The 72,089-nt window shown below is 34.9% G+C and overlaps 4 protein-coding genes and 1 long non-coding RNA gene across 6 annotated transcripts in view; 2 read left to right on the top strand and 3 right to left on the bottom strand.

The window, feature by feature from the left end:
- The window catches only part of LOC104599086 (binding protein), a 16,494-nt gene extending 11,881 nt beyond the window's left edge, over window positions 1–4,613 (bottom strand). For both annotated transcript variants that reach the window (XM_010261456.3, XM_088898946.1), the window contains exons 1-4: window positions 4,397–4,613; window positions 4,169–4,297; window positions 3,682–3,797; window positions 2,209–2,290 (exon numbers count right to left, since the gene is read on the bottom strand). In XM_010261456.3, coding sequence (XP_010259758.1) covers window positions 2,209–2,290; window positions 3,682–3,797; window positions 4,169–4,297; window positions 4,397–4,471 — 402 coding nt within the window. In that variant the 5' untranslated portion in view covers window positions 4,472–4,613. The remainder of the gene's footprint in view (window positions 1–2,208; window positions 2,291–3,681; window positions 3,798–4,168; window positions 4,298–4,396) is intronic.
- A 9,804-nt stretch (window positions 4,614–14,417) lies between these two features.
- Window positions 14,418–37,931, bottom strand: LOC104599087 (serine/arginine-rich SC35-like splicing factor SCL33). Its single transcript, XM_010261457.3, has 6 exons — window positions 37,792–37,931; window positions 34,870–35,043; window positions 21,972–22,049; window positions 20,067–20,231; window positions 15,086–15,217; window positions 14,418–14,994 (listed from the first exon to the last, which is right to left on the bottom strand). Exons 2-6 carry the CDS (start codon window positions 35,016–35,018, stop codon window positions 14,784–14,786), a joined length of 735 nt encoding a protein of 244 aa, XP_010259759.1. The 5' UTR covers window positions 35,019–35,043; window positions 37,792–37,931; the 3' UTR covers window positions 14,418–14,783.
- A 6,936-nt stretch (window positions 37,932–44,867) lies between these two features.
- Window positions 44,868–48,258, top strand: LOC104599088 (uncharacterized). Its single transcript, XM_010261458.3, has 2 exons — window positions 44,868–45,364; window positions 47,873–48,258. Exons 1-2 carry the CDS (start codon window positions 45,018–45,020, stop codon window positions 48,111–48,113), a joined length of 588 nt encoding a protein of 195 aa, XP_010259760.1. The 5' UTR covers window positions 44,868–45,017; the 3' UTR covers window positions 48,114–48,258.
- A 2,061-nt stretch (window positions 48,259–50,319) lies between these two features.
- On the top strand, window positions 50,320–51,202 carry LOC104599089 (uncharacterized). The gene is made up of 2 exons (XR_735464.3): window positions 50,320–50,660; window positions 50,753–51,202. It is a non-coding gene; the product is annotated as an uncharacterized LOC104599089 (long non-coding RNA).
- Window positions 51,203–70,771: 19,569 nt separating this feature from the next.
- Window positions 70,772–72,089, bottom strand: part of LOC104599357 (uncharacterized) — a 5,091-nt gene continuing 3,773 nt past the window's right edge. The window contains exons 5-8 of the mRNA XM_088897827.1: window positions 71,805–72,063; window positions 70,985–71,140; window positions 70,819–70,898; window positions 70,772–70,775 (exon numbers count right to left, since the gene is read on the bottom strand). Coding sequence (XP_088753953.1) covers window positions 70,772–70,775; window positions 70,819–70,898; window positions 70,985–71,140; window positions 71,805–72,063 — 499 coding nt within the window. The remainder of the gene's footprint in view (window positions 70,776–70,818; window positions 70,899–70,984; window positions 71,141–71,804; window positions 72,064–72,089) is intronic.

Here is a 72,089-nt window from a genome sequence, read left to right on the forward strand (position 1 = left end):
ATTTTTCCTTACTTTTTGTCAATAAAAGAGAATTTTCATTAATAAAAAAGAGTACAAAGAAATTAGGGAGAGGTAAACTCATTTTTCCTGACTTTTAACTATTAAATGAATGATTCAAGGGAACACTTGATTCAACTTTTTTTAGAATTAGAAAGAAATAAAAAAACACCAGAAAAAGGTAACTAAGCCAAAGCAGAATTAACACTGTAATGGAATGGAAGAGTCTATACGTGTGCTTGATCTTGCAAATCCTCTTTTACCCATGAAATATGTTTTTTTTTCCCAACTAAGGTGGAATTGAGAATGAGATGTTCATAAAGAAGTTAGGCCCCATACATTTTCTGATGATGTAAAAAATCCTCAAAGGGCTTTTCTTACACATGAAGGGCCAACCAATCACATTACTTAAATCTCTTAAACTTCCAATTCCAGCCCTTGAGATAAAATTTTGGATTCATTGAGGTCATACTCCAACATATTTCCATTTCCGTGGTAGTGACATGAAGTTTTACTAGAATCGACATATTCCCCAATGAACACTACCAGCACTATGTGGAGTACAATAGATAGTATTATAATATAACTTGGTGAAAATATTGTAGATATCTAGAGTAGCAATGTTATTACCTGCCTAGCAATGTGATTATCCACCTGATGTACATGATAACCACTTCGATCCAGCTCGATATTCATTTCGAGTATAAAGTTAAATATTGGTTTCTGTTTGTGTAATAGATTATTTGGTTGATCTACTAGAATCATTTGCATTTTCTATGAGTTAAACTTTTGCTTGACTTACAGGAATTAGAATAGTGAGAAACCTGGGTTTTCAGAGCTTAACCATTGCAGGCAACTCAGCAAATACCATAAACTGGCTAAGGGACAAGGAGGGTGGCCCATGGAGATTGAGCCATTTTCTGGCAGAAGCTAGGGACTCTCTGAAGTGCTTAAATGCAAACTTGACCGGGATTCCAAGGGAGCTAAATCCCATTACAGATGGCCTAGCCAAATTTGGTGCTTTTTGGATGTATTATATAGTGATAGGCTGCTCCCTGTGTAAGATTTTGGGGATTTCCATGTTTGTTGTACATCTTCTCATGTACCACCTCTTTATCTAATGAAACTCTTGTTACTTTTTGTCAAAAAAATGCTTGAACTAATTTTATCATGTAGTTGTGAATCTTAAGGTTTACAGGACAACATCACAGCATATTATTTTGTCTATAACCTTAGTTTCTTAGTTTTGTTTAATGATTTGGAACAAGATGATGAATTAAAAAGGTGTGTCTACACCTCCTTTATCATTTCATAAAATATCATTCTACATTTTTGTATATTTTGCAATGTTTCCACCATGTCTATAATTTTTACAATATTTCTGACATTTCTGACACGGTTCCTATATTTGGAAGACCAACATTTTAAACTTTGCACTCCAATAGACTCTAGAAAACAAGCCCTTCTCCACCCATCATCTCTATTCTAATAAGACCTTGGAAACACATAAGGCCCGTTCGTTTGCCAGTAAGTCCCCACATTCTTTTGCAGGGAAGTGTAGGGCCCATGGAAAGTGAACTTTCCCTCTGGTAAGTTTTTGGGCCACTTTCCTGGGTGCAGCATCACTAATACAAATGCCATACTTTACCTCTTCAGAGGAAAAAAAGGTAGATTATGTCTCCACATGCATTTTCAATACTCAACTAAGAGCTGTTCTTCATGAATATGTCGACAGATTTAAGGGAGAAAAAAAGAAAATCTTGACATCAAAATTTTTATAGTTCTATACTTCTATTTACTTTTAAGTTCAATTTATAGTTCATGCAAATTAGCCTTAGCGAATGAAAACAAATTGGATAATTATGACAGAAAATAATAATCATATGTTATAGTGCTATGTTTTTTAGACTTTCAGGCAAATGAAATGCCTCAGTTAACCTGTAATATCTGAAAACATCAGCCATAATTAATTGATCGAGAGTCACCAAGTATAAATTTCAATAAGAAGTTGAGATATATTCAGAGCTCTTAAAGCACAAGGACAAAAAAAGACACAAGAAGGTCTTGAACAATGAAAGCATATTTAAAGGACAGAGTAGAATGGGTCTCCTCTAAATTTCAAGAAATTCTAAATTGGTAAAAACCACATTCTTTGTGTAGAAAAGGCAGCAATAAAAAGTCACAGTATCAGTCAACGTATAAGAGCCTAACCTCAACTCTTAGACGACAACCCAGTTCATATTGTGCATCTGGATCACCCATATCTGCAGCTTCCACTAATAAAGCAACTCCTCTATTAAAATGAGAAAAAGGAATATTTAAGAGATTGAAAATTTATTCAATTGAACTGCTGAATATGAATGAAAGGCCTCGGGGGAAGCAAAAGTGACAATAAATCAAGATTTGTGGCATTACAAGCCCACAGAAATTATCATAAACTTATTACTAAAATGAAGGACTCCATAAGAACCAAATTGACAAACAGTAAATTTGCAGGAGTAGAAAATCTACAGAAACATTGCATATCTATTATAAATACTCAACCATTCCGGGTAAATATTTTCTCTAAAGTGTGGTGCAAGATAGTTCCCTCAAAGATTAGATTCCTGCTGTGGGTGGCAGCATTGGAAAAATGCCTCACAAGTCACAACTGAAAACCTTATGAAGTGGAGTGTGGCAGTGGATAATCCAGCATGCAATGTATGAAATAGTTGTATGGAAACAGCAAATCTTCTGTTCCTACATTGTAATTTTGTGGCATCCATTTGGAAAAGAGTGTTAGACAATTTTATGGTTCAAACCTGCTTCCCCAAGTCTATGTTGCAATTCTGGAGGTATGGCATCTTAATAGGTTGGGCAGGGGTGGCAAAGTAATGTGGGATGGTAGCTGTTTTGGGGGGCTATCTGGGGTCAAAGAAACAGTTAAATTTTTTAGAAGAAGCAAGTGACGAAATAGCAGTTGAAGGGAAAGTCAAAGGTTGCTGTTATCTTGGCTGGCCTCAAATTCCTTATTTAAAGGAATGCCATTTGATAAGTTTTCTGGCAGAGGATTTTTATTTTGTAATTAATCAAAGGCTTTTGCAGTAATCTTTTTGTAAATTCCCCAATGTACAGTCTATTGTTGTACATGGGTGCTGATTTAGTTGACAAATACAATCTTACTTTATCTATTCTCAAAAGAAATATTTTCTTTATTTTTAGTTGTAAAATTTATTAAAATGAATAGTGCAGTACAATACAAAAGAAGCATGGTGATGGTCCACAATTAGATAGACGATCACACACACATACACACACACATGCAGAGAGAAGTTAGAGTTCTGTAGGTTTCTAGTACTACAAATCTTGATGTATTGTCACTTACATTTTTGCCTAACAGAATATAGCATACATTCTACTTTATTCCAAGTAGCATATAAATTAATCTCCCAAGTCTAAAAGCTTCACGATATCATAACATCAATGACATGGTTCACTTCATAAATTGATCCAAACTCCCCCACTACTACATGTAAAAATTTACTAAAATTGCAAATAACCACCATATTTTTTATCCAATGAAGATCTAGATGTCCATGGAAATTTCAAGTAGTGATAATATTCAGACTATAGACCATGATAGGGAGCAACAACAACAAAAGGAAGCAAAGAACACTCGACACTGGAGGAAAGAGTTATCCTTACAAGGCTTTACAGGCCCCAGGGACATGATATTTGAGATGAAGTCTGGCCAGCCAATATCTTGCATGGACATTTGAATTATCAGCTTCCAATGCCAATTCGAAATTCTCCTTTGCAGTCTGATGTTGACATACAAAATGTCACGATATTGACCCAAGAAATACTGTAAACTGTAAGCACAAATAAAGCCAGAAACCTCAAGTAGTAATAATAACAAAAATAAGTTCGAACAAACATAAGCATGCATAAGTACTTATCTATTTAAGATTACTTACATATTTATAATTGGCACATCTGCATCAATTTATGTACGTGAATGAGTACAAGTTTGAATGTATTTTGCATTTCACAAGCAAATATAAAATAAAAAATACATTACAAAAGGAAAAAAGAAAACAATAGAGCTAAAATAAGCTCGTATAAATAAAGGGAAAATGAACCAAATTACATGAAAAAATAAATGGGTATAATTTTCCATAAGAAATCTTACTCTCATAAGAGGGAAAAGACGAGGGTCGTTAGGTTCGGTGTAGTCGATGACTCTATCAACTTCCTGTAAAGCATTCCATCCTTTTGCCACGAACTCCATTGCCTTTTTATTTCTGCTGTGAATCTCCCTCTGCAGAATATGAATAGCAAATATAAGCAGGAGTAAATAAACAATGGCAGAAAGAAATAAAGAGAGTGTATTGTTTTTTTCGGAAACTGAGGAAACTACCCGAGTAAACAACTGGTGAAGTAGAAATCTCCTTTTCTGTTGTTGGGCGATTCCATGGTAGAAAGATCTCAACATTCTTTCTTCCTCAATTTTCGTTTTCTTCTCCTTTTCTGTGTAAATAGTTCAGAGGGTAAAGGAGAACTGGATGCTGGAGTGGAGAAGAATCGCGAAAGGAAAAGGCCCCACCGGTTCGAACAAGGTTTATATTTTAGGGATTCCCGAGATTGCCCTCAATTCAAATTACAAATGCCTTCCAAAATCCAAACGTCGCATTCAAGTTACTTCACACTTTCAGAGGACAGATGGTGCAGTTTCATTGGAAATCCAGCAACAGACTTAGGGTATAGGAAATTAGCAGATCCAGAGTGCTTGATCTGAAGGTTACAACTACTGGTTTGGTCACTGGCGGGTGATTATCAGAAATAGACATGAATTCAAATTTTGCAGTCCATTGTCCATACTCCATACAATGAAGTAAGAACGAGCGAGAGAGAGAGAGAGAGAAGCAGTACAGGTATGTGATTTCCGCATAGACATGTCTTTCAGAATCAAAGATGTGGTGGACAAGTTCGGGCAGGAGCTGAAGGAGGCCCTCGATGCAGACATCCAGGCCTGCTGATAGGATCATGAAGGAGAGGGAGATGCAGAGGTAGATAGAAGAGAGGGGAGAGAAGTTGTAGAGAGAGAGAGGCTGCTTGGAAGCTGGCTGAGCTTTCTCTCCGGGAGGTAATTATGAACAATAACAACAACAATAATAACAAGATTCAAATGAAAAATCTCATGTATATGCAGATAACTTATCTTTTTTGTTTTTTCTTCTGTTTTCAGTAGGAGATCATGGGGCAATCTTGCATATTCCATTCATATTTATCACCAGGGATATGGATGGCGTTAGCAGTAATCAGATGCTTCAAGTTGGATGATTGGACAATTGGCGGTTTTTAGATAAAAAAATAAAAGGCAAAAGAGACGTACAATTGCTTTTGCTCTTTCTTTTCTTGTATGATGAGCCAACGAAGTATTGTCTTTCCCTTGTAAATTGTGGCTGGTGCACAAGCTCAGTGATTACTGATTAAAGGGCAAAAGGTGTTGGGATGTTCTGCAGCATTGTAGCTGCAACTGCTAAAGTAAGTATTGGGTGTATCTTATCAGTATCGGGTCATGCGATACCGGCATGGGATACGTTACAACTGGATCATATCGGTCCAATATGCTATCGTGTCGAACCTCAAACCTCAGTTTGACAACAAGCGTCAAAGCGCGTGAGTTCAATATAAAATTTGCTATTAGCTTGACTTGAACGTAAGACCCCAACGGCCAACTCGCCTAGCGTCCAAGAGAGATGCATCTAGCCAACTATACATTAACTTTTATTACACAGATCTACATCAAAACCCAACAATCAATATGCATTTATCTTCAACAATTTCACTTATAAATTAAAAGGGAATAATATTTAAAATTAATATTTTATAAATCAATGGAATAAATAATCTATCAAATCCACATTTATATCAAAAAGTTTATTTTTAATTTAAATAAATTTAAAAATATTAGTAAAAAATAATTATTTTAATACTTAAAATTTATAAGTTTGCACATGATATATATTTTATAAATTATAAAAATAAAAATATTAATAATAAAATAATTATTGTAGTAATTAAAATTTATGAATTTTCATATAATATGTATCTTTGAAATTTAAATAGATTTGAAATATTTAAGTTAGGATTATATATTTTTATAAATAATCAATTAATATTTTGGTTTGCATTCTATAATAACATATTTATTGTTTACAATTGTTTACCAAAATTTTGAGAACTAATTTTTAGTTTACATTTTTGTTAATGATAAAAATTCTAGGTAGTAAGATAGAAAAACTGATATAATAATTGAAATATAATAGTTGCATATGTTTTATGCCTTGGACTTTAATATAAAATAAGATAATAATGGCTTTGTGCACATATTAATTTGTAAAAATCTATATAACATGTCTTTTGGAATCTTGATTGATGCATATCAATAGAATTGTATTATATCTATTCATTCTGCTATATTAATTGATATATATTTTTTCATATACACCACCAAAATATCTAATTCTTATATATTTATATATTATTTGTTGCTATTTTGACATTAAACCTATTGTTAGTAATATATTTATGGAATTAATATTCATTTTCCTAGTGTATCCAAGTGTTTTCATGTTTTTCGTTTATATCCATGCGTTTTCAAAGCATATTCGTATCCGTATTCGAGTTATCCGATACAATACTCGATACTGATACTTTAATCCTTGACAAAACCACTATTATTTTTTGGTTCCTTCTTCCTTGGAATGTTGTTGGGTTGTCATATATTGTCCAAGATTAACTGAGTTCCTTTATTTTATTTATTTATTTGTTTGTTTGTTTATTTATTTATTTATTCATACCAAAATGGTGTGGTCATCCCACTATCAAAAAAAATTGAGAATTGGAATATTTCTTTTTGTTATCATCCCATCTCACAACTCAATAAAGGGAAGAATGTTTCCTCTTTTCTCCCTCTTTCCTACAAACCAAATATAGCCCAAGGCATAAAAAGTGAGAAAAAGTTTAAGACATTGTGGTTGCATTTGGAAACGATGCAAATAAGTGTGAATGCAAATATGTAGTGTAAAACGGCTCACATAAATTGCAAAATTGGGTTAGTTTTGCACTAACAAATTTACCTTCTTACCAAACAGACTTTTAGTTGTAATGGATGCAAACTTGAATTCCAGTAAAGATTATTCTTTTTTTTATCAAAAGCCCACTTGAATGCAAATTTACTTCTTTTTTTATTGATGTACTTTCACATCTTATTATCAATGTAAATATGCATTGATCTATCATTTGTCAATGCATAAATGTAATGTTGCCAAACATAGGCAAAAGTGAGCCAGAGTGCCGGGATTTACACTCCATTTGCATCGTTCCCAAACGCAGCCTATCTGTAAATTAAGGCGGAGGTTTTAGATGATTTCCCAAAATAATAGTCAATGAAAAAATAAATAAACGTTTTTATTTCTTATTTGGTTTCAAGTACATCCTACCCATTTACTCACCCCCTATATATTGATTTACCCACTTGTTCATCCCTATATATTGGTATACCAAGACGTCCTTGTAGTTATGCATATTTATTAAGCCCTACCCTTGTTCATCCCTATACATTGACTTGTTTGGTTTGAAGGAAAAGGTATGGAAAGGAAGGAAAAGTAGGGAATCTATGTACAACCTTCAGTGAAAAATGAGAAAAGGCATGGTTTTCTTCCCTGAAAAGGTGGGGGTACCAAGTAGAGAGAATAGAGGAAAGTACCCTCTTGCCTACAACCTTCATTAAAATCTTGAGACCAGTTCCTTGAAAGACAGATTTAGCTAACAAGAGTATTCTTTCCCGTGGCCTAGAAACACTTGAGAGTATCGAGGAAGAATTTATCGTAGGGATTGCAAGGAAGAGCCAGGGGTCCTTTGGTCAATAGTGTTCAGCATTTGTGTCCCACATTCAGGCTTCCCAACAACTTTAGTAGCAGGTTCTAATTGAGCATGTAGAGCAATATAAGATGAGTCTAGCTAGTACCTAGGAATAGGGATGGCTACAAGTCGAGTTCTTCACGAGTTATTCAAGCTAGGCTCGAGAAAAGCTTGGTTCGGCTTGGTTTCAGTCGAGCTTTGAGCTGAACTCAAGCCTAATTTATAGGCTCGTTTATTAATCGAGTCAAGCTCGAGCCTAATAGAACTCGGCTCGTGAGGCTCACGAACCAAGCTCGAATAGCTACATACATACATGCATACATACATACATACATATAATAATAATAATAATAAAATTATAGAAAATAATATATATAATAAATATATTATATATATAATATTTAATTTTATATATAACAATAACTAATTATTATAATTCCTAATTTTTTAAATATCAAATAAAAAAGATTTTTTATATATATATTTTTATTTTTATAAACATTTTTCTCAATTTGAGCTTGAGCCAAGCCAAACTCAAGCTTACGAGCTTTTGACTCGAGTCGAGCATGAGCTAAAGGTTCTAACTCAAATCGAGCTTGAGCTCGAGCCTCGTATTGCCTTGCCGAGCCAAGCTGAGCTCGAATAGCTAGCTATTCAGTTCGGCTCAGCCCGAATCCACCCCTACCTAGGAATCATAATTTTCCATAAGACAAATGAGAAACCTCAACCTTCATTGGATCAGATGGGATAATGGAAATGCATACTAATACATGGGAGGGTTGTGTTTCATTCTCATATCATAGAGTTCACATATTAGCATTTGGCATATAAGATAATTTGCTTTGTAAACTAATGGTGCGGGATCTGGTTGCTCCTAATTGGAGGGCAGCTCAAACATCGATTGCTTAGCTAGCCAGTCGAACTACAAGGAAGGAATACTTAGAGAACCCGGGGTGGCTCACTTGGCGTAGTCACTCCGATGCTTAAGTTAGTATCTTAATGTGTGCAAGTTAAAAGCTTGAGAGTAAGAGAGCTAGAATGTAGTAAATCGCACGTACCTTGGGTCACTGGGGTAGGCGCCCTTATATAGATGAGCTACCGTGGGTCTCGTGAAACACCTCTGAGATCCTCGGCACACGCTATTAGGAGTCCATTCTGCACTGAGAGGTGGATATCATGCTAGCCAATAAAGCTTATCGTGTCCAACCAATCCAGGTGGGATGAGGATAAGACCTACAGTTGTGTGGCGTGATCCCGAAGAGCTCAAAGACAAATAGCTTGCTTCTAGAAGTCCGCTACGTGTCACCTCGGTAGGTTGGGCCATCCCAAGCTACTCAGACCTCAGTCCTGGCTGAGGTGACCTGGCCTACTGAGGTGGCAGGAAATATTGAGTCACTGTCCAGTATCAAGTCACATCCACATGTCCGCTATTTAGTAGGTCGGGCCAAATCACCCCTCATCATAAACTAAAAGTAAAACTAATTCATGGAAATGGAAGAATCCCATAACGTGTCATGATATCGAAAGACTCCGATTTTGATTTACTGGAATCACCATGTAAATCCATTCCTACTTGGATCTCTTGGACAAAACACATAAAGTTGAGCAAATGGGTTTGGGTTCATTAGCAGATACATGAAGCACACGTCTCTTCCCATATCAATGCCATCATTAAAGGCTAAAGCTCAGTTTGCAATCGATGCACCATTGCTTGTGTGGCCAGGAACCACTTTGGCCAGATTCTAGATTTCAAATCCTATGGAATAGGTGTTATGACTATTAATCTTGTTGAAGCGTGGGCTGCCTAGGAAGCCCACAATCTCGCTCTCAACTTCAACGGAAAATCCATCATCATTGAGGGTGACTCCAAGTTAGTTATTAACAGTTTGAAGAACCAAGTGGACCCTCCATGGAGACTGAAAATGATCATTGAAGGCTGCAGGACATTGATCGAGAGGATGGACGATGTCGTTGAATACGAACACACTTACCGAGAGGGGAATCAGGTCGTTGATTGGCTTGCTAACTGTGCTCATTCCAACCTTTCTTCTCTTGCTTCTCTTCCTTTTTCTTTAAAATGTATTTCTTATGCTGACATTTGGGGATGTGCTACCCCCCGTTGTGTGTAACCTCTTCTTCCTTTTGTTTTTGATTTCTTTATTCTTATAAAAAAAAAAGCTCAGTTTGCAAAGAGTATAAATACAAATATATAAAGTACAAATACATATAAAAAACACAAAATGCAAATTTTTGTACTCTACATATTTGCATCTATATTCCTTCAAAACTTAGCCTAAGAATGTTGTATTGATAATTTGCATGTGTATCAAGGTTCAAAATATTGTTACGTATTGGCCCGTATCAGTCGATACGTATCGTATCAGGGCCTTCCCGATATGCCCCTACAGGGGGTGTATCAGGTCAGGCCATGGTTCAAAGGGTAGCTGGGACTTAAACCAACCCCTCATAACCGGTTTTGAAAAAATAAATAAAACACAAAAAAGCACCGATACAGGCTGATACGCTCTACCAGCATATTGGCATGTATAGAGGTGTAAATTGGGTCGGGCTGCCTGCAGCCCGGCACGACACGACACAAAGGCTAACGGGTCATGCCAAGCCCGACAAGGAGGTTTGTGCCGTGCTGGGCCGGGGGTTCGAGGCCCATGGGCCGGCACGGCCCGCCAGGCCCGTAACGAGCCACGCTCGGCCTGCCCAGGAATATAGTCGTTGCCACCCCCAAGGGGCCCAACAACTAGTTTCAGCTTTTTTGGGGGGGTTTACAGAAATACCCCCCCAAGGGGCCCAACGGCTAGTTTCAGCTTTTTTGGGGGGGTTTATAGAAATACCCCCCCCCCCAACAGCTATAAACAACTATATTAGGGGGGTATTTGTGTATTTTGCTTATGGGGGTTGAAAAAATGACATAAATGCCCCCCAACAGCTATATAACAACTAGTTTAGGGGGGCATTTTGGGTAAAGTTATAAGTAACTTTACAATGACCAAAAAAACCCCCCAACAACTAAATAAGAGATAGTTTTTTGGGTATTTTGGGTAATTGAATTATGTTCAATTCCTATAAATAGCCCATTAGCCCTATCCAGCTATCCTCTACCATTCTCATCACACCAATTCAACAATCAGTGAATCAACATTCAATAATTCTCCTATTAAGTTATTATTTATTCTCTTCCTCTTAGTCTCTCATACATTCTCTATAATCTGAGTGAACTCTAATAGTCTCATAGTCTGTTTGGTTGATTGTCTGATTCTTCAAGTTAGCAATTTGGGAGGCTTGGAGCCTTGGACGTTGTCACGTTGAAAGGCTTTAACCGTTGAAATAAAGTTGGGAATATGGGATTCTGAACCGATAATCCGAGATTCCGGGGTAAGTCCAATTAAATTAATTTTATTTTTTAGAATTAAAAAAAAATGGCCAGCTCTTTCCAAAACCCCAAGTTTAGTAGTCCGATTTGGAGAATATTTAAAATAGAGGATGTTGAGGCAAAGGGGAAAAGAGCAATTTGCCAAAAATGTAAAAAAGACTTTAGCTATTATAGCAAGGGTGGTACTGGTCATTTGACCATACATTTTCTCACACATGAGAAGGAAGAAGAAATAACCCACAACTTAAATGAAATTTTGAAATAATATTAATGGAAAATAAATTTTAAAAATATTGGGACTTGGGAGAAGTCAGATTCTCGGAGAACATTTCTCGCCGTCAATCCCGCCGTGGCACGTGATCCGTGATCTACTAACCCCTTCGATGTCTACAAGCTATGGTTCCATTGGAGTCTTGTTTAGTTGTTTTAGTGCAGGACCTACAGGTACCACACTACGACACTACCACTATACCAACCTACCAAGGTTGGCTAGATGCAATTATGAATCATGATGCAGAATATAGATTACAACTTTACAATTACAAGACAAAGGAGGGCATGATACTACAGACTACTACAATACTACATACATCGGATATTTGGTTTTTCACCTGAAGCAAATGATGAAAGTGTGTATGAATGCTTTCATCATAATGTATATGTAAATTTTGTTTAAATTGTAAATTTAAACAAATAACCCACAATTTTTTATTTTTTCAAATTATTATAAAATTTGTTTTTGTTTTATTTAATTTATTTGCTATTAATGTAATTTTGTATTTTCAATTTGTAACTATATAGTCTATATAGTCTATAATTATATATTGTATTTTTTATATTTTATTAATTTATTCCATTTTCATATTTCATTCATCCAAGTATGAAGTTTATGAAGTATCCAACAATTGTATATTTCATAGTTTCAATATTTGTATAATTGTATGATTTGTAATTTGTATCATTATTCATTCAAATTTAAATGAAATAAAATTCTTAAATTCCTATTTGAATTGTTTTATACTTTTATTTATTTATTCTTTGGGTTATTGGGTAATCATAAATTTGTTATTAATTTATTATTCATTTGCTGCCCCGATTCCTGAATCCTGATCCAGTGATCCTGAATCTCTGATATGACAATAATCCATTCAATGAGTCTATCCCAATTCGCCCCAGGCCCAAGGCCCGCCCTATGACCCTGCCCGACACGACCTACAGCCCAGCCCGACCCAGGCCCATAGCACGACACGAGCCCGCCTAGGCCTGGGCTTGGACCGTGCTAGGCTAACCTCCAAAATTTAAATCGGGGAGGGCGGCACAACCCATGATGGCCTGCGGACCAGCACGGCATGGCCCACCTTTAGCGTGGGCCACCCACGGGCCGTGCCATGCCAGCCCGACACGGCCCACTTTACACCTCTAGGCTTGTATCGATATTTAGAACCTTGATGTGTATCTAGTGTGAAAATATATATGTAGAAAAATTATTAGTATAAAAAATAATTTAAAATAAAACCAAAGGAAAAGTGACATTATCAAATATAGATTTTTTTCAAAACCCTAATGTACAAATATTATTATATCTTCGAAGAATAACTGTTTAGATGATAATTATTCTAATCAATAATTATTAATAATATACAAAAACAAATAATTTAAAGAGTGGATAATCACTTCCAATAGTTGGGTAAGGGTAAGCATTATTTGTCTTTTACTTTTTACTTTATGATAGAGTTTTCTCTTGGCTTCTACAAATAACAAAAAAAAAAAAAAAAGTTCTTATGGTTAGTGGCAATATAGCGATAATTATATAAAGAAAATAAAACCATTACTTCTCTAGGAAATTAGCAACATAGCGACGATTATCCACCGTCACCTTCTTTGTCTAAGAAATTATCAAAACATTTTTCTCTTGTCATAGTCATTTAGATCAGAAGTTGTCAACATTAATGCCAAGTTTGCCACGTTGTTTCTCTTTTTATTTATTTTACTATCTAAAATTAAAAATCAACAACAATAATAAATATTTTTGAGAAAGCCAGACAAGAATCAATAAGGTATAATAAAGAATCTACAACTGTACATTTAGAAAGCATAAAGTAGAAAAGCCTTACAATATTTCTGATAAAGAGATGCTCAAATCAAGCTTGTATGGCTCTTCAAGATACAGTCTGTTCCAAACTTAGTTGATGCAATGATGTTCAACTTTGTTGTATGGGTTTCAATTCAATCCTTCACAACATTATCTTCTTCTTTTTTTTTTTTAATTTTACGCATGACAAGCTAATCTATATATAAATTCATTTTTACTTGAATTACCATTAATTTGGTCCAAAAGTTATGGATAAAACCAAGGTTCAACATACTATTCCCCTATAGGGGGAGTATCAGGTTAGGGCATGGTTCAGAAGATAGTCGGGACTTAAACCAACCCTTTTGAACCAATTTCGAAAGAAAATAAATATAACACAAAAAAAAAATACCCATACAGACCAATACGCCATATTGACATTTAGAACCTTGGATAAAATCATAAAAATATAACAATTGATTAAGAGAAGCCCGCAAGCCTTATACCTGAAATTTTACATATCAGAATTAAATCATAGGGTCAAACACTCAAACTTGCAATTGCAGTATTCGTATGATATATCTTCCTAGAATTAAATCACGGTACTAATGGGAGTCATGCAGAGAGAGAGGATTTCATCATAGTATAAACCACGTAGGAGAAAGGAGAGAACATTGGACGTGAATGCAAGCATTGAAATTAGAGGATTTGTTTTTGGTAAGGAAATTAGAGTATGTAGGGGAGGGCAGTATCAGTGTATATATATATATATTTTTTTTTTTTTTACTTTTTTTTTTCAAATCCAGTTCAGGAGGGCCGGTTTAAGGTTCTCCACCACTGAACCGGTCAAAACCCTGATACATTCTGTAAGGGCATATCGGTGTGCTCCCAGTACAATAAGTATTGGCTGATACAGGACAATATGTAACGATTTTTTGAACCTTGCCTGATAGATTTCGCAACGAGTGAGATTTAGGATGAAACAGACCGCAGTATTTGATCAAATAAAAAGACCCCTCTGAAGTTTTTGGAAGCTGAAAAGGTGGTATACAATTTGCTCTATAATATGTTGCCATTTCCTTGCTTTTTTCTCAACCAAAGAAAAAACAAAATCATTTCCTTACCCTTCAAATTCTTCTTACTACTGACTGGATGACCACCAGTTTCCCTAGAATAAAAACCGCACCCCGCATGCCTACCAACTCCATTAGAAACTGCAAACAAGAAAACAAGATGCTACCTACTACAACAGTAACAACACTTGTTCAAATTCAATTTAATGCTAATTTGAACAAACTGAAAATCTATGAATCTGTTTTGATGGCAACCTGATTAATGGGATACATTGTCATGTTGATAAATGCTGTCACTTTAAGTAACCACTAAGATCAATCGGGTTGCAGTTTTTCTACCAGTAGACTACTGGCTTAAGGACCCTCTTCTCTCTTGACTCGAGGACCTTCCCCTCTCCTGGCTCAAGGACCTTTCCCTCTCTGGTTTCCTTGTGTACTCTTCTGGGCTTCGGCTTCGGCTCCTACTTGGACCATGGCTACGGCTCCTTGAACCATCATAAGGAGAATGAGAGTATGATCGCTCTCGACTGTACCTTCTAGCTGGAGGTGAAACTGATCTGCATCAAGTAACAAGTTTTCTGTTAAGCAAGACAAATACCATGTTAAGCTAATTAGCACACAAGCAGAAACCAATAAAGGAATGCATACCTTGAATGCCTTCGCCTAGGGGATGGAGAATCGTAACTAGGGCTACGTGAACGAGATCTTACTCGACGCGGTGATCGGGAGTAGTGTGGGGAGCGGGAATAACGAGGAGAATGCCTGTGGTCATTTCGACCCCTGTAAAGAAGAGTGTGACCACATAAGCAACCTTTGAACAAAAAAAATGGGGTAGAAAGTCTAAGCACATGCATCTTTTTAGTGCCAATTTCTGGAGTTGCAATTCAAAGACAGAATTTCAGAATCAACCTTAAGGAAGAGTATGACTTCTTTGCTCATCGAACACCATTCAGTAAAATTATAATTTTTTCTCATAAAAAAATATAATTCATTGAGTTGGGCCCAATGCAAGTCTTGTTGTTGGTTTCCAGTTTGATACAAATCTCTGTGAATACATTCTTTCCCCTTTAAACTGATTTGCTTACAATATCCCAGATAATGCAATTAAAACCCCATCTTAAACCTAGCCAACACCCACTGTTTCCCTTAGACACTAATAACAACCTCGCTTTGATCTCTAGATAAGATTTTTCATCCATTTTCTATTGGTCTAGCATCATCATCCTATTTATGACACTACCTGACGACCTTTGTTAATGGTACTAGCTGATAACTTTGTACATTTCCACCTGACATGCCCACCCAGCCATTGTAGTAGTAGTGGCAGTGGTGGTGTTTTTTTCGACCAAGAATTTGTTTCTGGTTGTTTTATGGCCATGGGTACTTATAGAAGAGTAAGATTTCCAGCCTACAAGCCAAGGTTGGTTTAGAGCCACGGGTGGTTGCAGAGGTAGACCCTGAAAAGAACAAAATTAGTAACCACAAGACCACTCTTTTCCTCATGACAAGTTTCTTCTGAAGTTCTTGAATGGTTTGCAATAGCCTCCTTGCATAAAATTACCCTCTAAAAGTGCATCTGTCTGCGTGAGGTCCTAGAATGTGGGCAACATGTTATTCTTCCAGAATCCAGATTGGGAAGATGTGATGGCAATGATTGATGATGGAGATGAACGAAGATGAATACATTCACTGCAAAGTGGAAGATGATGGTGCTTTAGGGTAAATCCCTTGCCTCCTCCCCTGAGTTTTCTGAAATGGCCTTAAACCTCCCCTCAACTTTGACCTGCCCTTGAACCTCCCTTGACTTTTGGGCAGATTTGAGTAGCCTCGGCTACCCCACTCAAACTTAAAGAATACAGATTATGAATTCCATTAGACCGTTACTTTACTGTTAGAAATCTAACAGCAGTAGCTGATGTCATGGATTTATAACATATTATAATGCCAATTTTACCCTTATGTAAAATCATCAAATGTTTGATAACTGAAATGCCATTAAACCACTAACCAAAAAACCCTTAAATCTTTAACAAAAAAAAAAGTAAAATACCTTTAAACCTCTCTTTACCTTTTTTTATCAGCAGAAAAGGTATTTTATTAAATTCATGAAAATGGAGCTAATAGATTCAATTAACAGGGCTGCCAACCCAAAGCTAGAACAGTTTTACATAGTAGCCCAAAACAGTTGCTGCCTCAAAGTCCCTGTTGCAGCATTTAGGTCCTTTGCAATACTTTCCATTAACAGGGCTGATGTCATGAATTCCATCAAATGTTTGCTGTCCTTCTCACTCACCTGAAGTCAGCATTTAGGTCCTTTGCAATACTTTACACTTCCCTAAATGCATGTCTGAGAGTCCAGGGAATGTGCCTGTTGCAGCTTGCCCAGGAAATAATTAGATCTGAGTCCCCTTCCGTGTCCACCTGCCTATAGCCCAACTGTTTTGTTAATCTCTTAGACCCTGCAGCAGATGATTTAGTTTTTTTAAAGGGTTTCCCATTCCAATAGGCCCTGAGTAGACAATAATAATATCCTACTTTGAGAGCTCCTGAATGCACCTCCAATTCCTGCCATACCCAGATTTCTAAAAGAGCTTCCACCAAAGTTCAGTTTTACTTTGTTGCGTTCTGGAGGTTTCCAATCCATCATTATCCTATCTTTTACTCTAGAAGATTGTGCCACCTCAGTCCAGACTCTTATTATATCATTTACAGAAAAATTCTGAAAACTTTCGGTTACTTTCCAAGGTTTTTACTCAATGTACAACTTTTATCTTTATGCTGTCTATTGCCTTTACAACTCTCCACAAAAAGGAACCTATCTAACTTAGAGTAAGAAGGGAGAGATTGAAAATTTGACCATGTAAAATCAGGATGCAATAAGGGGAGTTCCTTCAGCTCGAGAGAGTCTACAAGTCCATTAAAATTCCATGTGCTAGTGGTTATGCCCTGATTTGGATTATTTGATTCTTCCAGTAATTGTATGACATTAAAATCCCCTCCCAGACACCAAGGGCCTTCCCATAAGCCTCTAACTGAAGAAAGCTCCTCCCTAAACAGATTTGTATCTCTATAAGAATTAGGACCATAGACATTAGTTAAGGCCCATTCTCTCCCATCAGAGGATCTCTTGGTTTTTAAAGAGATGGAAAATTGGCCAACCAACTCCTCCACACATTCCAAATTCTCATTCCTCCAAAATGTAAGAATTCCCCTTGAAGCTCCCCAAGAGGGGGCAAAAGCCCAGCTAAGCCCCCCTAGCTCCACAGGTGCTTCTGATCCACCTTCTATCTAATTCTAATAATTTAGTCTCTTGAATCATTACCAAGTCTTCCATCCCTTTCACAATTCTGTGGGCGGTATGGCTGGCAAGGAATAACAGGACATTTGAACATAAAGCTTCTTCTGAAGCTGAGGTCATCAATATGGCTATAGGGTTTATTAGGAGTTGGTTGTCTATACATACTGTGTTTAAAGATGACATGTCAGATAGTATTTTGTCAAGGATGGCCTTTTTTTTGAGGTCCAATCTGTCAGCTACTTGTACAGATATTCATTGTACAAAGGACCTTTTACTTTAATACAATCGTACTTTAACTTTTCTCAAGAAAAGAAGAAAGCAATCACTACCAAGTTTGGCCTTTCTTTCCTAATGACACTTATTATTCTTCTTTACTTCGCACTTCCTAACCTCTCACATGCCAACTTAGGATCTTCATTGAATGAAACTAAAAGGCCCAAAACATTCCTTTAATTTTAGCAAACCATTTTCCTTTCTCCTACTCTCCTTTTCATAGGCTATTCCACATTTATGTTTTTCAATCTCACTCATATTTCTTTTCCTCTGTTTTCGTCCTTTCCTCAAGTACACTTTTGTTTCCCCTAAATTCTTTTCAACTTTCTTTCCTGCCCTTTCCTCTTGACTTTCTTCTTGTACAACTGGACCAGATCTCTCCAAAACAAGGGAAGTTGTTTGACTGGTATCCCACACTTGAAGATCAAGTTTATTTACCCCAACCCCTTCTAAACTCTTCTCAACAACCAAGGCTGATAAACCTTCTGGTATTAGATTCATTGTTTTTCCCATTTCTTCATCTAGGTCCTCATAATCAGAATTTTTCCCACACCCAATCAAAGTGGCAATTGAGTTGAGAGCATTCTGGGATGGCAGAAAATAGGCTGGACCTGCAACAACAGAGGAGAGACAACAATAGGGTGAGCATCAGAAAAGTGCAGGTTATAAACAGGAAGAGAGCAAGCAGGAGGAAGTAAAGGGGAAGAGACTCCACGCTCCAAATTTTCGTAAGCCTCTCCTTGATCATGCTCTGCCAAGTTCTTTAAATGGATAGCATCCACCGACTGTTCCTCCTATGCTTTCATGCTCCAGACATTGCTGAAACCCAAATCCCAAGTACCGATACCCTGATCTTGTGCCTCTACTAGTTGTGAATTCTGTCTTCTCTAAACCACAAAAGAGACCACCTCGCACACAAAAGCAGGTAATTCAAGGCTAGCTCCCATCTGTTCTAGAGAAACAGTGTTTGAGGATTCTCTGAATAGATATTCTGTTCCAGAGGCTCATCCTCCATCTTATAGGCTTTAGTAGAGTCAACACTACCAATACTAGAAGGCCGATCCACCTCAACACAACCATCTATTTTTTGAATAGATGGTCATTTCATCAGTTTAATGAACAACCCTAGCTGAAACTAATTATTGTTATTTTCTTATTGTAAAAAATTATTAAAAATAGTATATAAAATCTAAGGGAAAATCTATGATACAGGAAAGATAAGGTATCGGAAGAGTTTTGACCAATCAAAATCCACCCATGAATTTTGATAAATAACACCTGATTGGCTACCACGTTTATGATACCAATTGATTGGTCAAAAATTTCAGATATCATATCTTTCCCATATCATAGTCGAACCCAAAATATAAATAATTATTAATTATTTAAAATTTTGAAAATATAAGACAATTGTATAATCTTATGTTTCTATTGTTTAGTTTTTGCTTAACAAATCCCGTGCATCACACGGGTCCCCACTCCCCATTAGTTTCTTATGAAATGAAGACGGAGGCTCCTTAAAAGTAATGAAATACTAATTACATATTTACCCATATTAACAATTCAAGGGTAAAGTTGGAATCAGAAAAATCCACTAACCTGATTGGAGGAATTAGTATGGGCATAATAGGCTACAGGCATTTAATAATGCCTCTATCCACTTAAAAGTAATGGAAGGGGTCTATGCGTCCCTTTATCCCCAAAAGTCAGGGGAGGTTTAATGGCAGGTGGTCAAGGTTGAGGGAGGTTTAAGGCTATTTTAGAAAACCCAGGGGAGGTTGAAGGGATTTATCCTAGTGTCATGCATTTTCCACAATTTTCTTTTGCTATCAAAATTCTGCAAACTTTGTAGCACAATAATTTTTACAAGTAATGCTACACTATTGGGTAGTATCTTTGTTACTTGCCTATGATTGATGATGATCTTTGTTACTTGCCTAAGAGAAAGTCTATGAGACAGCATATATGGAATTGCACATTAAGTTAATGACAAACAGGTATGTTAATCAGGGTCTAATCAGAAATGGTGATGGCCTAAAAACAGAAGACCAAGTTTACCTCAATCTTTCCCTTGCTCTCATTTCAGTTGGCTTCTTTCTATTCTCCTCTGCAAATACAACTGTCAGTTCCCTTCCATGAAGAATCTGTCCATCCATTTGATATTTGGCTTCTGCAGCATCAGCAGGGTCCACATATTGGACAAACCCAAACCCACGTGGTTCACTGCAACATAGACAAGTTTAGTATCACAAAGAATGGTCATATAATCACCAATTACTATGGTGGCAGTATCTGTGCATGTAAAAAAAGTTTGATGGGTGAAATCACCAATGTAACCCTGAGAAATATGGAATGCAAGTACAAGGTACTTTATGCAATTCAAGTAAAAGCAAGCACATGGCTGCTGACCTTGCAAATGTCAGTTTTAAGATGACTTCAAATTCTTCAAGACTTGAACATCTTCAAAATGTATTCAAACCCACCTCTCTTCCAATCTTCACAAACATTAACATCTTCAACAGAACTCTTATTACTTGATTGATGTCTTCAAAACTTTATTTGAACTGTTAAACCTCAACAACTTTAATAAAAAGATCCAACTAGCTAATAAAAGAATAAACAACAATCCTCATCATTACAATAGTAATATAGAATAGGAAACAGGGGCAGGGAGATGGGCACCCCAATTTCATTCAATACAACACATATTTACCAAAACCAAAAAATGAAGGTTTTTAAAGTTTCCTAATGGATGAAATAGGAAACTTCTATAGGAAATAGACTATTTTACCCACATGGAGTAATCTTATGAGGATTGGCCGTGTCATATATCCCACATTCCACATCATCCATACTCCAGCCTTGGATTTTAATCCTATTTGAGAAATAAAAGCACTCTATTTTTCCAATATTTAAATATAGAAAGTTGCAATGAGCTTTAACTAGAACATGTGTCTATGTCTTCTCAGCAGAAACATTTTCCTCAACTCAAGGGCAAGGTAACACAGAGACTCATTTTCAAACCCAAAACCCTGTACAAGCTGAGGTATGGGGCAGATGTAGACTAGGGGAATGAGCATGTGGCCAATCCAGTGGATCCCCTATCTGATAGAAAGTCTGGATCACCCACATAATCTCCCCAGTGATTTAAAAGGCATGCTTGAAGTGCACCTAGGCCCCAGGCGCAGCATTTTCAAAAGACCCTCCTGGTGTGACACTGCCTAGGCGTGCACCTGGTGTGCCTTGCATTTCAACCCAGGCATGTGCTTTGTTTATTTTTTTTGTGCTTTCCATTCTTTTTTGAACCTAGCAGCTGACCCCCCAACCAAGCACCTTCCCCCTATTTTCTAATGTTGTTCATTCATTCATCCTAATAAAATATCTTCTTAAAAGGCAATAAAAATTATAAAATCATTTTTGTGTGTAGAGATTAAGAATTTAAAACCTTAACAGACTTGTTTGAGATTGTCTGCAATTAGGAAAGAAAAGAGATTGGGGGTTTTACAAGCTTGAAATTTGACTTTATTTTTAAATTTTTACTTCAATATGTTTTACATGCTATGCTTATGTATTTTAATTTTAAATAATAGGTTTTTAAAACATTCATTTTAAAATCTAAGTTTATACTTATAATTAATATTATGTTTAATAATTTATTTTTATTTTTATTTTTTACTTTTTTGCATTTCTGTGTCTTGCTACAAAAACACACACCCATTGCCTTGCCTTGCTCTTTGGGCACAAATTGCCCCTTGCACTTTTAAAACACTGGACCTCCTCACATGGCAGAAGTAGGTGGGGCGGTGTAGGGAAGCTCCCTACTTAACCCAAATAGGAAAACTTTTTACTGTACATATACAAAGATACATAAAAAAAGAAAAAGAAAAAGAAAAAGGAGGTAAGACCAAAATTGACAGCTTCCAAAATACTTCAGTTTATTGTAGCTTAACAAGAATATCTCACCCAGTATAATAATCTCGAGGCAAGTAAACGTCCTTGAGAGGACCAAATTGTCCGAATGGCTTACGTAGGTCTTCTGGCCTGCAGAACAAGTCAGCAACATAAATACAAAGCTAAACAATATAATAAATTTTGCAACCTAATACAAAATGATGTGGTTTATCAAATAGTTAATAATGTTCATGCCTAAAAGGTATCAGGTGGTTGAACTCAAAATGCTTTCTCTGACTAAAACATATAAAATTATAAACATACAAAAATGCAGTATTTCAAAGACACCTCAAAATTAGTGATTCTAGTTGTGCCAAGGCTTGGGACATAAATGCTAAATATTTTTTACCAATAACTGCAAATTCATTAAATAATAAAAAGTATGTGTACAGAGTAAATACAAAGACTGGGAGATGAGATCTCTTATTTCTCCCTGAGCATTATTTTACAAACAACACCCAGAACAAATTATCTCTTCCGGATTCATTAAAAAAAAAAAAAACAAATTTTCTCTTCCAGGGTTGTGAGAGACATGGATGGCAAACTGTTAGCCTTGTTCTCTGGCCCAGTGGGGATTGGGAACTCTCTCAAGGCAGAATTACTTGCTGCCTTACAAGGAGCACGAATTGCTAATGAATTGAATATAACCAATTTGGTGATTGAAGGGGACTCAAAACTGCTGGTGGGTTGGTTAAATGATCCAGATCCTGTAATATGGTGTTACAGGGATGAGATAAAAAAGTTTTTATGGATCACCAAGGATATGACCTTGAGGATAGAATGGGTGAGGAGATCGGCTAATGGGTTAGCTGATAACCTTGCCGACAAGGGGTGAATAGACAATCTTTGTTTTGGGCCCACCTGTAATATTTTTGTAATAGTTAATGTTCTGTTTTTGTTTATAGAGAGGTAGCATCTCATGCCTCTCTAAGAGATGCTTGTAATGCCTATAGCTTCAGAATTAATAAAATATATTCTCATTTATCAAAAAAAAATAAAAAAAAAAACAAATTTTCTCTTCTCTCCCCTTGCATTGCCAACACATCTGAGAAAAGGAGTTTGCACTTCTCTTAGTCCATTGTACTCTCACTTCCATATCTTTGGTCAACCGTTTAAACTTTTTCTTCTCACTGTTGTAATTCCACAGCTTCATTTCTGCACTTTTTAACCACTCCACTACCAGTTTTGAGTCTCCTTCAATAGTTAATTTCCTAATGTTCAACAGTTTTACCTTTTGTACTCCTATCATAGGGATTTGGATTTACCGTTTAGCAAATTTTAACCCCTATAACAAGATAACCATTTCTATCATCAGTGCATCACCGTGCTCCAGTGGTCCTGAATAAAAAGCCACCACTCTACCACTCTTCCTTCTGAATTCCTGAAGACCCCCTACCCAAATCAATCTCATATTGCCTATGAAAGCTTTCATCAAAGTTGAGCTTTAGGGAGTTACATGCCAGGGGTTTCCATACCATAACTTGTCTTTCCTTTTCTTGAGCCAAGAGTGCCACCTCTTTCCAAGTACTCAAAATATTATTCAGAGAGAAATTTTGGAAAGCCTCCATAGTTTTCACCAAGTGTGCAGCCTTTATTTTAATTAAGCCAATAATTTCCTCCTCGGTCCTGCTCTTATCGTTAAAAAATCTTCCATTCCTTTCTTCCCAAATGGTCCAAACTGCAGCTGCCCTCGCTGCTTTCCAAAGTAATCTTCTTCTTTTCTTTGGTTGTCTCAGGAAATTAGGATCAAAGAGGCCCACCACATCTTGAGGAGGTCCACTTGCACCCAAATACAAAGCACAAAGGAACTGAATATAAATATATGGCCAATAGTCTCACCATTGTCCTTGTAAAAGAAACACATATGGGGGGAAAGGCTTTTATTCAGCCTTCTTTTCTGCAGCACATCACAAGTTTTAGTCTTTCCCAGAAAGCAGTGTTTTAAAAGCGCAAGGCGCAAAAAAAATGCAAGGGCCAATTTGCGCCTGAGGCGCAAGGCACAAGGCGAGGTGCGTGCCTTTTTAAGAAAGGCACAAAATTACCAAAAAAGAAAAGCTAAAAAATCAAAGAAAAAGTCAGAAAATTCCAAAAAAAATGCCAAAAATTTAAAAAAAAATGCAAAAATATTAAAAAATAATAAACATAAAGTTAATAAAAATATAAACTTAAATTTTAAAATAAATTATTTAAAAAACCTATTATCTAAAATTAAAATACATAAACATAACATGTAAAGTGTATTCAAATGAAAACTTAAAAATAAAAGAAAACATATAAAGCATTTTCAAGCATGTAAAACCCACAATCTCTTTTTTTCCTTAATTGCATTGCTTCAAGTAGTTAATGTGATGTAAAACATATTGCATTCTTGATTCTATGAGTCGCCTCTATAGCACGCCCATCAAGGCAAGCCCGAACAAGTCTATGTTAGGGTCTGAAATTCTTATTTCTCACATAAAAAATAATGATTTTACAACTTTCATTGCCTTTTAAGAAGATATTTTATTGCAATGAATAAATGAATAACATAAGCAATTAGGGGGTTCTCGGACTGGGCTGAGGCGCAAAATAAGGGGTTCTCGGACTGGACTGGGCTGTTAGACTTAAAAAACAGCAAAGAGCGCAAAATTTTAAAAAGGTGCATGCCTAGGCTGAGGCACAAGGCGCATCGAGCGCACACCTAGGCACACCAGGCGCGCGCCTTTTGAAAGAGGTGCGCTTAGGACCTGGGCGAGGCGCATACCCCAAAATGCACCTCGCCTGTGCGCCTAGGCGTGCCTGAGGCGCGCCTTTTAAATCACTGCCAGAAAGACCTCCCGACAAAGGGCCTGAACTTGAGGAGAAATAGACTTGCTCGAAATTTCTTTCACCAAGAAATTAACCCCAGGGATTGGGCTGTATTAAGAAATTGAAGAAGGAAGCACAAGTGAAAGAACCAAATGAGGAGATTGACCACACCCTAGTGTCCTCCAAAGATAGGTCCAAAAAAACTGACTCCAACATAGCCAACAGAAGGATGCAAGATTCGCATTCCAAGTCCCTAAGACCTCTTCTAAATCCAAAGTCTCAACTTATGTCCAAGTCAAAGAAAACTACAAACTTTGAGATGGATTCAGATTTGTAGTTGGAGAGTGCATAGAGCAAAGGAAACTAGAGTTTTAAAGAAATATCACCCAACCAGAGAACCTCCCAAAACAATACTCTTGGCCCATTCCTCACATCATAACTAATAAGGTTAAGAAAGAAGGATATACCTTGTTAATTGCTTTCCAATGAGAGAATAAGGTTGCAACTGAAGCTACCTTTGCATCCCAACAATTGTTCAACTGTCCATGTATGTTTCTAATAACCCTGTGCCAGAGTCTTTCTCTTTCTTTCTAAAAAGAATCTCCATAGCCATCTCCCCAAAAAGAGTTAGATTCTTCTGAACCAAGTTCCCTAACCCTAGCTCCCCTTCTCTTTAGGCCTGCTAACTTGTTCCCATTTCACTAAGTGGTCTCTCTTCTCTTCCCTTGGTTCCTATAAGAAATCCCTCATAATCTTTTCTAGCTGCCCAGCAATTTTAACAAGGATGTAGTAGAAAGAAAATAAACTAGGAGATTTTCCATAGTGGCCTTGATCAAGGCTCTTCTTCCTCCCATTGAAATATAATTTCTTTTCCGGGCTGCCAGATTCTTGGCAAATCTCTCCTTTGCATTGTTGATCGTTGAAACATCAAGAGAGTAGCCTTTGAAATCTAGAATCTCACGCCTATGGTTCCTGGCCAATGCACCAATAGTACACATACCATTGCTACGACGAGAAGCATCAAAGTTAATTTTAATCGACCCAACTTCACGAGGGATCCACTTAATGTTCTTCCAATTCTTTATTCCAATTATTGAAATTGGGTCGTTTCTCAACTCTATGAATTCCTTGAAAGCCAAAGCCGCTCTATCAATAATCATTTGGAGGGGCACTAAAGTACCAGCAAAGATTTTATTATTTCTATTCTTCCAAATCTGCCATAAAATAAGAGCACATCTCTCTTTCATATTTGTATTGTTTTTAATGTCCTCATATGAATTTTAACCCACCATTCTGATTGGTTGTTAATAAATTCCACGAGGCTAAGAATGTTGTTATCCACTACCGACCACACTTGTCTAACAAAATCACAACTCTGAAAGATATGATCAAGATCCTCTTCCTCACCACAAAAACAACACCCCCCCCCAATCAATATTAAGACCCCTATTTCTTAGGAAACCCTTTGTAGGAAGTCTACCTTTGAGAAACAAACATAGAAAAACTTTAATTTTCAGTTGGCATTTAATGTTCCACACCATTGTTCCCCAATTGAAGTTTTCATTTCCATTTTGAAATATGTTACATTTGAATTTGTAAGTCAACTTTATAGAAAATTTTCCGTCTGGAGTCATTTTCCAAATAATAATATCCTCTTTTTCATCAGTGATTATAAAAATTGGTTTAATTTTTTCCCAAACACCTTGCAGCACCAGGGACTTAATTTTGTTTTCCATCCAAATCTTTCTTTCTTGGTCAATTACCTCCCCAACATTCATATTTTCTGATTCTTGAAAAGAGGCTTCAGAGCAATCCGCAAGGGAATCATTCCCAACCCATCTATCTTTCCAAAAACTAATGGACTTACCATTTCCTATGACCCAGCCAAGACCTTTTACCAACAGATCTCTCGAAGCAAGGATCCCTCTCCATGCCCACGAGACATCCTTTTTACACCTAACATTAAGGAATTCCTCTCTTCTAAGGTATTTTCCCTTAACAACCTTAACCCATAAGTTATTTTTCTCATTAAGAATTTTCCATCCTAACTTTGCTAAATTGGCCTCATTAACCCATCTAAAACTTGAGAGGCCAAGACCACCCCAATTCTTTGGACAACAGGCATTAGGCCAACTCAGAAGGTGAAGAGGTTTTCTGCCACTAGAGTTTGTCCACAAAAAAAAAAATATATATATATATATATATATATATATATATATATATATATATATATTTGCGCTTTATCAATATCTTCAATGATACTTTTAGGGAGCCTAAAGGATCTCATGATGAAATGGGGTATTGTGCTTATAGTTGCCTTTTCCTGCCATAGAAAGAGAATTCCTTTTCCAACTAACCAATTTTTTCTCCTCTTTTCCTTGATAAAGTTAAAGGAGCTGTTTGTAACTCTAGAATTAATCAAAGGTGCCCATAGGGAGAAATTTGTGGATGTTTCTATTGGAATTTTAAGAATTCTTGCTATAATATTTCTGGAATCTTTTTGGCACTTTTTTTGAAAAAAGAATGGAAGATTTCTTAAAATTTGAAAGTTGTCCAAAAGCACCTGCAAAGTTTTCCAGTATTTCTTTAATCTTAAGGCAGGCAGGAATTGAAGGCTTTGTGAAAATAAGGCAGTCATCTACAAATTGTAGAATAGGAATTTTTGGACTTTCTCTTGCAGCCTTGCACCCAATGGAACTTTCCGGCATAGAAGCTTCCTTCTCAAGTTTTTTGGAGAGAGCCTCTACACATTAAACAAATAAATAGGAGAAGAGAGGGTCCCCTGTCTTAAACCTTTGGATGGGTGGAATTCCCTAGTTGGAGACCCATTAACCAAAATTTGGAAAGACACAGTCATAACACATTCCATCACCCAGCCTATCCATTTTTCATGAAAACCAAATTTCCTAAGGACTTTATCAATGAAGTCCCATTCCAATCTATCATAGGCTTTTTTCATGTCAATTTTACAAGTCACCATCCCTTTTTTTCCTTTCATTTTTCTCATAGTATGCATCATTTCATGTGCAATCAGGATATTATCATTAATTTGCCGGTTTGGGAAAATGGCACTTTGATATGGAGATATTAAGTCCTACAAGAAAGGCTTTATTCTATTTACCAGAATTTTTGTAATAACTTTGTAAATGATATTACACAAACTTATGGGTCAGAAGTTGTTAACAATTTTAGGGTTTTCTATTTTTGGAATAAGGGCAATAAAAGCTTTTAGGATGGGGCACAATTTCCCAAAATGAAAGCAAGCTTTAACTAGCTCAAAAAAAGAATCCTTAATAATGTCCCAAAATTTTTTTAAAAATTGAGATTTTAGGCCATCCAGGCCAGGGGCTTTGAGATCTCCGACAAACTGAAGGGCCTTGAAGATCTCAACATCAAAAACTTCCTCAATTAAAAGGCCATTTTGATCATTTGTGATACAAACATCCATGTCATTAATAAAATCATTAATCCCACCGGTTCCTTCTTATTGGAATCTTTTCCTAAATTCCACAAAGAAGTGGTTTGCTATACTCACTTGATCCTCCAACCTTTCCCCCATCTCATTTTTAATGAAAGTAATTTTGTTTCCAGTCCTTCTTATGGTGTCAATGAAAAAATCTGTTATTTCTATCACCTAGATTAACCCAATTAATTCTCAATTTTTGAGCCCAATAAATTTCCTCCTTTAATAACACCTTATTAAGCTATTTTTGGAGGGTCATTTCGAGATTGATTTCGTCTTTATTCGTATTGTTTTCTGCCAACTCCTTTCAGACCTTCTCAAGAGACTCCATGATCTCTCTTTTCTTATTAAAGATATTTCCAAAATGGGTTTTGTTCCAATATTTTATTTTATCACCCAAGTTGTTTCTTTTTTTTAATAAATTTCACTGCCTTTGAGCCATTTGTTTCAATCTGCCATGCTTGGTTAACTACTTCCTTGAGGGATGGGTCAAGGCACCACATTGCTTCGAATCTAAAAGGTTTCGGCCCATTACTTTGGTGCAACTCAGTAAAAAGAACCAAAGGGGTATGGTCAGAACTCAAAAAAGGCAAATTTTGAAGATTGCATTTGGGAACCTTTCTCTCCACTCTTCATTTACTAAGGCCCAATCTAGGCATTCTCGTGTATTCTTATTTCTCCAAGTAAAATGATTACCCTTCATCTCAAGATCCATTAACCCACAGTCACTAATAAAGCCATTGAAATCCCTTATATGTCTAAGGGAAGCCTCCCTTCCCCCTTTTTTGTCTTCTCTTGACCGAAAATTGTTGAAGTCACCTAGGACGAGCCAAGGTCCCCTAGTATTATTTGCAATTTCTCTAACCCAATTCCATACCACTTTTGATTAGTTTTACAAGGAGGCGCATAAATGAAGGTACAAAACCAACTAGCATTTGAGCTCTTTTCTTTGATGCAAACATGAACTAATCTTTCATTAGAATAGAAGATTTGAAGGTTACAGAAGTTTTTTCTCCAATAAATCCACAACCCCCTAAAAAACCAACTGAATCAACGATAAAATGATTTTCAAAATTAAGAGGTTCAACAATCTTCTTTGCTCTTTCAGGCATAACTCTAGTTTCCATAAGAAAGCAAATTCCTAAATTATAAGGCCTATTAAGATCCAAAATCTGACGCCGGAGGCAAGCCCTGCCCATGCCCCTCAAATTCTAGCTAAGAATCTGCATGGTTAACCATTTCAAAACTTGGACCCATGTCCCCTTCAATCTTGGCGATTCCAACATTAATCTCATTAATGTTCATTGAGTCTTCCACGTTCTGTTTGTTCTCCTCTGTCATCTCTTCATCTTCACTTTCGTCATCCTCTTTGTTTCCTTCCTCGTTCTCTCTATCCTCTTTAACAAGGAAAGACTCAACCTCATGATTCGCTTCAAAACTCTGTAGACCAAAGAAGTTAGTATCTTCTGGATCATTATGCACAAACATACCTTGGAAATTACCGTTGGTATTCCAGTTATTTTGTTTTGGATCCAGAAATTTGTTTTTCTGAATGCACTTTGTCTACACCATATGGATTGGTAGGCTTTTGGATGGCGCAATCATTGCATGGCTGGCATTGATAAATCTTGTTTTGGGAGCCTTTTTAGCCAACCCAACTCTTACCAATTTGGCTTGAGTCCACTAATCTTTCCTTGTGTTCCATGTTTGTTCCTTTCTTCTAGCCAAAAACCTCCTATTTAGCTGCCTTGTTTCTTCGTTCAATTTCAAGAAATTTGTCTTCCTTTTATTTTGAACCAATGTCCACCCGTCATCATGTTTATTACCCTTAATTTTTGAGCACTCAAAATACTTTTGACCTCTCCATCCACAATTGATGCAAAGGTCAAAAAAAATTTCATAGAAAACTTTCAAATGGCTCTTGGTCTCCCCCCATTGGGTAATGGGAATCCTAAGTATGAAAGGTGCATTTAGATCAACTCAGACTTAGACTCCCGGTACATAGTTTTTTTTTTCATTTTTTCTGTGTCATCATCAAGTTTCACTACCAGACCTACCTCTTTCAGAATAATTTCAAGGTCCTCCTTATTCCAACACTCCAGAGGTAACCCCAGAAGTCTAAACCATATATTTGTTGTTTCTAGCTTTGCCTTGAATGGGTTAAACCCCGACTTCCAAGGGACAAGGACCAAGTATTTACCTTTTATCAGCCAGGGCCCCTCCTTGATCACTTTCTTGTAATTTTCTTGTAAAGAGAAGGAAATTAAGAAAAAACCATTACCTAGTTTCCAAATATCTGTCTTTAACTCCAGCTTCCATTCCTTGGCTTTCTCTGTGATCACATTAAGGGGTTCTCCCTTCCCCAATATTTTTGCAAACAGGCTATTCGACAACCTATCATCAATTTTGGAATTTGCCTTCAATTCATCTAGATTTACAGCACAGGCAATGTTTGAGTATTGTCTGTCAGTACTTCCTCTCGCCTATCAATATAGAAGTATAGACTGAACTCCAGTTCCCAAAAGCCATTTGAGTCATTGAGTAGCAATTTGTACTTCTATATTTGAGAACTTCTATTTGGGTTGGCCGCCCCTTTAAGTTCTCATTACTTAAACAATGATCACCCTCTCTTTGATGCATACCTGTATCATTAATTCTTTTACCCTTGCGCGCATGCACGTAACCGAGAGGAGCTTCTCGATAGTTGGTTTTCCTAATTTTTTGGTAAGAGTTAACATGTTGGTTTCCCATGTCAAGATCCCTTTGATTCTTTTCGAACTTAATATCTCCAGTTCTTTGAACTGGTTTCCCCCCACTATCATTTATTGACATTCTGAGCAGGTCTCTCCACTTCGAGAAAGAGAAGGCAAAGAGCCATTACTAGAGCTGGGGTATTTGTATTCAATTTCCTTCATGCCGAGATCTTGAGCATCGGGTTCAATCTCAACACATATTGGGACATGCAAATAGATATTATTTGATATACCCATCACCCTTACCCTTGCATGGGAAAATATGGTTTTCTTTGAATCGGCGTTCAAGTCTGATTTTTTTTTCTTTTTCTAATTGGGGACAATGACTCACTTGGGGAGCCAAAACTGAAGGGTTGGGAGATCCATTATATGGATGGCCGAACCATGCATGGTGGTTAGGCGAAATTTCAAACATTTTCTTTCTCCCATCCGGGAATCATATTCCTTGTTTTAGAAAAACTACATTTTTCAAGGTTCGTTCTTGAAACAAACCGAACCAGATTTATAACCGAAAATAATGTAGGATTATACCTGATATGGAATCCACAAATGTAGCTCTCAACGTAGGTGTTCACGCCCAAAGAGGTCACCAAATCCCACTTCCACTGAAGATGACACAGCTTAGGATGAAGCAGAATTAGCAAAACAACTCTTCAGCAAGAATTACAATCCTTCAACAAGGATCACGCAGGGGATGCGAGCACAACTTCATATCTGATTTTTCTAGCAAATATCAGAATCAAGAACTATTCTTAATCAATCCAAGAATATGGAGATCGAACTGGGTAGGGCGGCAAGAACAAAGAGAAGAACTAGATTTAGCAAAAGCCTCTAACAGAAGGATATCGCCCTCTATTTGTAATCTTTATGGATCAGCTTCCTAATCCTATTAGGAAAGGGTTCTTTGATCCAAATCTTTATTTGGATATGAACTCTTAAGTGGATAAGACTTATCTTATCCTCTTGCTAATCCATATCTAAATCTAATATCAAATTCGCCCATATTTAATTAATAAGATTAGCCTACGTCGAATTGGGCTTTAGGCCCATTAAGTTATCAGGTTCACTTCCCTTTTAATTTGCTGGCTAGCTTGGCTCTCTTTGTATGGCGTGGGACCCTAACATTGATCTCCACAAAAACCATATGGGTTCAGCGTAGCCTTTGTTACAAGGCCTGGCCGAATTCACTGTTGTATACAGTGAACCCCTGAGCCCATCAGTATAGGCTCTTAACAGGCCCAACATTTACACTAAATGGTCCTTGAGTCCAACCACCTTATGAAGGCCCAAGGACTATGAACCTAAGTGAGATTAACCCATCAGGTAAAAACCATAAATGGTCTTACACTTAACCTCTCAGCCCATAATGATCAAACACTACCCGACAAGAGAAGACATCTCCCTCAACTGCAAGGTACAGTGTTGCACTCTCGACTCAGGATGGATCCCAGGAATTAAAACATTTTGCAAACTTTTTCATAAAACATAATATATGTATATCTATATATAAATAAATTTTGCAAAACAAAACTCAAACACGTTTGAAATCAACTACCGACAATTTAGGCTTCCATCAGAAAGTGTTATTCCCGATCGTTCACTTTGTTCGACAAAGGGGATAATTCTGTCACTATGATCACCCACTCAAGTGAATTTTCAGACTGCCCCAACATACCTAGGTTTTGACCCCCGCTAAGGATCTCACTAATTGGCATATCAAAGATAACCCAATCCAACACCTAGTGTAGTACCATAATCAAGTCTAAGGGTTAGGTGTAACTTTCCAGTTTTGCCCATCTGTCTCCAAAGTCCAGGGCATAACTGAAAAATGGTCTAGTTCAGAGTTTCAATCAAACCCACACTACATGTGTTTCAAGTCTCACCCTAGCAGTTGAAACAAGCCAACTTATTGCCAAGCAACCCATTGCTCTTAAGCCCATGCAAGCATGTGCCTACCACTGGGTGGGGGGGTCAAGACTCACCCTTTCATAAGAAAGGACATTCGGCAAGCTTTCATTACTACCCACTTCATTAGGCTGATCCCTTCATATTATTTGAACAACCATTTTAAGCTTTATGTTAATCCTTTCACACCATGGTGAAAAACTGTGGTTGTTCTTAATCTGGTCCCATAACAGTATTTGTCCATTCTTTACGCTCAAAAAATTGAGTCCAAACTAAGCAACTCCCTCAGTTAAAAATCTCATCATCTTTCATTGAATGGACTTTGCCAATAGGACATTTCTTGACCATATTGTCGTTTCCCATCTCACAAACATGGGGGAAATTAGACAAGGAAGAGTTTCCCTTGAACTGAAAGCAAATGCTACCTGCATTGTTCAGTCTAGGATCACAATGTCGCTTTTGTGATTCCTTGTCAGTTTCATACCCATTTTTTCACAAGTATCATTTAACTATTTAAGGGAAGCTCTTCTTAGATCTCTGTAATTTGCACTTGTCTGATCTACGATGGCTTTCCATCATCTTGGTTTCACAGGACTTGGTATCCTGGTTGTGAAGAGGGAATTCACCATTCTTTTTGATGGGTTTAGCCCTAGACTCCTTAGACTAGAAAGCATTGCATTGATCCTTGATGCATTTTTGGATATGCAATTTGTGTTTCCTTTTGTTACCTTTAATTCCCATGATCCAACCTGCATAAAGAATTGTGAGAAAACACTTGATATGAAACCGATAAAAAACTGAAAGGAGAAGACAGCAAGAGGAGAAGGGTGACAATCTAAAACTGGAGAAAGATTCAAAACAAACTACTAAAGCCTGCAAAAGAGAAAATTACTAAGAGAAAACCAGAAAACAACCGGCTAAAAAACTGCAACAAAGAAACTACTAAGAGAAAACCAGAGAACGAAACAAAGGATACCAAAACAGGTTCAGAGCTACTTCCCCTTTTTTTTCCTCCTCCATTCTGCGTACATGAGTTATTCGTGGACAAAAATGGTGAACAAAACCACACCATTGTACATTGTTAATCAAAATCTTACACTGAAGTTACACTTCCACCACCACCACCACCCTAAAATAAAAGGAAAAGAGAGATAGACCTTAGAATGTGGTTACAGGGTCCATCTAATCAGTTCTTGATACCTAGTTTTTTCCATTAACTGTATAATAGGTCTTACCCAAGCACTGTAATGTGGAATTCTCATACTGGCAACAGGCTGCTTTTTAAGTATTTAGCTAAGGACAAGTTGACCATCAAGGAAGGCGATGTAGATGACAACTGAATTTTACGTTCCCTGAACAAAGAGGCAGTTAGCCACTCACTTATTGATTGTCATTATCCCGATGTTTAGACCCACGTTTTGTGATTGTTGGGCATAACTTGCTTATTTTCTTCTGCAATCTTGGGATTGCTCCAAAATTGGAAAACAAAGAAGTTCAGAAAGTGAGGAAAATGACCTTAGAAACAATTCCCTTTGCAATCCTTTGTAACGTTCGGAACAATCTTTAATGTTAAATAAAACCAAAGAATACTTGGTTATGAGTAAACCTAGGAGTGCCCATCTCCTGGATTTCTATCCAGAAAGATTTCAGGGAAGTTCACCTCTCCATCTTCAAGCTCTCATAGCATCTTTTCTGCACAGAATCAACTGTTGATGATGTTGTATAGCTTCCATTGTGACTACAGAGACCCACTTTCGTACAATCTTACTTTTCTGAATTCAGTATACCACATTGCTTTGACTTCTCAAAAAAAAAAAAAAAAAAAAAACTTTTAACAACATGAAAGGATGAAAATTTTGTGTGAAACTGTTCCACTATAACTATTGCGTTCACAACAACATGAAGGGAGAAGCCAAATCAGAACAAAAGAAAATTGTTGTAATATCCAAACCTCTTTGAAAATTACACAAAAAGGGAGCAGTTATGTTAAGATAAAACAAACCTGCAATCATGGCGAAGGTTGCGAACTAAAAGACTAGTAGGAAGGTCTCTACCACGACCACTATAGCGACCCCTAGGGCTACGGCTCCGACCTCTTCTTCCATAACCCCTTGGTGGCGATGGACTGTAACTATAGCTTCTACCCCTCATTGGCAATTCTATAGAAGAATCCAATCTGCATTAACACAAAGAAAGCTTAGGTCAAACCAAAAGACCATTTTGTATTGTTCTTTTGATATTAATAGCCCATAATTAGTTTAGGACAAAGTTTTAAAAGGCTAAGACAGAGATGAGGAAGCTAGGCCTAAAAAGGCAAGTACAAACCTCCAGACTAAGAAAACACACGACTCAAAAGTTTTTTGAAAAAAAATAGCAGATAAAATTCATAAATCATAAAATAATATTGATAAGAAGCGCTTTCTTACAAAACTGCCCAGAACATTCTCTCCCTCATAGTCCCTCATAGCCCCTAGTTAATGTACACTTCAAGAACAATTTGACTCTAAGAAAATGACCATGTGGATCGTTTCATGGTTATCAAGGCTGAAGGCACTAAGTTGAGGCCGGATGATAGCTGAACACTTTGTTGCCAGGGCAATAATTTTTAATATAAGAAATCTTGGTGAGTGTAATTTATATCCCTTTTTATGAATTAGTTTGTTTTACTAATTGATGTAACAACTAGAAAACATTAAAAGTAGTTTACTATGAGTGAACCAAACATTTGAAGTAGAAATAGAAAGCAACGTTGTATGGCCTATGAAAAACTTGGGGATAAATTTTTATTCTACTAACGTGAGAGGGAGATACTAAGAGAACGTCTATGTGCATGCTATAAATCAAGTAATATGAAAAAACAAACATATGAAAAGCCAAAGAGATTATCCAGGTCAAGTTAGAAAAATAGGTTGGAGCAATTACAATGGAATTAAAATACAAAAAACAAAAAGGGCAAAGCTCATTTTATGGATCTCTAAGTTGAAATTTGATATTTTATGATGCACTTTTACACCCTTTACCCTATGTAGACTGGAATCCATTACAAAAAATAAGAATTTGTCGAGTACCGCAAGAGATCAATGAAGAAATTTCTTAGGGGTTTCACCAGGTGAAACAACTTAAGTTCTTAGCATTCTTTGCCTAAAAGAAATGAATGGAAAGACTGCTACACCATGAGATGTTATGTTGTTAAGGCACTCCATTGGTAAGGGAATCCACATATTTTAAGTAACAAAGATGAACATGCATGTAGTCCTTCATTTTATGAATCTATGGCCACTTCTTTGAATAAAAGCCTTGTATATTCCATAGGTCTTAAAAAATAAAACTAGCAGATATAAAGATCAATGGTTGACATGAAAACCAACTTAAAGTTCAATAGTAACATCTCAGGCTGACATGCATGAGAAAGCAGGTTTGAGTCTGAGAACATCCAGTTTGTGCAAAAAACTGCCAAAGGCTAGCTCTGTATCTAGTTCACCCCTCTGAAGGCCCTAGATAGCAAGAGCACATCTGCTGCAATCATGGTAACAGCACCCCCTTGCAACCCACTAATGAGACACAGATACACCAACAATGGAAATAAAAAAGAAGTTTACATGATGTTTTGAATTAATTTCCATTATTGGCATGCTCATGTTTCATTGGAGAAAACAATTAGTAGTTGGCTATTAGAGCTACAATTGATTGCAAAATTACAAACACATGTATACATATGTAGAAGGGTTAGACCATTGGAGGGAAAGGAATAGTGGTCTTTATCCACAACATTTCAATTTTATCTGCTGAGAAGTATTACTAAATGTAACATTTAGAATTTAAATGCATTGTAATTTAGTGTGAATTATCAAAAAAAAGACATCTGAAGTTATACTTTTTTCACAACTAAGTGTATGTTTCCTGTAGTTGGCGATGAAAAGGAAGTAACATTTTACATTTTGATCTTTCATTTGTCACAATGATCAAAGTGGTTTATTAGTATAAGCATGTCAGAATGCCCATAAAAAGTTGTACAAGTATGTCGAAACTCAGAACGTAATGTTCATCCGGCTATTTCATCTTTCTAGTAAATTGGCTGATCTTGGAATCCATCTGAACATAATGTTCAACCGGGGAGCTAACAACCTTGTCTTCTTACCTCCTTCCTTCATGTAGCATTCTAGAGCCCAATAATTGACAATGCTTGACAGATGCAGCATACATACAAAACCTTCCTAACAAACAAAATCAACCCATCTAAGTGGATATTAATGCTTTATAATTATAGAATGTAAAGACTAGCATGGAACCACCTGCCCAAGAGTCTTAATTTCCCTCTCTCTTTTTCTTTAATAATAAAAAAAAAAACTAAAAAGAAAAAACCGGTATGGAAGTTTAATCAAGAATTAACCATTCACCACCAATATTTTCGTTATTTTACTATTTGCTGGTTCAGCTTGTATCCATGCAAAAATGTCCTTGACTACGAACAGAACATACAAGAAAGAACAGTATTGATCTAATAGTCTAAACAGTGAACCAGCTCTTTAAAAGCTCTAATCGAAACTAAAAACTTTTTTAAAAAGTAACAGGGAAGAGAAAGCTTGTTATACGAACAAAACAAAATAACAATGGAAGAACACTGCCAGCCCCCATCTTGTTCACTGTAACAGAAATAAATAATTAGGCAAAAGAAATCGAGCAGATATCAAGATTAAAGAGTGTTGCGAAGAAGACCCTAATTTAGAAAAAAATCCATGAATCTCTTCATGAACAACAAGCTTCTATAGCAATAACCAAATCATATAAAGCAATCTAAAGAATCAAGCAATGAAAACATCTATTAATTCATGGTTTAACGCTGATCAAATCGATAACTAACTCGAAATAAAATCAAAAACAAAGAAAGAGAGATTGAAGGAGAGGTCAGTTTAGCAAGAAATACCTCAAATAAACGAATCTTCCTTATGGAACGCCTTCTCTATTCGTTCTCTGGTCAGCAGAGTACTCTTTTCCCCTTCTCGAGCGCGATCCTTCAATTCGAGAAGATTCCTAAACCCACAAAAGTGAATGCTTTCGATAGTGGATAGAGCAGTTTGCACGCTTGGGAGTTAGGGCTGCAACTTAGGCCGAAGCCGGCCCGACCCAATCCGAGCTCTCGAGTTGGGCCCAAAATCAAAATACTGTACGCCCCATACCCGCGTCTCACCGAAATCACACTTTCTTTTAATCATTTAGGCGCGTTCTACAAAATTTAATGTTTTTGTTTTCATTTGTTTTTGGAATTGTCACATTAGAAAAATAAAAATAAAAATATGTTTTTGAATTCTAATTTTGTTTTAAAAAAAGAAAAATGAGTTGGTTTTGTTTCAAGAAAATAATATCAATAAAATATCGGTTTTCAAACAAAAACAATTTTTTAGTATAGAAATCATATGATCCGTAAAACACGGAGTTAAATAATTAGATGGAAACATGTTTTTGAAACAAGGTTCAAGAAAATGTTTTCGGTTCTAGTTTTGAAACAGAAAACAAATACACAACCCATAACATGTTTTTGTGTTTTTGTGTTGAGAAACAATATGTTTTCAAAACATATGGTTTTAATTTGTTTTTAGAACCGACAACAAAAAAAACAATTCATGTTGTAAAACACCCCTTCTGTATTTCCATCTAAATATGGCAACATGACCATATAAGCAAAGTGGAAAATGTTTAAGCAAATGAGCCCATGCTTTCTTATTTTGAAAGCACTCCTAAAACTTCATAACAAGCTTGTAGAAAGAAATAAGGTCTGATTTTTAGATTTATTAAAAAGATGTTTGGCTTCAATAGAATGAAGAAGAGAGAACAATGACACTTCAAGTTTTTCGTTAGCAATGGTGTGTCTTCCTTCTTCAAATAAACAATAAATTTCATTGAAGAGAGTTGTTGACCACATTTTACTATGAATAAGAATGACATTTCTATTTTTGTTTTTTCGTAATTGTCATTTTTCACTTCCATTTAATAGAATGTTGATTAAGTAAATTAGGCTCAAATTGGAAAGGGTACAAAACAAAAACTTATATATTGTATTGCAAACCTTATGTTTGCACTACATATATTTGTATTTATACTATTTCCAAACTGAACCTTAGTTGCAAATTATAGAGGTGTTTTAGTAAAATTCAAACTATAGAGTAGGTTTTAGTAAATCCAAGAAACTACAAGAGGTGATTTAGTAAACGACCTTTTTCCCTTTTAGAGAATGAAGTTTCTAATAATTGCAAAACCTTCCCCTAATTTTTACTAATAACAATCAGCTCCCTGGAGTTTATGACACTATTGCAAGTACACTCCTTTTATTAGAATCCATTAATTGTAAGGATAAAATAACCATAATACCCTCCATTTATATTATTAGAACCATTATGGGTTCAATATAGATTTTTGGCTTTCACAACTCCCAAATTTTGTGAAAAGGCCAATTTCAACTCTAAAAAATATAAAAGACCATTTTTGCCCCATACTTTGATGAAAAGGCCATTTCTAGGCAAAAACAAACGACATTTGAAACAACCACCACAGATCCATTAGAAATTGAATAAAATAATAAAAACATACTTATGTGGCACTACTTAAAGTTTGAAAAGGCCACTTTAAACCCTAAAGTTAATTAATTAAATTACTTAAAGGTCTATGATGATATAAGATTAATTAAGTAACTAAATACATTACACTAATTAAGATAATAAAGCAAATTAAGCAATTAAGTGAGTAAATTAAATTAATTAATGAAATGGAATTAGTTAATTAATTAAATAACGATAATTGGTCTAAATAAAGTAAATTAAGCCAATTAAGCAAGGTTTTTAAAACCAACCCAAAATGGCATTAACATTGTAGTGGTTAAGGATGACAATGGGGTGGGTTCGGAGAGGGTTTTACCCACCTCCTTAAACCTCTTAATCCATACCCGCCCCAAAACCCCATAGCAGGTTGGGTTTTGAGAATTCAAACACTCCCTGTATATGAAAATGCAAAACCCTCCCCAACCCTACCCTCCCTACATTCAAGGGTAAGGGTGGGTTGAATTTAGAACCTTCATCTAATTTCCTATTATTTATTGTCATATATAAGTAATGAATAAGTAAAATAACACAAATAAACAACAAAATTTCCTATTATTTGATTAAGGCGTGTAAGAAACACATAAACTATCAATTATCCTTCATGTAACATTTAAAATATTATTAAATTTAAAACCTAGTACATAAAGTTTATATGCTTTCCAACAATACGTCAATCGGGTTTAGTCTAATACCGTACCCTACTCATACTCATACGGGTTGTAGAATCCCAAAACCCATTCCTCAAGCAAAAAAAAACCCACCCTATCGAGGAGGGTTGGGGCAGGTACCCAACGAGTAGGGTAGAAATTGCCATCCCTAGTAGTGGTTCAACCATCTAGGTCAATGGTTTGTTAACCAAGTCTTTCTTTCTTTGAAAAATTTTTGTCCAAGTATAAAATTGAACTATACAATTGACCGGTTCTTGGATTAAATGGTTCAACTATCTAGGTCAAATGGAATTAGACAATTCGCTTAATGCATGGTTTTAACATCATCATTGACCCACGCAATCGAATCGTTTTACCCACAAACTAGTCATTTGTCTAGTTCCATTTTATACTTGGCTCTATTTTTTTCAAAAAAAGAAAAAAAAACACTGACTTGGTCAACAAACTATTGACCTAGATGGTTGAACCGCTAAATTCTTTGGGTCATTTTTTATTTTAATTATATTTTATTTTTTATTGTTCAAAATGTCATGGATTGATCTGTTCAAATCAGATGATCAAACCATTAACCCATAAACCAGTGACCAAAGTGATTCCATTTCGGGGTCAATTTTAAAAACATTACTTAATTGGCTTAATTTACTTATTTAGATTGATTAGCTTGGTTTATTTAATTCAATTAATTAACTTTGTTTCCATAGTTTATTTAATTGCTTAATTATCTTAATTAGTGTAACATATTTAATTTACTTAATGAATTTTATACCATCATAGACCCTAAAGTAATTAATTAACTTTAGGGTCTAAAACGGCCTTTTCTAACTTTAGCAATATCATATAAGCATGTTTTTATTATTTTATTCACTGCCTAATGGATCCATCAACATCGTTTCAAATGTCATTTTTTTTTTCTTACAAATGGCCTCTTCGTCAAAATTTGAGGTCAAAATGGCTTTTTTATATTTTTAGGGTGAAAATTAGCCTTTTTTTCACAAAGTTCAGGAGCGTTCAAAACCAAAAATCCGGTTCAATATTTATGGGCTCACCCATTCGAAAATACATTTGGTGACAGAGGAAACTATTGGCTCCAATTAACTCCACAAGTTATTTTATTCCTGCATGATATCTTTGCTTACATCCCTCAAAAAAAATTTTTTTTTTGAATGATTTTTCTTGAGGCATGGTAGGGTCTTCATCGAGAACAATGGACGTGTGATAGAGGGGAGGAGCAATGATGGTAGAGATAGAACTGTCAAAGCAATGAATGATATGGCCAGCTTAACTCATTAAAGCTTTTCTTGCATGGGCCAAAGTTATAATGACCAGATTTGATCACTATAAGAAAATTCCCCTAAGACGGCAGTGACAAAACCGTCGATTTATCCTCTTAAACTGCCGGCCTAAACCAATACTAGCGGTTTAATGGATGTCGTCATTGGTTGAATCAGCCTAGCCGACTTATATTGGCTTAGAGGAAAAGGACCGCCACCCTAGGGCACCGGTCCAACCATTCAAAAGTTGGTAATTATATTAATGAAACCGCTAGCTTAGGCAATGACAAAAAATTGACGGTTTTCCAAAGAATTTTTGGCCTATATATTGTAAGCCGACAATCAAAACTGTTGGGACAGATTATGGTAAACAACGGTTTTCTTCTTGATTGTCGTCTTAGTTTAATTAATTATGATTGTTGGTGTATATATAAAAGTAATATTTTTTAATCTCCATATTATCTTTGTAATGGACAATTGGAAGAAAAACATTCTTCATCTTTTTCGATTTTATGATACACAAACAAACAGCACTGACGATAATTCCTTCTATTTTAGATTCTTTCACTAAGCAAGCGGATTTAAAGAGAAATTTTTCATTAAGAAATCTGTTACTGCAAAGTGTGAAATATAAATGGAGAGAAAGGCAATCATGGAAGCATAGGAGAAGAGAAGCGATATCATATTTGAGGCAACGAAAGTGTGGTAGTAGCTATGTTTGATGAAAATGGAGATGCCTGTGTCGGTTCTACTTGCACCAGGTAATTGCAAAGTTGATGAAAGCGTACCTGAAGCGACAAGTGTGGCCACCACCATACATGAATATGCGGTTCGTTTCATCCATTCCTCTCCTTCTTTGAACATGCTACCGTGCATTTCAGTGAATAACATCTTAGGAGTTTTACCGTTCTTGTTACATTCTTGTTGGTGGAGAGGTGTGCGAATGGCTTGCACTTCCTGCAATGATGAGATCAAACAACTATATATTAGAAATATACAGGCAGAGTATGAAGAAGTAAGAAGAAATTGCAAGAAGAAAACTCAGCATAAACCACATAAGCTCACTCCGCAGTTGAAGAGCCGCACCATTGATTTGATTAAGTCAATGAATAGGTGGTAACTCTGCTACAAGATGTAATGTACTGTTTCCTGTCTTCTTATCAACGTAACTACTTGTTATATTCTTTGGCATATCAAAATTGTGGATGAATTGGAGTATCTTATCTTGACGGTAGATAATTGCAGCATGAAACAGGGTCATGCCGTCCTTGTTTCTCAGTCGACCTATTCCAGGATTATATTTAAATAACTGCTTATATGCATATTGCATACTAAAACATGACAAAGCTACCCCCATATCATATATATGTTTCTCTGGGTTTTCATGCAATAATCTCATATAAAATATCTAAAATTGTTATTTTATAAAATATATAAAATATTTTAAAGGGTAAATTGCTGAAACCTCCTCTCCTCTGTACTTTCTGACAGTTGTGGTTCAGTACCTAATATCGTTGTCCTTCACATTTACACCTCCTTCATTAATTCAATGTTAGAATGTTAACCGGAGTTATTGATGTCATCATCTCAACATTTTTAAATGTCAAGATTTCCTACACTAACCAAAATATCTTGAAAAAGAGGCATCTATGTCTTATTTGCATAGTAGGTTAGAACCTATCCTGACTCTCGCCTACCTCAACCCAATCGCTTGAATCCGTATATCCACCACACTCAGTATTTTTCTCAAAACACAAAAAAAATAAAAAATGTACGAGACACAAAAGTTTATAAAAATTAAAAATTTATACTAACAAAAAAGCCAAATTAAAAAAAGGATATGTTTTTCGGAAATACATTTCAACCAAAAAATTCAGAATTGTAGAAAATAATAAAAGGAAAAATTTGTAGAAAAACAAAGAAAACAATAAAACATTCAAAACTACATATTTCTTTAAAAAGTAGAAAATATAGAAAATACATAAAAATATTCAACAAACTATATATACTTCTATAGAAGAAAACACAAATTTTATGGTCAATGTAATAGGGAAGGGCAAATTTAAAAATCAATTTACCATTCAAATGATCAAAGTTGGGTATTTTGGTAATTTTGCCCACCTCTGTCTACTAAAAAAATGTGCAATATTATCAAAATATTTAGAGGATAACATTGCTATTAGAATAAAGTAGGGTGCCGAGCCACAACTATAAGAGAGTAAAAGGGAGGTTTCAACAATTTACACTTAGGGGGTGTTCTTTTTTCGGATTTTGAGAGGGGGGAAAGTTGGTCAATGGGATTTTGATTCCTGTTGACCAAGGAATGTTTATTTTCCTATGTATCACTTACCTGGGTAAGTAATAACCATCTCCTAATTGGGTAAATAACTTTCCTGAGATGGGAGGAGTTGCCAACACTTGAATGGGGCAAAAATGTTCCTTTTAATGATGGATTTTTATGGTTAAAATGATCATTTCCTTATTTACATGAGAAATAAAAGAACATGGACAAATGCACTTACCTAGGTAAGTCTTTATTGAAAATCATTTACCTGGATAAATAACTTAATGGAAAGCGAACAAGACCTTAAAGGTGTGCTTGGTTTGAAGGAAAAAGCAGAGAAAAGAAGGGAAAGATAAGGAAACATATACAAGCTTTGTAAAGGTTTCCTTACCTTTCCATACTTTTTCCTTCAAACCAAACATAGAAAGAGGGAGAGAATCTGTATTACTGTTAAATTACCAAGCTAAATGTCTCTTACTTAAAATCAGGTGCTATTGGGTCAGAATTCAGACGTGGTAAGCCCAATCAATGATAAAGTTGGCTATGAATATATAAGTACTTATATAGGCTTTGGGTCAGAACTAGCTAGTCCAAGCAATTTACAGCCCTAAAACCTCCTTTACAGTTTTGCACTGATTATTTAGGTTGGTTCAATAACTATGGTTTAGCAGGAAACCTAATCACCCAATAAAGACAGTTTGGCAATTAATAACAGGATTTAAATTGACAAGTTCATTGGTTGGACAGGTGGGAAGGCATTGAGGATTTATAAGTTGTAACCTCTAAATTCTTTCCTATTTTATTTCTCTGTCTCTGGAGTATTTATCCAGATTTATGTTTCTAATCTAAAAAAAATTTGGGAAATGTTTCAAAAGTATACATTGATGAGTATATTATTGAGCTGTCAACTGTTAAATTGGAATATGAAAAAACATTGGATTTGGCTTTTGGGTTGGAATTTGGAAACCGAGAGATGAGAATCAAAACTGTCATCTCTCTCTCTCACTCTTCCAACTAATCAAACTTTAATCCCAGTTGTTTTGACCTAAGCTGTACATATGCCCTTGTACCCCATCTCTATTTCTCCGTGGCATTTCTCGTAATTGTAGACAATTTCCGGTGCCTTTTACTCCTCTAGAACTGCCACTTCGAAAATGAATTAATAGCCTTTTAAATTCCACACTCGAAAGCGTAGAATCCACTCCCCATGCTTCAGCTCTCTCACACTTTTCTTTTTTCTCCATTCCTCGTCTGTCCCAACTCCCAACGCTTCTGCTTCACTAAAAAAGAAACAAAAAAGGGCATTAATCACCTTCTCTCTCTTTCTCTCTCATATGGAGGAGTCTCTAAGGAAGCTGGCTCTCTGGCACACAAAGACGTTCAAGCCCATCATGACCCACGACGAGTTGGAGCCAATCATGGCCACCCTCGGCTTCATTGGTCTTCCCTTATCACCATCACCGGCGGCCAACACAGGCGGCGTAGCCTGGAAAGAGTACGTATATTCCGCTTCCGGGTACCGGAATCCATCACCGATGGAGCCGCTGCCCCGGCCGAAGCTGCCTTATCCGAGAATCGACGGCCTGCATACCTACACGTATCGTGCCTTCATCGATGCCGTCACCTTTTACATAGGAAACTGTGATATTGGGAGCGATATCTCTGATATCTTCCATATTAGGTCCGTATTTTGCTCTCCCCTCTGTGAGTCTTTTTATTTTGTACAGCCTCTGTGAGTGACAGTCTTCTCTCCACACTTTTCTATTTATTTTATTTCTTTTCCTTACGTGGGTATTATTTGGTTTTTTAAAAGAAAATTGAAGTTTTATTAGACCATTCGCTGGGACTGGGCCATCTCCACACCCAGGTCCCAGGAAAGCTTATTAGTTATTAATTTGGCATTTTTAATAGTTTTAAGTTGTTTTGGGTCTTATGCATCAACTGATTTTTATATTTTATTGTATTTTATTTAATTTTATTTGTTAATTCTGTACTTGCAAAATTGGAAGTATAGGATTGGTTTGGAAGGTGTACAAATGAAAATATATAGAGTGCAACAAAAGCATACGTTTGATTATATTTGAACCTGAAATTTCGCAGAAAGGAAGAACCAATCAAAGGTGGGCCCCGTTGAGAGATGGGGCTAAGTTGTGGGGCTATAATATTTTGTGGGCTTTGTAACTGCATCTCCAATATTTGCTTCTCCTCTCCTCATTGCTTATTTTCTTATTTTCTATACCTTTGAAATTTGGTTTTCGAGGGAAAAGCCTAACTCCCAACGTCATTGATGATTTTTGATGCATCTCAGCCATGTGGCTAAAGGACACGTAGATGGGTGTGGCCTACACAAATTTACCACTTGTCCTGTATCTAGGGAAACAGATACTAGAATACTCTCGTTGTCACTCTCACTAAGTACATAAACAATAAAGTTGAACTTTGGTGATTGAATAAGGATCTCACATTCACCGGTGGATTTGAGTCAAATAGGACATATGACAATACTAGGTGAGGTGTTGGTGTTGAGTAGATTCCAATCTGATGTGCAGAAAAAGTTTCTTATCATATGGGTGGGCCCTGATAGTTGGGTCAGTAATTGGGCCTCAACCAGTCAGTAATTGAACCAACCAGTAGTTTGGGTCAGTAAATTGCTCGAAGGACAGTTTCTACTTTCTCAAGAGTTTACATTTGCCCCCACAGAATGCGCCCCAAAAACGTTATACATGCAAATTTCAGCGTGCATTGAGAACATTTCTCGTATTCGTTATTGGGAAATGTTCTTAATACATGATTGAAATGTGCTTTAGGACATTTTTGGGACGCATTCTGTGGGGCAAATTTGAACTCGTTTCTCAATTAACAATTAACACTCTTCCCAAACTGAGCCTAATATCCAATTTGTTGCATTTCTGTGCTGAGATTGGCACAAACCCTTTTAAGTTTTAACTGGCCAAATAGACTACAAAGTTAATGTTGGGCAGTTTTAGATCCCTCATATGCGGGGTAGTTTTATATCTACCTTACATTCACATTTGACACCGATCCAATGGTTAAATTGTTTCCACGTGGGAGGGTCCATTTTGAAAGGGGACAATGAATATAGTTCGATCTAGTTAAGTTATCTGCCTCCTGCCTTATCCTCTTCTGTCATCGCCTGTTCCCTACCATGTTCTAAATTCTAACTCAATAAATACATTAAAACCGGCTTTGATTGGTCTTTGACTTTTTGTAATGCCCATTTGAAAAGAAATTAGCTGGGTGGGCCCTTAATTTGGGCCCATAGGATTTTTTTGTAATTAACAGGTTTAGCTCATATTTTGTTTCTATGGTCTCTCTCTCTCTCCATCCGACGGGACATCCGGTATCATGGTCGAACTCGAACCCCTTGATTTTTGTTTTCTTTCAGTACATAATTCTAATTGGAGTGACAAGAGAAGTGCTTAAGTGCTAAGGATATTTTATTCGCTTACTCATGCATCTTTAACCATCCATCTGAATCTGAAACGTCATATATGTGGAGCTGCAGGATGGGACCCACCTTAACTGACATAACGTTCCAGATGTATTGTTAAGCACTGGTGCATTGCTCCCTAGAACACGTGCAGCACGTGCTCGGCGTGGCATCCTCAATTATAACTTATAAGTAGGTCCGACTAACGTGCACTGGGCCAATCTTTCAATGGTATAGTTATTGGGCTGTCTTAAAATCAAAATTGGATGGCAAAAAACCTGGCCCATAACTCATTTTGCTTTTCTTCATTTACATCATTTTGCTTGTGGTGGCTTCAAGTTTCAGATCTGACTAGGCTCTTTCTTTCCCTTTAGTCTCTGTTTGGGTGCTAAATAGTAAATATATTCAGACTTGGACCCATTCACTTTTAATTTAATTTTCACATGGATATAAAGCAAGAAGTAAATCTAATATCAACAAATTAATGGTCTAAAAACAGACAACAGAAAGAAAAAAATCAATTTGGCCTGATCTGAATGTGTTAGTTAGGTGAGAAAAGACTGTTCAGATAGACTTTTTACCATATCTTTCTCTTTACCAAGCCTGATCTATGAGACTGAGCATCCCAGTTTCTGAGTGTTATAACAGTGACTCTGCATTTTTGTTTTCTTTTTTTAAGCCCCATATGATTGTTCTATGGTTGAAATTAAATTAAATTTTAATGCATCTACTTCTCAGGGGAATGCCACTCCATAGAGTTTATGATCGGCCCTTCGATAAGAAGTTTCGTCGATTGGATGAGGATGAAAGCATCTATGTTTTCAGAGAGGGGACTCTGGATCAAGCAACATATTCACTTTACAATAGCAACAAGAATAGCAATGGCAGCATCTATAGCAACAACAATGTCATCATCCACAGCAAGGCCAAAAACACTAGCATATTCAATCTAGTTCCATTGAAAGACATCATAGTTTGATCTCTTCACACCCCCTTTTCCCCCAAAGCAACCCACCAAATTTTTGTAGTTAAACATTGATCAACTTTTTATGATCTCATCATCTGTTGTGACATAGTGCATTGTTCAATGGGGCAAAAGTTCTACCAATATGTCAATAATTTGATCACCTTTTTCTGAGATTAATTTCTAAGAGTTGTCAGCTCAAGTGGCTGACCTAAAGCCTCCAAAACAATCCTCTGCTTATGGGGTAGCTTTTTTCAGCAGAGTAGCTCTTTCCACATGACAAAGTAAAGCAGTTTCTTAGGTTTTACTTAAAGGGGTTCTATTTAGAAAGTGGCCTCTCAAGTGATGGAAAACTTTCCTCTAGTGGCTTGGATTCAAGTACATACATGAGAATAGGAGGTGGGGTAGGGATGTTCTGCAGATTCCAATTTAATCTCAGAAAAGTTTCCTCTCAGGTAAGGAGCACCTTCAGCTTAGGTTCAAAATCTGATGCAACAACATAAGGCATCTAATGGGAGCGGATTGCAGAAATAAAATGAAACCATCCTAAAGGGTCCCTATTTGGTTTCCTCCTACTACTAATAGGTTGTGCTTAGAAAATCTCTTTTATGATTGCTAGTGTTAATAGAATATGAGCTTAAAATCTAATTTGATCTCTACAAAAGCCTTTATATCCCTACTCACTAGGTAAAGTTTTCATAAATTGGCTTAAATGTATCTGAGTTTTTCAAAAAGGCTTAAATATACCTTGTTAGCTAGCCCCACTAGACTTAAACATACCCTCCACTGGAGGGGTGTAAGTTGGGTGGGTTGGGCTGGGTTTATGGTCAATTCAGGCCCGGTCCTAAAATTTAGACTTAAAACCTGAGCCTAGACCAAGTCGAGGTCAAGTCTAATCTTTCCAATCTAAACTCAGCCCGCACTGTAATTTTATGCACTTGGTAGGGCTGTTCATAAGAAGATCCAACCCGACCAACCTGGTCCGACCCAACCCGAATCGGGCGGGTTTTCTTCAACACCGGTTGGTTTTGGGTTATAAAAAATCATAAACCGATGATTCGGTTTGATTTTGGTTTTTACACATGAAAACCGAAACTGACCCGACCCGACCCGAACCGACTTGGTAGTTAGTTCTTCACTACTGAGTTCATCAAGAGGTATGTTGTAAACATTAAAGATGACCCAAGACCCATCACTCCATTAGTGAATAAAAAAAGAGTATATGAATAAATGTTTGCCTTAAATTTCAATATTGCACCACTACTTATCTACAGTAGCAGAGAGCATTTTCTTAGCTTTTGTTGGATCCGGCCAGCTTTGATAGTTTGATCCATCCATTATATATTTTCATGCAGATTGAAATCTTACTCCAACAAATAGTACTCTCAAACTCTGCTCCCTCCACAAAATCTGGATTCATAGATGGGCCACAAAACATTAAGGAAATGCCGGTTTCCTTTGAGAATGTAGAGCCAGAAATAAACAGCAACTGAATCACCACTACGTAGAGCCGAAACCGACCCAAACCGACTCAAACCGATCAAGTCGGTTTTGCTTAACACAGGGCCGGTTTTGGTTTCAATTTCAGGTAACCCGACCAGGTCGAATCGATTGAAAAAACATCAATAAACCGACCCAACCCAACCCGTGAACAGCCCTAGCAATTGGGTTGAACTCATATTAGTCAATAAACCCACTCTAAAAAAAGTTGGCCACTAAACTGGTTCAAATTCTAAAGGATTCACATCCATCTTGCATAATAGTTGTCTTCTATGACTATTAAAAGACTTAAACATACCCGATAATTAATCATGGACTAGAGTTACAATGGACAATGGATATGATTATTACTTCACTTGGAAGTTTGGTCCATCTCACCATGGACTTTCTAGCCTGAGTTTGGTTAATTCTTGTCTCATAGGATATCTCTATTTATTCGTCCAGACACCCATTCATCTTTTATTTGATATGCGACCCACATGAGTTTAAAAAATTGAGGGTATATTTCGAAATTTTGAAAGAAAATGAAGAGGAAAAGATCACAAGATATATCGGCCTTTTTGAAAAACTCAGGATATATTTAAGTCTTTTCTCTTACTTTTTCTTTTATATTTCTGTTTTGATCAGTAATATCAATAAACCCTATCTAAACAGAAATATAAAAGAAAAAGTAAGAGAAAAGGCTTAAATATATCCTGAGTTTTTCAAGAGAGACCACTAATTCAAACCCACTGCATTAAAGTTTTCATTCGTGACAAGTGGGAAGCTTTGAGAATGAGGAGTGGGAAGCTCCCACTCTCTATCAGTTCTTAAAAAATTGGAGAATGAGTTCAAACCCACTGCATTAAAGTTTCCATACGTGAGAAGTGGGAAGCTTTGAGAAGTGAGGAGAGGGAAGCTCCCACTCTCTATCAGTTCCTAAATGGAGAATGAGATGCATTTCAAACAAGTCTCCAACTCTAAGAAACCTTTCTGCTCATTCAAATCCTCTTCAGATTACTTCAATAAATCAGCCATACAGAACCTCATATTACTTCCAACCTCCAAGAAACTGGATGAATGGTAGCTATTACTGATTCCGTTCTTTCCTTCAAGTTTTCTTCAATACTGCTTATTTATTTTCCTCTGAATTCTTTGATCATTTCTTTTTTCAGGTTTTTTGACATGTTAATGAATGGAAAACGACCATCTTCGTTCTTGGATGCACAGATCCTAACGGCTACCTTGGTTCCTGCACAGTAAATGACCATCTTGGTTCAAGGAAAGTCCTTTGTGAAACCGCAATCCCCTGATTTCTTCAAACTTCATTTTCAGAGATCCGTTGTCAATCCGGTTAGTCTATTTAAATTTGGTATGAATCTCTGTTTTTGTACAACTGTTGTTATTTAAACTTGATATGTTGTTGAAATGGGTGGTAAAACACCCATTTTAATCTGCCGAAGCCTACTGTTTTGGTCACTCTATCAGCGACTGAAACATTTTCAGATATGTATAGATTAGTTTTGTTTGATATTTTAGTTTTCTATTTAAACATTTTGTACCTATACTTATCTTTTAAACCTGTTTTGTTCTTGAAAAGGGTGGTAAAGCACCCATTTTTTGTCTGTCGCAGCCTCTTTTATTCCTGGCTCTAACGACCGAACGAACAGAATTTCGGGTGAAGAAGAATATGATTTGGGCCGTTGGGTCGGGTCTATATTCGAACCGTTTTATACCGGTTACTGTTAATTTGAAATAATTACTGTAATTATTATACATATATATATATATATAATTATACATATATTATCTAATTATATATATATATATATATTAAATATGTGTGTATTATATATGTTTGTATTATATATATACACATATAATACATATGCGTATATATAATATTAATATTTCATATATAATTATACATATAATATGTATTATAATTATATATCTTTCATATATAATTATTAAATATACTCTTTCTCACACACACACACATATATATATATATATATATAATTTTATTACATATGTGTGTATTATACAATATATATATATATATTAAATACATATAATAAATATAATATATATAATATATATATAATTAACTTCCCCATTCCCCATTCCCCGTATTTAGTACGGGGGTCATTCACAAGTTGAAAACAATACTACTTGCTTGAAAGTTGAAACCCTAAGAAAACCAGCTCACTAAGAGACAACCGGCGTTTGCCCAAATTATGTTTGGTCAGCGATGGGAATTCTGTCATTCAACTCTATAAATAGGGTTAACATTGATTGGGTTAGGGAGGCCAAAGGCCATATCCAAAATTGGGCCAACCCATATTCCTACAATTTGGAAGCAAAATCTTGGGCCTGGCCCTTTGTGGTTATTAAATCCAGATGAATTTGGGAACCCATAATCTGCCATATGCCCATCATGTTCAATATTTCGGCTATTGGCACCAACCGTGTTTTTTTAATTATCTGAAATAGACATGTGGTGTTTGGTACCATTGTCTATTGTCTAGGGGTGTCAACTGTATTCGGAAATCCGATTTTGATTTCAAGATTCGACATAATCGAATCAAATTCGGATAATTCAAATAGTTAATCGGTTGAATTTAGATATTCTATTCATACCGAATAGTTAATCGGATTTGAATTTGGGTATGACCTGATTCGATTTGATAAATATCCGAATTCGACCGATTATTTAATTTTTATATATAATATATAAAAATTTTAAATGTTTTATATATAATAATTAAATTATATAAATAATTTATATATTTATATACTTTATATATATAATATTTATTTTATATATTTATTAATTATTTAAAATAATTAATTAGTCGAATTCGAATCGAATCGAATATTTGAATATTTAGTCGGATTCAAATTCGAATATTAATTTTTGATATCCGTCGGATATCAAATTTTTTAATTGGATTCGAATTCGGATATTGCCTGATCCGATTTGAATTCGATCCGTTTACACCCCTACCATTGTCGTTTCTATATGAAATACTGTCATACCGGTGAATTACTGCCACCCAAGCATTTTGAGTTTCAATGGCAACATTCTATTTGGTTGAGATTTTTGAGTTAAAATGTTTATAAAGCATTTTTTTTTCAAGAAACATAGTCCAAGGGGTGTTAGGGGAACATCAGATTGATATTTCCTCTATCAATTGCCCATTTGAAGAAACAATCCAATGATATCGCTCTTAGGCCATGTTTGAGAGTGCTTATGTTAAAAATAAGTGCTTATTTTTTGTATTGGGCGTTTGGTGGTCTTTGACTTTTATTCTTTCAAAATTTCAAAATATCCAATCCAAAGTGAATGAATAAAAGTACTTTGATAGAAGTGATTTTATATAAGTACTTTTATAAAAGTGCTTTCATAAAAGTACTTCTGTAAAAATACTTTTATAATAGTACTTACATAAGTACTTCCATAAAGTTCTTTTATAAAAGTACTTTTATAAGAGTACTTTCATAAAAGTACTTTTGTAAAGTACTTTCGTAAAAGTATTTTTATAAAAGTGCTTTCATAAAAATACTTTCGTAAAAGTACTTTCATTATAAAAGTGCTTTCATAAAAGTGTTTTCATGTAAAAGTACTTTTATAAAAGTGCGTTCATGTAAAAGTGCTTTCATAAAAGTACTTTCTTAAAAGTGATTTTGTAAAAGTACTTTTGTAAAAATGCTTTCGTAAAAGTACTTTTTATAAAATTACTTTTATAAAAATGCCTTTGTAAAATAACTTTTGTAAAAGGATATTTTAAAAATTTGCCGGGGACTATACTGGAAGAAAAATTTTGAATAAATGCTTATTATATGAACACTTAAAAAAGCTGAAAATTTGGATTTAAAAAATAAGCCGTTATTTTTAAAATAAACACTTATTTTAGTTTTATTTTCCAAACACCAGCTTAATGGTGTGGTCCCCGTCCAAATAAACATTCCCAAACATGGCTTTAGTTCCGCACCATCGTTTACCCATAAATCCTATCTCCAAAACAAAGGTTCTGTTTTTGTTATACGCTTCTAGAACCATCAGATCTATGTTTAGTTGTTAATCTATATCACTATATGTAACAATGAGTCAATGCGGTAAGAAAAAAAATTCACCTCAAGGCCTTGTTCTTTTGGCTGAATTAAACCATATTTAAGCTTTACGATGTTTTCACAAAGTATGGCTTATAGGTTGTTTGTGTAGGACTCACCTTGCAAAGCATGAAGCCGCTACTTGAAAGCCCTCCCAAGGGCATTTGATTGAGCTACCGAGCCACTAAAACAAGTTTTACCTAAAAGCTAATGTTTTTCGCTGAAGGAAAGCTTATTTAAGGCTTTACGGGATTTACCCCAAACGTGACTAGCTTATAAGCTGTTTGTGTCGGTATAACATTGAGAGAGAGAGGAGAGAGGAGAGAGGAGAGAGGAGAGAGGAGAGTTTTTTTTGGTTCACTTATACTACCATTTCCTATTATTATGTTAAGGAAAATTAGATGGTAAAATTTTCCGTGTCTCTTAGGGGTGGATTCAAACTGAGAATATCTAATTATTCGAACTTGGTTAACTCGAACTCAATTCGAGCTTTGAAAAATAGTAAAAACAACAATAAATGATTGGCACTCTCTATGATTCGAGCTCGAGCATTCCCTTGGGTTTTCTTGTAATTAAAAGGTAAATAAAAAGAAGTAACTATTAACACACCTTACGATTGGAAAAAAAGAAATTAAATGCCTGAAGTTGGTAGGGAAAAACCAGTTCATGATTTTTACTCTATTGGTCCAAGCCAACTCCTTGATTCACGGTTTTGGAATAGTGCCCTAAATCAACTTCTATTTAATTTTGTAGGAAATTTTGAAAAAAGTGAGAAGGATGAAAAGTAGCCAATGGGATTAACTTCAAATATGACACTGTAAGTTGCAAATGGTAAGTCTAAGAGCTAACAACCTCAAAATTAAATTTGATTCAGGTTCATTTTTCCTTATTTTTTTTCTGAATTTGATATTTATGGTTAGAAAAATATCTTTATTTATAAATAAATATATATTTTTTTCATTTTAAAAATTTAAAGAATAATGAAGGATAAAATAGATGGGGATGGGGATAACTTTGTCCCCGTTAGCTGGTATGGAGACGGGGACGTGGATGGGGATTTTCATGAGGCAGGGATGGGGAGAGGCTCCTTGTCCCCGGCTGCTCCGTTGCCATTCCGAATCAAACTAATGAAATTGACCAACTCGATTTCTAGTATTTTCAGTCGGCTTTGGTTCAACAATCTCCCAACCCGATTAGGTTGGATCAGTTTCGCTTTGGTTATTTGTAAACTGAATAAAATCGAACGACCCGACCATAGATATATATTAATATTTTATATTTTAAATATATTTTTTAATACAGAAAAGTGGGAAATTCCAATATTTCTTAGGCTAAAATAGTTTTTATCATAAATTTAATTTTTAAATTTATTATTTTAATAATGCCATTGCAATTTTTTTACAATTTAAACTTAATTTTTAAATTTAATTTTTTTAAGTTTAAATATTTTGAACCAACTAACCAAAGCCGATATAACCTAAGTAACCAACCCCCCAACCTAATCGGGTCAATTTGGTTGGCCAAACAACATACAATTGAACTAAACCAACCCATGAACAATAGTTTAATCTCCAATAGTTATTAAAAATTTATAGCGAAAGTACACAATAAATTAAATTAAAAAAGCTAAATAACAGTAATTTAAACTCCAAAAATTATTGAAAATTTTCTATTAAATAACAAAACAAAAATAGATTTATAAATAATTATTGAAAATATATTTATCACAAAAAAATAAATAATTACTGAAATACAATAAGTATTAATTTTAGTATAGATAAATATATAATAAATAAAGATTAAGTTTTTAAAATTATTATTGATAAATAATATTTTTTTGAAAGTTATTTTCTAGAATTATTAATTTGTATAAATCAAATTAGTTATTTACAATATTACTTATTTATTGAAATAATATCATAATTTAAATTTTAAAATAGGGTAAATCTCTTAAACTACCCCTACTATTCACAAAATTGACAAACTGTACCCTTACTATTTATATATTGTCTTAAAGTACCCTTAAGTTTTTTGACAATTGTCTAAAACCTCCCTTATCATTAATTTTTCATCACACTCCGTTCACATGTAACATCACATGAGTAGTAATTATTTAAAATTCCTAAAATACCCTTATTGTTCATCGCCCTTGTTAGAAGTTGTAGTAGTGGCGATGATTTTAGTATCGTCATCGCAGACAACAGTGGCCACTACAACTTCCAAACGGAGCTATCCTCTTAACGGTGATGGTCGTTGGGGAGAACGACTGTGGAGGCAGAAAACAAGTGATTCCCATGGAGCTATAGACTGCGACAAGACCTCTCCTCCGGTTCTAATCTGCTACGGGTCATGAATTGTCTACAATTAATGGGTCCGATGCATAACCCAACCACTATTTGAATTTTAGAGTAGAAGACTTCAGAGGCCCCCTAGGCCCTTGATGCATAAAAATGGGTCCCGCGCATAATCCATCGTTTGAGTTTAAGAACAGAAGACCACTCCTCTGGCATCACCGGTTTCACGTAGGGGTGTCAGTTGGACTGATTTGGTCCAATCCGGTCCAGTCTAATACGAGTTCATTAAAAATGGACCTGGTCTAATCCAGTCCAATGAATATTTTGGACCATTTTGGACTGGTCCAAAGATTGTTCAATTTGTTCAAATTCCTATTAATTTACATATGCTTCAACTCAAACCTGGTCCATTAACACCTATGTTCTTATCTTTTATTAATGGATCAAATATTGGCTCAGTCCAATATAAATTTATCATGAACGGACCAGGTCCAATCCAATATGTCATATTGGTTCATCCAATTCATCCAAATTCAATATGTCTTATTGGTCCGTCCAATCTGTCCAAATAAATTCTGATTTGGACGGAGTCCAACCCAAAACCGGTTCATCGACACCCCTAACTTCACAGTAGCTTATTCACACCGAACAACGTTTAACTGATGTTGGCCGGGGTTGGTCTGAATTCAACGGTGGAGATCCTTACACAGTGAATATTGATTCGTCCATGGTCGTATGAACACGAACATCTGTGTAGCACAAATTTGTTGGTTTATGCCTGTGGCAGAGCGGGCAAGTCTGTTCTCGACCTTGTCTTGGTTATTTAATTTTAATCAACCACCAAGTTCCATAGCTTCCTTTGTTTATATATATAAGAAAATAAAGACACGTGGTGCAGCCCTCTCTATTCTCGGATGGGTTGAAACTTGAAAAACCTCTTTAAAGATGTAAGAGATCAGAGGTGTGTCTGTGTGTCTCGTGTTTCTATTTGTTAGTTGGGGGTTGGCTTATAAGTAAGGGTCCTTATGTGTGAAGGGATGAGGAGAAGACATAGACATTGGCTCTCTTCTCATGATGGGTGGTGCGTGTACGAGTCTGTGGTATCGTGTTTGCATCTTCGTATAATAAAACCTTGTTGTTGGATTTGTCTTACGAGTGTTGTGTTGTGATTTGTATTTGTGCTTTCTCTTCACAGGATCCTATCCTAACTTTTGTTGATTTGATGATCAAGATTAGATATCGCTATTAGAATCAATCTGCACTGGTTATATGGTAGGCTCCACAACGTCGGAACCCGGTGACTGAGGTGTGAGAGAGAGTTTCAACTTTGAAGCGACGCTGTAGATTTCCTAAAAGCCATTAGACTTGTCAATCAAGTCATCGTAGATTCGTAGTAATAACACGGACCAAGTTCCATCTCATCTTCGGTGGTTGAACTCGGCCACCACTGTTTTATTTTATACAACCCGGCTGAGAACATAGTAAACGTTGCTCCGAGTTAATCAACATTCTTTCATATTTGTATTTGGAAAAGATTGAAAATCAGGGGATTTTCATCAGTTAGGTTTTATTTTGAAAATTTGATGAATAATGAAGGAAAAATTCGATATTTCATTTTTTTTTTCATTAGTGTTTACTTGCGTGTCAATTGTCAGAAAATTTAAGGATACTTTAAGACAATATATAAACAGTAAAGGTACAGTTTGTCAATTTTGTGAACATTAGGGGTAGCTTAAGAGATTTACCCTTTAAAATATTAATTACTTGTTGGATTTAATAATCCATAAAATTATAGTAGTATTAATACATAATTTTGTTATTTGAACTATTTAAAATCTAGTTATGTTAAATAGTTCATTGTTTAAAATATTTAGTGTTTTAACTAAATATTTAAAATCTTAATATATTTATTATAATTGAAATTTATTCAGTAATTATTTAAAATATATTATTAATTGATTTAAAATGTTAATTTTAATATTTTGTTATTTAAGATATTTAGTTATTGAAATATTATTTCATTTTTTAATGTTAGATATATATGAATAACATTTAGATTGAATAATCCTGAAAATCATAATTTATATTTTTTGTACATAATTTTGTGATGAGTTTTGTAAAAATATGTAATTATTAATAATATGAATATTATTAAATTGATTATAATTATTTTTTATCTTTTTAATAAATATTTTAAAGTTATTATAGAATTTTGTTTGAGTATTTAAATAATTCTTAATTTTTTATTTGAAACTTTCTTTAGATGGATAAATAAGAATTAGAGATAATTTAGGAGAGAAACTCTACTGAATTAGAGATAACTTAGGAGAAAGTTGGGGATAGTGGGGGAGGTTGTTTAGGAATATTTTTTTTGGGAAAAGTAGAGTTTGTAATTGGCAGTTTCAAAATGACATGGATTAAAAGAAATAAAAAATTCAAAAAAAATGAGAAAATTTCTACACTTCCTTGTTTTAATATATAATAGCGGCGACCCATGCAATGCACGGGATTTGTTAAGTTAAAGATAAACAATAGAAACATGTATGAGTATACAATTGTTTTATATAAAAATTAATAATCATCTATTTTTTATATACTACTTTTAATAATTTTTTACAATACAAAAATAACAATAATTAATTTTAGATAGGTTGTTTATTAAACTTAGTCATGACAATTTTTCCCATTTCCCCAATCCCTGTGGGGATCTACCCCGAATGGAGCAAGGATGGGGATGATTTCCCGTTAGGATGGAGATGGGGAAACTTTCATCCCCGTTGGCGGGGGACGGTGAGAGCACTCCCTATCCCTTGGGGACCCCAATCCTCGCTAATATAATATATATATATATATATATATATATATATATATATATATATATATATATATATATATATGTGTATATATATATGCATATGCTTATATATGTATATATGTACACATACGTCTATATGTTAATCTTTTTAAAAATATGGTTCAATATGTTTGAATATTTTCTAATAGGATTGTAAATTTTAATTATTTAATTTTTATTTTTTAAATAAAATAAAAAACAAAAACATAATGATTGACATTATAAAGAATCACGGGGGAGTTGGGATCCCTGTGGGGATGGGGATAACTTTGTCCCCGTTAGTGGGGATGGGGACAGAGTATGTTGGTGGAGATTTTCGTGGGAATGGGGATGGGGAGAGGCTCTTTGTCCCCGTCCCACCCCTTTGCCATTCTAAATCAAACTAATGAAACTGACCAAATCGATTTCTAGTATTTCCAATCGGCTTTGGTTCAACAATTTCCCAACCTGACTAGGTTGGATCAGTTTCACTTTAACCATTTGTAAACTGATTAAAATCGAACGACCTAACCATAAATATATTAATATTTTATAATTTAAATATCTTTTTTTAATATGAGAAAGTGAGAAAATTCCAATAATTCTTAGGCTAAAATAGTTTATATCATAAATTTAATTTTTAAATTTATTTATTAAATAATGCCATTATAATTTTTTAAACTTAAACATAATTTTTAAATTTAATTTTTTAAGCTTAAATTTTTGAACCAACTCACCAAATTGAAAATTAACCCAAACCAATATAACTTGAGTGACCAACCCCCCAACCTGACCAGGTCGATTTGGTTGGCCAAACAACCTACAACTAAACCAAACCAACCTGTGAATAATATTTTAATCTCCAATAATTATTAAAAATTTATAGTGAAAATACAAAAAAAAATTAAATTTAAAAAGCTAAATAACAGTAGTTTAAACTCCAAAGTTTATTGAAAATTTTCTATTAAACAACAAAAGAAAAATAGATTTATACATAATTATTGAAAATATATTCATCACAAAAAACAATAAATAATTACTGAAATACAATAAGTATTAATTTTAGTATAGATAAACATATAATAAATAAAGATTAAGTTTTTAAAATTATTATTAATAAAAAGTAATTTTTTGGAAAGTTATTTTTAGAATTATTTATTGGTATAAATGGAATTAGTTATTTAGAGTATAATTTATTTATTGAAATAATATCATTATTTAAATTTTAAAATATTAGTTACTTGTTGAATTTAATAATCCGTAAAATTATAGTAGTATTAATACATAATTTTGTTATTTTAACTATTTAAAATTTAGTTATTTAACTAAATATTTAAAATCTTAATCTATTTTTTATAATCAAAATTTATTCAGTAACTATTTAAAATATACTATTAATTGATTTAAAATATTTATTTTAATATTTTGTTATTTAAGATATTTAGTTATTGAAATATTTAAATATTATTTCATCTTTTAATGTTAGATATATTTGAATAACATTTAGAAAATCATGATTTATATTGTTTGTACATAATTTCGTGATGAGTTTTGTAAAAATATATAATAATATGCATATCATTAAATCGATTATAATTATTTTTTGTCTTTTTAATAAATATTTTAAAATTGTTATTTAATTTTGTTAGAATATTTAAATAATTCCTAATTTTTTTAATTCAAACTTTCTTTAGATAGATGTAGATAAAAAGTGGGGGAGAAGATAAATAAGAATTAGAGATAATTTAAGAGAGAAAGTCTACTAAATTAGAGATAAGTTAGGAAAAAGTTGGGGATAGTGGGAGAGGTTGTTTACGAGAAATTTTATGATATTAGATTGTTCGGATCTCCTGCCCACAAGAACTCTGCACACATTTATTGGAGCCACAATGGAGAACATCTCATCCTCTACATAGTATTATGCAGGGGGACATGTTCCCAATTCACGGGGGGTAGTGTATTGTAAGTAGGCGTGGGCAGAGTTCTCGTGGGCAGGTGATCCAGACTTTATTTTGGTTATTAGAACATGTGGGAGAGAGAGAGAGAGATTTTAGGAAGATTTTTTTTTTTGGAGAAAGTAAGATTTCTAATTGATAGTTTCAAAACTGACATGGATTAAAAAAATTCAAAAAGATAACAAAAATTCTAGACTTCCTTGTTTTAATATATATATTAAAAGTAGATAATCAATAGTAACTTGTAAAAGAGTATACAATTGTTTTATATAATAATTAATAATCATTTATATTTTGTATACTACTTTTAATAATTTTTTCACAATACAAAAATAATAATAATTAGTTTTAGATAGGGCTGTTTATAAAATTTAGGGATGACAATTTTCCCCATTTCCCCGATCCATATGGGGATAAAGGTGTAAATAGGGTCACAGCTTAGCATGACGGCACACGGGTCGTGCCAGGCTTGACACGATGGTCCAGGCTGTGTTGGGCCTGGTGTTTTAGGTCCACGGGCTGGGCTGGCACGGCATGACCGAGCGGACAGTGCCGCTCCAGCCCATGTGCCGGCATGGCCCGACACGGCCCACAGCATGGCCGAGCACAACCCATATTATATATATATATATAGATATAATATAATACATAGCATATTATATAATAATATATAGTATATAATATACTAATAAAATAAACAATAGTTTTCAATTTTATTATACTAATTTATTTAATTATTGTATATATAAGCACTTGTATACATCAAAATTCATATAAAATTAAAATTTTAAGTTTTTTTCATTTTTTTTAAATAAATAGCTTTAGCCCGGTCCATGGCCCGGCTTGGCCCAAGGATTGGCCTACGGACCTGCCTGACTCGTGGCACGACACGGGCCTACATGGGCTTGGGTTGTGGGTCGTGGGCCGAGCCGGGTTGACCTCCCATGTTATCCCAAGGGAGGGCGGTATGGCCTGCACTTTGCACATGTCGTTTTACACATACGTCTATATGTTAAATAGACCTGTTCATGGGCTGGGTCACGCCGGGTTCGGGTTGGGCTTTGTATATGTATCAACAGAATACCCTCGGGCCCGAGCTTGAGCCCGGCCTAATCATCGGGCCTAAGTCTTGAGCCCAAGCCCGACCCTCATATAAAGCTCGAACCCCAAGTATGAGCTTGAGCCCGACCAAAAATTTGAAAACAGATTATTTTCTTTTTTTATTCAATAAAAAGTGTTTTATTTATATTAAAATCCTTCAAAACTAAAAGTTAATAAACATCTCACTATTACTTGAAAAAAAATGAGAAGAAGAACAAAGAAAAAATGTTGTATATATATTTTATTAAATAAAATTCGAAAGCCAGTGCTTTAGGCCCGAGCCCGAGCCTGCGGGCCTAAAATTATGACCAAACCCGACTTAATAAAGGGCCGAGTCAGGCCAGCCCGTTGGGCTACCCGACCCATGATAGGTCTAATGTTAATATTTTAAAAATATGGTTGAAATGTTTGAATATTTTCTAATAGGATTGTAAATTTTAATTATTTTATTTTTATTTTTTTTAAATAAAATAAAATAAAAAACATAATTGTTGGCATTATAAAGAATCACAGGGAATGGGGATCCCCGTGGAGATGGGGATGGGAATAACATTGTCCTCGTTAGCGAGGATGAGAACCGGGACGTGGATGGGGATTTTTGTGGGGATGAGAATGGGGAGAGGCTCCTTGTCCTTGCCCTGCCCCGTTGTCATTTCGAATTAAACAAATTAAATTGATCAATCCTATTTCTAGTATTTCCATTTGGCTTTGCTTCAACAATTTCCCAACTTGACTTGGTTGGATCAGGAATGGGGATCCCCATGGAGATGGGGATGGGGATAACATTGTCCTCGTTAGTGGGGATGGGAATCGGGACGTGGATGGGTATTTTCGTGGGGACGGGGATGGGGAGAGGCTCCTTGTCCCTGCCCTACCCCGTTGTCATTTTGAATTAAACAAATTAAACTGATCAATCCTATTTCTAGTATTTCCAGTTGGCTTTAGTTCAACAATTTCCCAACTCGACTTGGTTGGATCATTTTCACGTTGGACATTTGTAAACTAACTAAAATTGAACGATCAGACAATAGATATATATTAATATTTTATATTTTAAATATATATTTTTTAATCGGAAAGTGGGAAAATTCCAATGTTTCTTAGGCTAAAATAGTTTATATCATAAATTTAATTTTTATAAATTTTTAATAATGCCATTGTATTTTTTTTTTAAATTTAAACCTAATTTTTAAATTTTATTTTTTAAGTCTAAATCTTTTGAACCGGCCAACCAAACCAAAAATTGACCCAAACCAATATAACCTGAGAGGTCAACATGTGAACAATAGTTTAATCTCCAATAATTACAAAATTTTATAATGAAAATACACAATAAATAAAATTTAAAATGCTAAATAATAGTAATTTCAACTCCAATAATTATTGAAAGTTTTCTATTAAATAACAAAACAAAAATAGATTTATATATAATTATTAAAAATATATTTATAAAAAAACAATAAATAATTACTAAAATATAATAAATATTGATTTTAGTATAGATAAATATATAATAAATAAAGATTGAGTTTATAAAATTATTAATAAATAATAATTTTTTGAAAATATCAATTACTTGTTGAATTTAATAATCCATAAAATTGTAGTACTATTAATACCTAATTTTGTTATTTTAACTATTTAAAATCTAGTTATGTGAAATATTTTGTTGCTTAAAATATTTAGTTTTTTAGCTAAATATTTGAAATCTTAATATATTTATCATAATTGAAATTTATTCACTCATTATTTAAAATATATTATTAATTGATTTAAAATATTAGTTTTAATATTTTGTTATTTAAGATATTTAGTTATTGAAATATTTAAATATTATTTCATTTTTTAATGTTAGATATATGAATAACATTTAGATTGAAAGTTATTCTGTAACTATTTAAAATATATTATTAATTGATTTAATAATTAATGAAAAATTTCTATTAAATAACAAAAAATAGATTTGTACATAATTATTGAAAATATATTTCACAGAAAATAATAAATAATTATTGAAATACAATAAATACTAATTTTTGTATATATAAATATAGATTAAGTTTTTAAAATTATTATGAATAAACTTTAATTTTTTTGAAGGTTATTTTCTAGAATTATTAATTGGTATAAACGAAATTAGTTATTTACAATATTATTTATTTATTGAAATAATATCATTATTTAAATTTTAGAATATTAATTACTTGTTGAATTTAATAATCCATAAAATTATATTACTATTAATACATTATTTTGTTGTTTACTATTTAAAATCTAGTTTTGTTAAATATTTCGTTATTTAAAATATTTAGTTTTTTAACTAAATATTTAAAATCTTTTTAATTGAAGTTATTCAGTAAATATTTGAAATATATTATTAATTGATTTAAAATATTAATTTTAATATCTTGTTATTTAAGATATTTAGTTATTGAAATATTTAAATAATATTTCATTTTTAGTGTTAGATTTTTATTATTTTAATAACATTTAGGTTGAATAATCCAAAAAATTATAACTTATATTGTTTGTACATAATTTTGTGATGAAATTCGTAAAAATATATAATTATTAATAATATGAATATTATTAAATCGGTTATAATTATTTTTTGTCTTTTTAATAAATATTTTAAAGTTATTATATAATTTTTTTAGAATATTTAAATAATTTTTAAAATTTTTAATTCAAAATTTCTTTGCATTGATCTAGATAAAAGGTGGGGGAGAAGATAAATAATAATTAGAGATAATTTAGGAGAGAAACTCTCTACTAGATTAGAGATAATATAGGAGAAAATTGAGGATAGCGGTGGAGGTAGGTTAGGAGAAACTTTAAGATATTAGATTATTTAGGTTATTGGAAGTGTGGGAGAGAGATATTTTAGGAAGGTCTTTTTAAGGGAAAGTAGAGTTTTTAATTGATAGTTTAAAAATTAATATGGATAAAAAAATTAAAAAATTCAAAAAAAAAGAAAACTTTTTAATAGTTTCTTGTTTTAATATATATATATACTGAATTATTTATGTTGTTGTGGGGCGCTAATGTGATCTCATGCCAAATGCCACATAATCAAAAACCAGTCGAGCATCTGCGTGACAGCCTTAACCAACTTCCGAGCTCGCTAATGTGATCTCATGCCAAATATCACATAATAAAAAACTAGTTGAGCCACTGCATGACAGCTTTAACGAACTTCCGAACTTGTAACCCTAACTGGAGTTTTTAGGGTTTAACGGGAAAGTTTGTTTGTTCTCGAAGACTCGCAGTTGTAGTTTGTAACATATCTTTATATTTGTTGCTTTATGATTCTATGGTTCCCCCCAAATATGAAGTGCTCTAGTTTAAGCCCATTTCCCTTGGTTTTCTCCAATTAACTCCACTGCTTTCATCGATTATTCTCATATTTGCTTTACTTGCAGGAAAAATCAACTGGATGAATCCAGCCTTACCTTCGCAATAAATTGGATTTTCTGATACAGTATGTGTTTCTCAGAATTTCCTTGGTTGATGTGTAGGTTTGCACTTAACAACATTCACAATATAGGATCCTAGGTACCAAGCTACGGGGATTGAAACGTTACCCAATTGATCTAGCACCTTTCTTTGCTCCATGACTCCTTAGGAATTATTTAAGAAGTGTGGATCAAGCAAATGAACACAAGTTTTCAAAAAATCATTATTGTCTCTCTCAGTTTGATCTTCTATTGTCTCACAGAAGGTTTGTTTAGAGACTCTTCAACTTTACTGGCTATAGATTTTTGCCCAATGCTCTATTGTATCCTGGGAACAAATTTTTCTTAACCCAACAACAAACTTAGTAAAATTGAGTGGGGACAAATAATTTTAGTGTCTTTAGACATGCCTTAAATCTACTCCTCCAAGTTTCCATGACCCCAATTCCTAACAAAAGCCACATGGTTATTGACATAGCAGCAAAATGATCACAAATCCTAAATACACTTCATGGCCACAACTCGATTAATTGGTGCTCAACTGGTTGATTGTCTCTTTGACCGAGAGAGTGTTGGCCCAAGTTATTGACCTCTCCTTTGCTGTAGAAGTATGGAATGATCTTGCTTGCTCCTTTGCAAATCAATCTCATGTCAGAGTGCTCCAGTTGTGCCACCAAGTGCAAGTTCTAAAGAAGGGTAATCAGAGTATAGATGAGTACGTCTAGAAGGCTAAATCTATTGTTGACAATCTCTTTGATGTGGCAGAACCAGTCTCATATTGTATGTTGTCTCTGGTCTTGGTGTTGAATATGAATCGTTGGTCACTACTATCAGCAATAGACCAAATGCTGATTAGTTTAGTATTGATGATATTTTTGGACTTCTCCTGGGACATGAAACCTAGCTTAACCAGCACAATGTCACTACAAATGACATGTTTCCATCAGCCAACCGTCACGTTTATTAAAGCTAAGTCGGCGGTTCTGACATACCACCTGTAGAGATCATTGAAACACTTTAGATCTGTCATCAAGCGCGGCAGTCTTTGCTATCCATGCTGACGGTCTTGATCTAAGCCAGCAGCTGCTTAAGGGGTGGAGTAAAGGTGGCAGTCCTTAGCCCTAAGCTGGTGGTCATACAACCGCCGCCTTGGGTTGTTTTTCTTCTAGTATGGCCATTTAAAGTATTATCACTTCTTTGGACTTCTCTTTTTTTCCTTTGTTGCAATGGACTTAAAGAAATTGTTCAATAACCCATCTTACATCACAACTCGAACTTGTCCAAATCCATGCCCACCCAACCATATATATCCAAACGTCCCAATTCAAGTGTATCAAATTTCAAGGTGGGTTGGGCTCAGGTTGGAAAGATCAGGCTCAGGCCATAGATCCAAATCTTAAATTTAGACTCAGGTTGACCAGCCTAGCCCACAAACTTGCACCCCAGTTGGGGGCAAGCAAATGAGCTAATTTAAAAACAAAAACAAAAGCTAGTTTTACTCAGAACCAATTGGAACTGACCTCAAACCAATTTTAAATTGGTTTTTGAGTAGGGTCCAATTCCAAATTCTTCAAACCAACGCCACTCAGACTAATTCACCCTATTCAAACCAACCTGAAGAACTAGCTTTGGCTTTTGATGTAATTTGAACGTAGCATATGGATTTGAATGATGGAATCTGTATTAATTATTTCTTATTGTTTGGGTTGATTGTGTCACAACTTTCAGATTGTGTATTGTATTTTATTTGCACTGAAATTACATTTAACTAAATTCCGAATGTGTGTGCGTGATATGCTGTCATCCAAGGCCAAAGCTTGAAGGGAAAAAAAATAGCATATTATTATTTTTTTAAAGAATAGATTCCAAAGGTAAACACCAGAATCAACCTTGACAGACCAGATTTTGATTCCAAAACCTTACAAGTTAGAACCGACCCCAGCTGGGCATGCTCATCCCCAGTTGCCATTCTCATTAGGGTGTAAATTGGATTGTTGTAAAACTATTGCTTGCCTTGGACTTTGACCGATTCAACTATATATCAATTAAGAATGTGAGATTAGGCACTGTAGCAAGATAACCATCCTATGGCTACTCAAAAAAAAAAAGGTTCGCTAATTAATGGGTAGTTATATTGGTATGACCCAAGTTTGAGTCAAATTCTTATAACAGAAATAATTTGATTGAGAGTTGATTTGGGTTGACTGCTTTTTTAAAATAAACTAGATTTTATCTTGCCATAAGTTTTTCTTTTTTTTTTAATTTATTTTCGATTTCTTTTGATGGGCTACACAACGGGGTAGCCCATCCCCTATCTCATAAATCCCCCAACCCAGATGCATGTGGGATTCAATCCCAAATCACCACTACCACCAGCAGAAAACCTTACCAATCAGCCAGCTGATTTGCATCTTGCCATAAGGTTCGACAAGGATTTATTAAGCTAAATTAATAAAGAGGTAGAGGTTTTATTGCTACATGAATTAGATTGTAGACTCATCTCAGCTAACAAAAGCCACCAAACTGGATTTGCCAAAGTCAATGTGGATGGAGCCATGGCTACTGCTCGCTGTTAAGCAATTATCATGGTTTTAAAAATTGGACCGGACCGGATGGTTGGATCGGAAAAACCTGCAACCGGTCAGTCCCTTGGGTCCAGTTTTACTAAAAATCGGAAATTGTTAAAAAACGTTAAAAAGGTTAGAAAACCGCTGATCCAGGTTGTCGGATCATTAAATTGTTCGACCCAGCAGTGGTTCACAGGTTAGTATTTTTATTTTCAATGTTTTAAATAAAAAAACAAAAAATAAAATACCTTTTATATCCCCAACCCAGTTCGAATCCCTTACTCCCTTTAGCTTTAGGGTTAGAACTTCTAACCCTCCTGAGTTCCCTCCTCTCAACCCTCACACCCTACCGACCGACCACCTGCAGTGGCCAGCACCTCCGGCGTCCAACGGTGACCGATGAACTTGCAGCGGCGGAAAGACTCACCAGCACTTGCAGCAGCGACTTGCAGCGACGGACAACGAGCTTGCAGTGGCTGTCCGGGCAAGTTTACAACAGCACTCAACACTCGGCATTGGGCATTGGCGACCAAGCCCACTGTCTGCGAGTTGGAGCAGCATTTGCAGGCTTGCAGCCTTTGCAGCCCCACTGTCACACCACCATTACCAGCACTCGGTAGTGAAACCCTGAAGATATAATGTTTTTTTCTGATTTTTTTTTTGTGATTTAATTGATTTTTTGAATTTTTTTACTTAATTCTTTGTTTAATTAATCTTGCTTTTTTTTTTAATTCTTTACTCAGTTACTACATTGCTTAGTTCATTTTGTTCTTTTTCCTATATTTTTCCGTGTATTTTTTGTATTTTATTTAAATTTTTATGGTATTTTTTATTATATAGAAATTTTTTTATTTTTTATTTATTTATAACATCACAGGTCGAACCATTTGACCTAGACGATAAACGGTTAAACCACCGAACTAGAAAACAGTGCCCTGACCGGTTCGGTCTCCGGATCGATTTTAAAAACTTGGCGAATATTATAATGAGGATGAGCATAGTAGATTCCTGTTCGTATGTGCGGTTCCATTTGATGTATGTTCAGCGGAAATGGCAGAAATGAAAGCATTCTTAGAAGGTTTAGCTGTGGCAAGAGATTTCTTTTATTACATGTTATTGTTGATTGAGAGAGAGAGAGAGGGGTTAGTGTTGTTTTTTACTATGATGATATTTGAAAATTTTGTGACCAATCAACTTATATCATAAATGTTTTAATCAATTAGTGGTATTTATCAAAATTCACAGGGATTTTAATTGATAAATGTTCTTCTAGTATCATTTCTTTTCGGCATGATAGATTTTCCCTAATTTCAATTTATCAAATTTGTACTAAGTAATAATAATTATATTAATTAAGTTTAAACTAATTCCATCATCCAATTGTTACATCAATGATTTGCAGCAAGATCAGCGTAGTACTGTTTGATCCAATCCGAGATGATTTCGATCTCTCTACGTCGTTGCATGACTAACCAATTCGGATCATCTGGTGATGACTGAACTATATCTAAGCAATGACATCCTGCAAACAACAAGCTTTTGTTAATGGAGGCTTCTAACAAAGGGAGTGTCTGGCACAGTTGTTGATGCTCATTTCCTTCTGTTCTAGAATGGGTTGTGGTTGGTTCTTGAATGCAAAATATATTGTCTTGTTCTAATCTTAAAACTGATAAAAAAAAACATTAGTATATATTTTGACAAAAAATATTTATATTTTAAAATAATTTTGACACTTTGAAATACACTGTGCTGCATTACAATACAGAACATGTGTTGAGTTTTAAAACCTAAGTTAATTTATTAAAACACCCCATACAGTTTCATGGATTTACTAAGACCTATCCTATAATTTGTAATCCATCTACTTAATCAATCTTTCCTTAGATGAAAGAGGAAAATGACATCTTTAATTCTAATGTCCATTCAAATAAATTTAATCAAAAGAAAATAAAATAAAAATTTGGTCCAATGTGAGTCCATTACAAATGGACCAGGTCCAATCCAATCCAATAAATATTTTGGGCCGGTCCAATTCAATGTCTGGACCGTCCAAACTGTTTAAATTTGTTTTAATTTAGATTGGTTTCAATCCAAATTCGGTCCATTGATACCTATATTCTTATCTTATACCAATGGACCAGATATTGGCTAAATTCAGCCCAATCCAATATAAATTTATTACGGATGGACCAGGTCCAATCTAATCTAATAAATATTTTGGACTGGATTGGTCCAATTCAATATGCCTTTTTGGTCTGTCCAATCCATCCAAATTGATTTTGAACCGGATGGGGTTCAATCCAAAACCGGTCCATTGACACCCTTACTAGTAAGACATGAACAACATTTCTATTCGGCTTTATTTGATCAATATTGTTTTCTGTATGAAGTGTAAGGGGTACTTTTGGAATAAGCAACCATGGGCCATGCCCTTGAACATTTTTTGATTAGTTTAGGTGATCATATAACTATTTTAAGATGGTAAAACAAGCAGTTCTTAGTTCTTAGTGAAAGGTAAACAGGTTGCAAACTATATGGGGTGTTTTAGTAAAATAAAAACTATAGGATAGATTTAAATAGATCTGTAAAACTATAGGGAATATTCTAATAAATGACCCTAAAACCTACCCTTTCAAATACATTAGCCTAGAAGGTCATTGAATGTGTTCCATGATTGACACTTCATCATTTCCAAAATCAGAATTTTACCAAGTCATGGTTCCTTTATCAAAAACCATCTTTCTAAAAATTAAAGGAGGGGCCAAAGACTTACCTTCATTTGTATATATGGCTAAAAGGCTGTCTGATATGCTTGTCAAGACACTGAAAAAGGAAATAAAACCCAGTAAATGTCTTGCTTGAACAAATTAATCTCAGCTTTGGATGAAGAAGGGCATATATATAAAGTATTACTCTGTACCCTGCGCTACTGTAAGGGTCCCTGAGTCCATTTGAGAATATGATGTTACTTCCAAACCTCTCAAGGATCAATTTAATATCCTGAAATGTATATTACAACAACGACGTATGAATGCATTTGAGATAAAACAGGCAGAGAGGAGAAAGACAGAGAGAGAGAAGCTTACATGGCCACCAAACTGAGTCGTGATCCAATGAGGCCTAGGGCTGACACTATAAGCACTCTTGCAGCCTTGGATGAATGCCTCTAAGTCAAAAGGTGCTGCTTCAAACATAGTGTCATTGCTACCGCGGCCCATGGGCATTACCATCTCACTACATGTCTACTTTAATTAATAATATGATGCTAAGATTAGTAGTATTCATTTGTTATTAAACAAAACTTAATGCTGAAACAGGATTCATGTAGTAAATTTCATGTATATAATCGGGATAAGGCTTGGATGATGATTCTTAAACTGCATTTTAATTTTGTTTAATTCGGGAAGAACAAAGAAATTGGTTTTGTTTCAAAAGACAAAGTTTTAAGTATAGATATTGTACGATATATGTAATTTGATATCAAATCACTAGACAAAAACACATCTACAACCAAGAACATGTTTCTTGTGTTTTTGTTTTATGAACCACTTTGTTTTCAAACCAAAGTGTTATAATTTGGTTTTGCAATTCAATACAAGAAAAGCAATTCATATTGGAGAAAACCCCCCAGAATTTGTTAGGTTCTCATAAAAAAGTTTCAGAGTCCACTTATTAATCAGTATTTTAAGATTCGGACGAGAGTAAAAATGGAATGCTCTCTGGGTCTCAGTTTGACTGGTTAATTGGACGATTTGCCTATCCAACCTGCCAAAACCACCATTCAACTGAGACCCGGAAAGGCTACTGGTTCCCATTTCCATGGTCCGACTGCCCGGTCTGGGCCGAGCCTTAAAACAGTGCAACGAGATACTGATTCTGATGATGATGATGAAAAAGAGAAAATACCTGCCAATCCCACCCGTCATCAGTTTCTTCATCGCTATCACTTGGATTATTAGATGCATTTAAATCATAGCATGACGAGTTTCCATTGTAACTAACAACTCCTGCAACAACTTTACCAATAATATCGGTGTTGTTGGAGGTTCCATCAATGGCATTGCAAATTTTCAAAACCGAGTCATCTGAAGGAAAAGCATATTGGGCAGCTTCGCAATACATATACTCCAAGTAGTCCTTGAGCTGGGAAGCTGAGGTTATTGGGCTAGTAGACAATTAAGCAAGCAAACA

This window comes from Nelumbo nucifera, chromosome 2 (genome assembly GCF_055504915.1).
Source record: "Nelumbo nucifera cultivar China Antique chromosome 2, China Antique-T2T, whole genome shotgun sequence".
In the NCBI taxonomy this organism is placed as follows: Eukaryota; Viridiplantae; Streptophyta; class Magnoliopsida; order Proteales; family Nelumbonaceae; genus Nelumbo; species Nelumbo nucifera.

Coding starts and splice junctions, on each gene's coding strand:
- LOC104599088 (XM_010261458.3), top strand. CDS start 45,018: ATGGAGGAGTCTCTAAGGAAGCTGGCTCTCTGGCACACAAAGACGTTC. Junction 45,365..47,872: donor TCTGATATCTTCCATATTAG/GTCCGTATTTTG, acceptor TCTACTTCTCAG/GGGAATGCCACTCCATAGAG.
- LOC104599087 (XM_010261457.3), bottom strand. CDS start 35,018: ATGAGGGGTAGAAGCTATAGTTACAGTCCATCGCCACCAAGGGGTTAT. Junction 22,050..34,869: donor AACCTTCGCCATGATTGCAG/GTTTGTTTTATC, acceptor CTTGTTCTGCAG/GCCAGAAGACCTACGTAAGC. Junction 15,218..20,066: donor AGAGCAAGGGAAAGATTGAG/GTAAACTTGGTC, acceptor TCTTCTTTACAG/GGGTCGAAATGACCACAGGC.